The sequence below is a fragment of the Alosa alosa genome, chromosome 4, assembly GCF_017589495.1.
Source record: "Alosa alosa isolate M-15738 ecotype Scorff River chromosome 4, AALO_Geno_1.1, whole genome shotgun sequence".
NCBI lineage: Eukaryota > Metazoa > Chordata > Actinopteri > Clupeiformes > Clupeidae > Alosa > Alosa alosa.
In genome coordinates this window covers 27,864,845-27,925,428 of record NC_063192.1, presented here as the reverse complement: position 1 = coordinate 27,925,428, position 60,584 = coordinate 27,864,845, and the positions used below count along the sequence as shown (strand labels likewise).

Here is a 60,584-nt window from a genome sequence, read left to right as displayed (position 1 = left end):
CTATCATTGCAGTATGTGCAGTAATTAACAGCTGTGTTCAGGGTGCTTAAAGCCCATGACTTCATGACCAGAGTGCAGGGTGTCAGGAGCAATCTATAGCCCTTTTTCCGTAAGGTTTTCAAGCGAATTAACTCCTCATTCGTTGTCATTTTGAGCGATATTAGAAGCACCAAAACAGTTTTCCATTCAACAGAACGATTCTAGTGAATTCAAATGAAGTCGTCATGTCCCTGTTAATGCCCATTTTTCTGCTGCGCTGGACTGTTTTCCATCAGCAGATGTAGTGAATGGAACACTTCCAGCGAATGTATTAAAGGTAGCGAATGGAACAGTACTGTGAGGTGAACATCTTGATATGCGCGAGACAAACTTTCTGAGCAGGCGTCACAGTAACTTACATCGCACCAACCCTTTTCCATCACATTAATGTCGAACTAACTCTTGTTAATCCACCTCTGGCGAGTGTATAAACTTATTACAACAAAACCGAGGATCGATATAAGCCCTTTTCCATCACACGTGTCGCACTAACTTTGATGCGCATTGGGGGTGGCGGCAAACAGTCTGTGTGCAGGATGAGTGTCATCCTTCATGACGAGGGAGGCTCTGCTTTTGCACCTGCTGGTGTATATCAATGTGGGTAGGCTGCCACCGATGGTCCGCTGAGTCAGTTTAACCACCCGCTGCAGTGCCTTCCTGTCTGCAGCGGAGCAGCTGCCATACCACACCGTATGCAGGGTTTGTTGGATGTGTTAGGAGAGGAAGTTTCTTGAAGTTGGGGAGGGACCCGGACGCCCCTCTGGTAGCAAATTGCTCGTTCCACCCTGGAGGAAGTATAAATGAAAATAGCCTGGATTGCTCATAGCGGTACAGATACATGATGTGCGTTTTAAGTTTGTAGTTGACTTTCGTCTTGTCCCTGTGTGTAAACAGAGAAGGGTCCTCTCCCAGTCCCGGAGCGTATCCCCCGCGGAGCAGAAGGCGAGAGCAGCAAAGCGATGGGCCAGTCCCTGGACACCATCGTCCACAACGAGTTCCAGTGCCTCTCGTCCCACATCAAGCACTTGATGGACAGCCAGCACATCTACTACGCCCCCCAGCCTCCGGCGCAGCGGCCCGACCCCCACCTGCTGCGGCTCAGCACCACCTTCTCCACGTTCGTGTCGCACCACGTCAAGCCGCTGCCCGTGCAGCCGTACCTCAGCACTCTCCGCGAGCGGATCGGACACCTGGTCGGCCCGCCCAGATCTACCCCTGCGCCTGTGGTCAAAGTGGAGCACCCGGTCCCCGTAACTGTTACTGCCTCCACCCCTCCCGCAATTACCCCCACACCTGCCTTCGCTCTTGCCCCTGCCCCAGGTCCGGTTACGGTTACTCTGGCTCCCACAACGGCTCTACCCCCCGTCCACCCTCCTGCCAATGCCGTAGGCCTGGCCCCAGCCGCACCCATGGTTACCCCATCACATCCTCCTCCCAATGTCTCTGGTGCTATTTCTGCCCCACCGGCAGTTCTGACCCCACACCATCCTGCCCCTATTGCCCCAGCGCACGTGGCTCCCCCTGCAGTCTCCACTACTGCAGCCGCTGCTGCTTCTACTCCTCCTCCTGCTGTTGCCCCTGCAAGCTCTTTTACCCCACCAGCCAAAGCCCCCGCAGCTTCGGTTGCCCCGCTGGCAAAGACCTCAAGAAAGCCTCGCATGGGCACCGTCAAAGACCCCCACAAGCCCCTCGCCGCTGCCACGGAGAAAGCCGAGAAGACGGCGGACGTCAAGCCAATGGTCTCGGCCCTCGCGCCGGAACTTCCTGTCTCCTCTCCCTCGGCGGTCAGTCAGCCGCAGCAGGCACCACCCCCTTCCTCAGATCCTGCCCCTGTCCCCGCCGCCACAGCCAATCCCAGTGACAGCACAAGCGCGGCAAACAGCCTGATCAGTCAGATCAAGCCGGACGTGTTCCTCAGCCTGGTGCAGATGGTGCAGAGGAACACGCTCAAGTTCTACATCCACGTGACTGAGGACGACAGCGAGACTCAGCTCTGCACAGAGATTAAGGTCTGATGCTCCTCCTTTCACTTTCAAATAATGGCTCATTTTGATGATGCACTGACTTATAATACCATGAATGTTATCTCTGCTATTGTGCTGGTATTACATTACCCATTTTGCACTAAGGCAGTGAGGAGAAAACTGAAAAAGGGTTGAAACGACAAGGCATATAAATTCAAACTCTTGCATCATGTTGCTTTAAGGTCCTGGGAACGTTCTGCCTTCTTTTTCTGTTTAGATCCGAATTGTAAAAAAAAAACATTATCATCAAATTTCTATAGCTGATGTTTTTAGTAAGGTCCCACCTTTTGAAGGTTTTAGAATATCTTATTGGCATAGATTTTAGGAAACATATTTAAGTTTCTATAACACACAATGCTCTGGCCATTAAATAGCCTTAGTTGCGGAAATGGCCTTAAATTAAACAAACAAACATCGGAGGCACCAATTGTTGAATTACTCCAGTCTAGATTGCGGGCCCCACTAGTGGGGAATAGAGACATGACAGGTGGGGTGCGAGGAACAGGAGGAAATTTGTTTTTTATGCCTATCTTTAATAATGCCTTTCTTTTTTTGACAAGGCCACACACAAACATAGGAGTCATAAACAGACAGACGTATGGATTAAAACAGCAAATTAGATTCAGCAGGTTGAGACGGGAAATGTAACGTGGAACCAGAATGCGAAAATAATATTTTAACGTTACCATTTTGCTGGGGTAATGGGGTCAGGAGGGCCTTGAAAATTCCCCACCTCCAATGTGGGGAATGACAGAGAAAGTTTGAGAACCACGTCTATCCAAAAGTAAGATGCCCGTTTCGAAGTTAACTGCTGATCAAATCGCCAAACCTCGTCAGTCAATCTGTAACTTATCTGTCTGTCCACAAAGCTTCAATTTATGTTTATAGCCTACTATAGAACTAGGAGCTAGGCTGGAGGTCGCAGTGTTATCAGATGACGTACATCCTAAAACCCAGCGATTAAAACCGTGCATATCAAGTCATATCCAAGGTGATTTTCTGCAGCTCTCAATGTACCTCAGATTGTTTGCACCTCCAACAACCATGTTATGACGTTAGTTAAGACTGATATATCTGCCTGTCATTGCTGGAAGAATTGTAAATTACAACTTGTCCTTTCCTTTGTTGTCTAACTTTTTAAACAGGAATACTTGAAGAGCTTCGGCAACGTGGAGTGCAATCCACAGAGTTTCCTGGAGAACAACAACAGCCTTGACAAGTTTCTTGTCATCATTCAAAATGAGGATATAGCTATGCATGTTCACAAGGTAAATGCATGAAGTCGAAGGGAAGGGAGTGCACGTCCTAATAGTGACTGCAACCCTGAAATGCGTGTGAAGCTGACACATTGGTTCTAAGTTGTTTGTGAGAATTGTATCATCCCCAAATGTATACCCATATTCCCACTAAGCGATAACGTAGGATCTTGCATTGCCTTACAGGACTCCTTGGGTTAATCAGAGTTTAAGTAGCCTTATAGCATTTGTATGTTTTGTTATTCACTAATTATCTCTACATTAAGTTTTTTTTTTTTTTTTTTTTTTTTTTTTTTTTTTTTTTCCCTACATGTTTAGATTGGACCACACCATGTTGCGTAAATGTGCTATCCTTTTTTCCTATCACTGTAGATCCCTGCATTGGTGTGTTTGAAGAAGTTACCATCTGTGAGTTTTGCCGGCGTGGACAGTCTGGACGACGTGAAGAACCGCACCTATAATGAGCTGTTTGTGTCCGGCGGCCTTATTGTGTCTGATGAATTAATCCTCAACTCAGACTTGATGACACTCGGTGAGTTAGAAAGACCCGCTTTGAAAAGTTAGCCATCTCAAAATATGGGTGGTGGTGGTGGGGTTGCATAGTTTTTGCTCCGATGATGCACTGAAGTTGGATCTGCAGCGGTGTTTAAAGGAGAAATCCAGGGAGTTTTCACATGGATCTCCTTTTCTTGTGATCACAGAGTTGTTAAAACAATCGGTTTTGCCTAGCTAGAGTTGCTACAGCCAGCATCTACAGCGCTACACTCTGGCCTGGGGCATGTCTGTGAGCTCCCATGTACATGCCCACAGTACAGTTTTCAACACATTCATTTTAAGAGTATGTCTGCATGCCTGTGACTTTATGACCTTATAGAATATTAATACTGTGTGTGTGTGTGTGTGTAGATAAACTGCAGAGGTTGCTGAAGTTTCTAGAGGAGCAGAGTTCCATCTGGCAGTGGAAGGTGCATTGCAAGACCCAGAAGAAGCTCAAAGAGCTCAGCAGGTGAGTTGGAGCTGGTGCTTTATGGCCAACTTGAGACTCCTCAGACTAGAGCTGCTCCCTCTGGGGATCAATACACACAGTAAATGCCAGATCAGCACCTGCTAATGTGATTCACGGGTTCTTTAAAGGCCATTGTCTGATTTGCAAGGGAACAGAATGTCCAGTGCTCTAGAGTGGTTTAGACAGACTTCATGTGAGGTGCATTTTCCCCATGGTGTCGTAGCGCAGTGACCGTTGTTAGAGGTCACCTTGAACCCTGTTGTCATGGTCACTGAACCACAATGCCTCCAGGAAATGCAGTCCATCACACTCTGAGCTAGGGCAAGATTTAAGACCGATTCCTCATAATACAACCCAAACTGGTAATGGGTAATAGAAAGTGTTCTGTTGGACTTCATGTTCCTTGTCTTCTTTTGTCCCACTAGGTTAAACAGTGATACGATGAGCATGTTAAACCTGCTAACAACGTATCAGAAGAAGCACTTGGTAGACTTTCTACCCTATCATGAATGTGATGCTCCCACAAAGACCGCCCCTGATGTGGACTGCCTTGTCAAGCTGCAGGCCCATCACACACAACACAGACACATCATCTTCCTCACTGGTGCGTGGCATCACCACACATCACAATACACACACACGCACACATCATCGCAACACATCACAACACATCACAACACACACGCACGCACACACACACACACACACACACACACTCTCGCCACACAAATTCACATTTACAATTATTTGCATATACCGGTACTCACATTCGCACACTGTTTATTGGATAAACATTTGTTATCTGTCAGTTATTTATACATGTATATGATTGCTGCTTCATCGCAAGAACTGCACATTTTTCAACACCACACATTTGCATTCAGACACGTGACCGGTGATCTAGACAGTACAGCATGTTTAGTACTGGCTGAACCCATTTGGGTATTGATGGTAATTTTCTGACTCAGTCAGGATGATGGTCAATCAGGAAACAGGCTTTATTCTTTCAATGATGCGCATCAAGGGAGAGAGACCAGCTTCACCCAAAACATTCACCCTTATCTAACGAAACAGGGTGTATTCTAAACTTAAGTAGGTTACAAACAGAGGGGGGCGTGACCTTTTGTTCTAACTCAGAGAGGGCTGATCCTCCTAGACGATCGTTAATCAAGATGACCCCAACTTGCACTTGGCCAAATGTTAGCAGCCATATGGGACAATAGAAGGTGTGAAAGCCCCCCATCTTTTCTCACCTAGTATATACAATAGAGTGTCACATCTGGGGATAAACAATGGTGTCTAGAAAGGCTCCTGAATTCTAACCATTCAAGGATAAACTAAGGATACACTGCATACAGACCAAAGACACAGGAGATGCACATGGGTGCAAAATCACAAAAGAACACAAGAAATGTGCATGCACAGGTATAATGCTGATTCACATGACCATACTCGTTGACTTAGTATGAATGATCACTTAAGTATGTTTACTGGCTACTGAGTCTTGTGAGTTAGTATGAATGATCACTCTGGCTACTGAGTCTTGTGAGTTCCGTGATGAAATGATCACTTAAGTATGTTTACTGGCTACTGAGTCTTGTGAGTTCAGTAGTGAGCTGGTATGAATGATCACTTAGGAATGTTTACTGGCTACTGAGCCTTGTGAGTTCGTAGTGAGCTAGTTGAATGACTGGCTACTGAGTCTTGTGAGTTCATTGAGTGAGCTAGTATGAATGATCACTTAAGTATGTTTACTGGCTACTGAGTCTTGTGAGTTCCGTAGTGAGCTAGTATGAATGATCACTTAAGTATGTTTACTGGCTACTGAGTCTTGTGAGTTCCGTAGTGAGCTAGTATGAATGATCACTTAAGTATGTTTACTGGCTACTGAGTCTTGTGAGTTCCGTAGTCAGTTAGTATGAATGATCACTTAAGTATGTTTACTGGCTACTGAGTCTTGTGAGTTCCGTAGTCAGTTAGTATGAATGATCACTTAAGTATGTTTACTGGCTACTGAGTCTTGTGAGTTCCGTAGTCAGTTAGTATGAATGATCACTTAAGTATGTTTACTGGCTACTGAGTCTTGTGAGTTCCGTAGTGAGTTCCGACTGAGCGCTGTCTCTTTTTGGGTTTGTTTGCCCAACAGAGAGAAAGCTGGAGATGCTCCCACACTTCTCCAGCCATGGGATCCTTGTCGCCAGCATGGAAGACATCCTGGACAACTTCACAAGCATCATCAGCTTCAGTCCACCCAAGATGGAGCCGCCCGCACCCACGGCCCCACCAGAAGGTCAGTGTCACTGCGTCAATCCCTGTTTGTCTCCATTCTAGCCATTTCTTCCATTTGTATGACTCTGTTATTTTTAACCTATAGTACATTAAGGATAGAGAGGAGACTGCACGCCATGAACAGTTATACTGTGGATGCAGCTGTTTCACAAAGCGCAACTTAATATAAATAAGAAATAAATAGCGCAACACTGCTCACTTAATGAACAACTGATCAAGGTCTGACTGACTGAAACGTTAGCTGATTGTTGTTTGTTAGGTGAGCAGCGTTGCAGTATTTTTTATTTATTCTTATTCATATTAATCTTCGGTACATTACCTTTACCTTCTCATTTCTATTACTTTATAGATTACCTTATTTTTTTATTATTTTTAAGAACCCTATGTTGCAGTTTGCTGGAACGACTAAATAAATATTGATTGCTTGCTTGAAAGATTGTTTTATTGATTGATTGATTACTGTCATCCAGCACTTGAATCTTTGTGTGTGTTTGTCACTGGGAGCGCTTCACTTAAAGGAGTAAACAGAGTGAATGCATCACCAATTGACATCAGATTGTCAGGTCAAGGTTGCACAGTTGCACAAACCAGTCGGTTGCTGTGGCTCTACTGGCAGAGATATGCTAACAGCGCCAGAGCTGTGCTAACAAGTCATGAATGTGATGTGGAGAGAACATGCATAGTCAGAACAAAACTGCCCTAAGGTTATTAAGGGTTATTAGGTAAAAACCTCTGCTGGATGCACACATTTCTTACACATCATCTTAGTGTGGTACATGTAAAAACCTCCTATCTTTTAGCATCCAACATGCGCAGAACAGTGTGTGAAAGGGAGTTCTTTCAGAGCCAATGGAGCCTACAGAAGCAAACAACATAATGTTCCTTTTCGAGTCTTGTGCCACAGCTAATATATCTTCGTCTGTCTGCCTTAGCCGAGAAGGAAGATGTGCATGATGAATGTGTAGAGGAGGAGGACATGTCCTTGGACTCAGATGACGAGACGATGGGTATCGAGTGAGACGGCCGCGCCCCTCCCGAGCAATGGCCTGCAGCAGCAGCAGCAGCAGCATCAGCAGCCGCCATCGTCAATCCACCCCCCTCCGCCACAGATGCTGGAGTTCCGGCCACCCCTGCCAGAGATGCCCCCCCTCCCGGACGCCATGGCCCAGAACAGCCCCATGTCCTACGGTAGCGGCAAGATGGACTTTGCCCCCGCCACCGCCCCCTTCCCCCCTGGACCTGAGCTGGGGGACACCCTGGCGGTGAGTTTTGGGGTGAACCCTCACCAGAGCTACTTGTGTCCAGCGCCATCACAGTGGAGCCCCTTCTCCGGTGCCACTGGCTACCCGCTTCCGTCACAGCCCCCTTCCGTGTTGCCCCCCGCGTTACCGGGACAACCCTTCCCCCAACAGTCCCCGATGCCAAACCTCAAGCAGTCTCCGGCCGTCGGCTCGGATGAGATGGCTCCCGGGGAGGTGCCTCCGGGACTTCCCCAGCCACTGCCCGATGGCGAGGCCCAGATGGGGGTTCCGGCGACGGGTGCGGTGACCCCGCACGCCGCGGGCAACGCTCAGGATGAACAGGGCAAAGTCATGGAGCCGATGGCGCTCCCGTACCCCGACCATGCTGTCGGCCCTCCGATGGGCATGGGGTACGGCTGGGGGGGCCAGATGGGGGCGATGCAGCACAGTTACGGAGGCGGCCCGCCGCTTGGTTCGGTCGGCAGTGCAGACACAGCGGAGCTGGCGGAGACGAGCGCTCCGCCGCCACAGGGACTGTCCCAGGCGGACACTCTGTGGCAGGCCGGCGGTGCGTGTGAAATGCCTGATGGCCTCACGCCGGGGGTACTGCACCGAACCCTCCCCCCTGTGCCCGCGCCTCCACCTCCCCTGGCATCGCCATCCCACCCCCTGCGTCGGGCCCCCCGCCCAGCCCCTTCCAACACGCCGGAGTGCTGGGTGGCCCGCCAGCCACGGAGAAGAGCTGCGGCACGCCGGGCAGCTCCACGCCCAGCAGTCAGGGCAGCCGGACACCAGTGAGCTCGGGCCCCGACAGCCACCCCACACCGGGGCCTCCGGCCAGCAGGGGGGGCTCCATGCCTCGCACCCTCCTGCCCATACCCGGAGCTGGCGACGTGGGCCATGCGCACGGCCGGGGAGGCGTGACGGGGCCTACGCCTCTTCCGCCGCCGCCTCCTCGCCACGCCAACCACAGCAGCCCCGGCGGGTACAACGGCAGAGGGGCAATGACTGTTCCGCCACCGATGGACATGCACGGCGGCTTCAGAGCCAGGGGTGTACCGCCCATGCCCATGCGCTCCAGACCCGGGCGAGGACACATGAGGGGGGGGCCGCCTCCATGGGGTCCCCCTCTGAGGGGTGCACCACCCCCACCTCCACCTCCGGACTATTACTCAGATTACACATACCCCTAAATCACTGCATGGCGACGGGATAGCCTCAACAGACTACTGGCAGAGAGAATGTACATATTTGACTTTTGAGAGCACATTTGGATTTCACAGAAGGAGGCAGACTAAGAACAAGGAACCTTGGTCTTTGTAGGAGTTCAGAGACCTGAAGTCCTGCTGTAATCAAACCTGCTCTTCCTAAACAAGGACTTTTGGGGGGAAATAAACAGACCTTGTTCAGACCACTATATTTATATTTGCCAAGAAATGTAACAGCCTTTCAATGTTTCATTTTGTTGCTTCTTTTTGTTCCAATTTTTCAACAAATAGACAAAAAGGGAAAAAAAAGGTTTGTGAACAAGGAATAAAATCAGACAATATTTTTTTAAAAAAATAAGTGAAATGTGGATCACTCGTTTTAGCATTCTTCTTTTTTTTTACATTCTTGGTTGTAAAAATGTCTATTAAAAACAAGGTTGTATCAAAATGTATGACTTGGTGTCATCTGGTTCATATCACTCTGATTTTGGACATTTATCTGACAGAGGCACCTTGAAGTGGCTGGTATTTTGAGAGTGGCCAGTAGGGGACACTGTTCTCCTTTGGACTTAACCAAGGAGTAAATTCTAATGCAATCCGCTGGCGGTACAGCCTCCTGTTGACTTGCTGATAAAGACTATAATTTCACTAGCTTGTCATCTAGCATGGTATAGGGTCCTAAATTCTTAGAATTTAATCTAAATTTTAGCATTTTCGGAGCATCACTTCAACTTGCTAGCTGGAGGCAACAGATTTGTTGTCTCTGTGTGTTGAAAGAGAACTTGAATTTTGCATTATTGATGCAACAGCAACCAGAAACTCGCCGTGCATCTCTGAAATGCATTTTTATTCTCTACCTCAGAAGGGCAGTTTTGAGTGTTTCTGTGGTTCTCACCCCAAATGAGATAAGCCAATAAACCATGAGTGATGGGCTATTATAAATCATGTTTCAGCTGAAGACCAGTTTTATGGTCATCTGCCACATAAAATATTGATTTGTCAGTTTAAACCCAGCCAATGCCTTGATACCCGTTTGTTTCAGTGTGACCGCCTCTGGCGCATCTGTTCTTTGATATGCATTGCAAATGACGTTACCACACAGGCGACGTTGCGCAACCTGTAAATCATCAGGAATTGCAGATGCAGGAATGGCAGCTTCCTGACTTCCCTTGTGTTGATCATACACATCGCTACACTCTCACAGCTAAAATGAGCCAGAGGGCTATGACAAAGGTCATGATGTACATTATTTATTAAAATCACTCTTTCAAGGTAAACCTGGAGATTGATCAGTAAGATGAGTCCGGCTGTGGCTGGCATTTGTGGAAACTGATCCATTGCATCAACAGCGTTTGTACAATTTTCTTGATAAGGGTCAGCATCATGAACAATCACAGCTTCAATCCCTGTTCTACTAAATAAAGGTCATCTGTAATGTTTGATTTACTTGAAACACCATTATCTGGGAACTGCATGAAAGTCAGGCCAAAGGGCTGTGAAGATGAAAGGCATGTAGGCCCCCTTGTCCTGCACTGTTTGTTTATTTAACAACACTCGCTGGGACAATTACTAAACCTATCTGAATATGGAGCACAGGAATGATCAGTACATAGTGCATTGGGTAAAGCACTTCCCAAAAGAGGACAATTGTAATCCTGTATTTTTGTATTGATAGAGAGATTATAAGTGTGTTACTCTATTGTGAGGGAGTTGTGGGTGCTGCTTTGAAGCCTTTCATTATAGTCATAAAAATGATAAATACTGAGGAAAAGGGACTTCATGGTTTTATTTGGGTATATGCGTTCTCGACATTCTAAAATGTGTGGTTAGATCACTTTCCTGCTGTCCTTATATTTTCCTCATTTGAATGGATTGACAAAGATTAAGGGATTAAGAACATGTTGAACAATTGTGAAAAAAAGCACCTTGTTTATCCTGAGGGTAATCTGCTAAAACCTGACCTTTGTTAATCTCCCTATTTAATGTAGCCTTCATTAGGGTAGGGGGACAAAAAGGAAAACATACTCCGAACGCAGATGGCCGAGGTCAGACGGAGAGCTTCCGCAGGTCCATGCTGGCTTACACGGCTTCATGTTAGTTGGAAAAGATGCCACATATGCTTTTTACCATTGGCAGGGCTCCAAACTGCTCAAATGCCTGTGCACACACTTAGATCCTTTTTAAATGGTGTATGCATGAGATATATCCTCCTAAAAGGCATAACAGTAAAATGTTGACAAGCAACTAGCACTCACCTTGAAAGCTTTATGAAGGTGAGGCAGTTTGGAGTCATTGAAGTTTTCATTAAGCTAAGTCAGTTCAGCATTTTTCAAAAGCTTCAATGTGCCATAATCATTGTTAAATAATTGAGGGGCTGTCATTTTGGTTCCCTTCTGTCTTATGATAGTCACAGCACAATTATGTTTTTGGCAAGCAGCCTAGATGAGTTGTTCCCCAAATTCAGCTGATACAGAATGGATAGTCAGTTCACTTCACAGGCTGGGAGATGCTTGTCACTCAAGCATACAATTATACATATTAAGAATGATATGTAAATGAATAAATTGAATCACATTCATTGAGTGAATACGTTTCTGTGGAAATGACCTAGTTCTTTGTTAGTTCACACACAGAAAGAGAATAAGCATAGTAAGCAAAATGTCCCTTTTTTAATTCATGTTTGGAGAATTAGGCTACTGTGGATTAATTCTTTGCTCCAGTGGCGTGGTGTGGCACTGCGGTGGGGTCTCATGTTTTGATGCTTTAATCCTCTGCAGCAGAAGGAGAGGAAATGAACATGACTTTAGGCATTGCATGGGGAAATAAAACATTGTTTTGCTTTCTTGTTTTCTTTTTCCCTTTCATCCCCCATCTTTGATCTTGTTTGAACAACTTTCATTCTTTTTTTACACAGGAATGTCCATGTTGAGCTGTGCTATGGCTGAGCAGCTCACCTTGCCTGGTTGACTTTGCCATGCACAGTATAGATTAAGTACGTAACGCTGGATATAGTACTTATTTTGATTGATCTACCACAGGATGTGATGAAATCCTAGCTGTCCATATAATCAAATATATCTCCCTCTGTAGTAGTGCATGATCATTTAATGTTGTTGTATTCTGTATAGAAGCCTCTCTTATATAAGGGTTTAATCTTGACTCATCATCTACATGTAGATTAAGTGAAATTCATATAGCACAAGACAGTGTCTTTAGAAGCTTAACATTAGGAGACCTCTCTCTTTCTTTCTTTCTTTCTTTCTCTCTTTCTTTCTTTCTTTCTTTCCTTCATTCTTTTCTTCTTTCTTCCTCACCATTCTGTGCTTTCTGGGAAAATGTAGGAGCCTCTGCTATGAAGCCCACCATGCTCCAATACAGGATGCTTGAACCATAGGCGTTCTGCATGGCAACTGAGTGTTAATAAATATTTTTTATTTTTTTCCACGTCTGTCCCTGAAACCTTAATCTCAAGTGAAGGGTATTTGCTCGCCCCACCTACGGTTCTCCGGATCCTTTTGTCCTGAGTGTGCCTGGAGTCGGTGGCAGAGTGCCATCCTGGGATTTTTTGTCGCTTTGCATTTCTGTGATGTTCTCCTACTCGAATTCTTTCAGAGTGGCCTGTGTGATTAAAGCCAACACAGCCTCTGCATTTGCCAGTGTATTCGTGTTGTTTTGGCTGTGAGTCTTTATATCTGCCTTTTGCACATTTACACAAAAAAAATGAAGATACATCGACTGGAGTGTTAAAAGTATTGAACTGTTGCAGCATCAAGCAACCAGGCACTCCATGGACACAAGCTTATGCATAAACAATGCTCTCCATCTCTAATGACATCTAATGGGGTGGTTTTTGAAGTTCTAGAATGTCAGCGTCTGTTGTCAACACGGCTCAGATCATTACATAGGCCTCCTCTCGACAGGGAGTCGACCATCTGAGTGTGCAACACTAATATTTAACGTGACGTTTGAACTATTGTAAAAGGCCACACCAAAGAGCATGAATGTTTTTCAATCAACTTTAATTCATGTAATTCTAAGTGAAGACAGCTTCTCACCAAGACCCTTCTCCACTCAGCTATTTAACTCATTGTTTAAACTCTGTGTCAGAACTGATACTTCACCAAATACACTGCCACTGGGTATAGCTTTTGTCATGTTAAGCTAAAAGCTTGCGTAAGACCTTACACCGCTCATTTCAGTCAGGATGTAAAATGGATGCATTATAGGTTATATAACTGCTTATTCCTTTTCATCCATCAAAATGGTTGTGTGAGAATATGTTTTTTAATAACTCATATATTATGTAGTATTATTGAATGAATCACAGTACTCTTATTTTTTTATGGGGTCAAAACTATTTACAGATTAGTACTACTTTACATAAGACTATGAACACTTTCAGAATGTGTACCCAGATTCAGTCACGGCATGAATTATATTTTACAAATGAATTAATCTTTGCTCATAATCCGTCTAATGTTGGCCTTAAGAGCTGCAATTGTCATCCTTTGTCTTTGCAATATATAAATATATGAGTCTCAATATTTTTAGATGAGTGGATATCGCCACATGCAGCATTCATGTTGTTTACAAAGTGTGTAGAACTTTAAGGTTTGTCAGTGCACCACATGATTTTGGTACCTTTCCAAAAAGGTCAGTAATTCCTTAAATGTTTTCAAATGGTGACAACAACTGGCCTACTTTCATTGGACGGCTCAAAAAACATTGTTCAGGTGTCCTGTCAATTTAGAAGACGCATTAGTTACAGGAGGAGCCAGTCTCCAGTCCCTGCAGACAATGCTGCACTGTAGCGATCCACTGAGTGGCTGCTAGTGTCAGGCGTTTGGTCTTCTGTCTTAATCCAAACCAGAAGATGCATTAGTCTTAGAGAGACCCCGACAGCTGTCCCTGTGGACTTGGCTACAGAGCCGCATTGCGCTCGGTGGCGACGGCTGGGTTCAGCCGCTCCGTCTCCCACTGGAACTGGGCCAGCTGCTCCGGAGTGAAGGTGGCCTTCAGGTGGCCATTCTGCTCCTCCAGCAATGGCTCCAGGAACACCACATGCCGGTCCATCGCTGACGCCGACGACGGAGGAGGAGGGGCTTTCCGCGGCAGCTGCTCACTGCCACCACCGACCAGGGAGGACGGGGCCCCAAAGATGGACGCCAATGTGCAGTGTTCCTCGCGGGAGCCGGACCCTTCGCCAGGCGACGGGGAGCCAGGAGACCTGCAGCAGCTGCATCTGCACGGGGTCAGGTAGAGGTACATGAGGATCAGCACCAGGGTCACCACGCAGCCCAGCAGGGTCGTGTAGCCCGTGTTGAAGGGCTCGTCGGAGGCCTGCCGTGTCGCCACGGTGACATTCACCTCCCGCGACTCGTTTAGCATCTGGACCCTGTCCATGGACGTACACTGGTAGACGCCCGCGTCGTCCAGCTTGGCGTAGGGGATCTCCAGGCTGCCGTCCTGGTTAAGGCGCAGGGTGCCGTTCAGGAGCAGCTGGCTGATGCCCTCCGGGTGCGGTGAAGTCCAGGAGAAGGAGACGTTCTCGCTACTGCTGGCCGAACTGGTGCAGTCCAGCCTCACCAGCTCTCCCTCGTACACCACCAGGTTGGCCTTGGGTGCAACCAGCGACAGCGCCCGCCCCACCGTGCAGTTCTCAAAGAAGCGGGCATGACGGAAGAAGCGCACAGATGCCCGCGGGTCGCCGTAGAGCAGGCACCGGTACTCGTCTTTGAAGTCACTCACCGACTCGAAGCCCTTCTGCTCCCAGTGGCGGAACATAGTGTACACGGCGCAGTCACACAGCAGTGAGTTGTTGAACAGAAACAGGCCCCTCTGATGCGAGGCCGGCCACAGCGCGATGTCCTCCACGGGCAGCCGGGCCAGGTGGTTGGAGGACAGGTCCACCATGAGCAGCTGCGGGTGGGTGTGCTTGCGGATGGAGAAGAAGGGGAAGTCGGAGATGTGGTTGAAGCTGAGGTAGAGGCGGCGGAGGTGACTCAGGCCCATCAGGGCGGTGCTCTCCACGCGCGTGATCCGGTTGTTGAAGAGCAGCAACTCCTCCAGGCCCGTTAGCTCCAGGAAGTTGTGGCGGCCCACCACCTGCAGCTTGTTGGACGAAAGGTCCAGGTGGCGCAGAGCGCTGGCATTCTGGAAGGCGCCGGGGCTGAGCTGCGAGATCAGGTTGTGGGCCAGGTGCAGGCGGACTAGCCTGGGCAGACCATAGAAACTGCCCACCCCGAGCCAGGTCAGCCGGTTGTGGCTGAGATCCAGTGTCCAGGTGGTGGCAGGAACAGGATGAGGCAATTTTTCCAGACCAAGGGCTCCACAGCTCACAATGTAAGAGGGGCATAAGCACCCAGCGGGACAGGTACTCTCAGAGACTTGAGCCAAGAGGAAGATGAATACTATACACAGCATCAGGCCCATGATCGACGACAGAGATTTACAAACTGCACACAAAACGAGGGTCTTTGAAAAACACACAGCTCCTGTTATCTGCTTTTTCAGGTATTGTAATTAAACAAAGTGACCTCTGTCTTATCACAACATTTTCACTCTGTTTGATCATTACTTTGCACATTCATAGACCAGCTGAAATCATATGCAGTCATACTGAAAATGACTTATATATAAACAAGAGATATGATGGCTTGCTGCATCCCATTATCTGAGCAGTTACTGCTCAAAGGATTAAAAGAAAGAAAAAATAAAACAAAACAAAGACTAACTTTTCCTGTTACACAACCCCCTTGCAGAGTTTTAAAAAATAAGTGATGAAATATTCAGAGAGACAGCTTCCACAAATGTTCACCCAAAAAAGATCCCCATTCACTCACTGCATGCTTTGTTAGTTCCATTCCTCTCTGCCATTGCATTTGTTTTTCCCACAGGACTTGACTCTCAAGAATCCTTACACAGGAGAATTGTCCATGTAAGCAGAAACGGCAGCCTCGTTTTGTTCGGGTTGAAAATCCCTTTCTGGGCTTAGGCACCTTCTGTCCTCTTGTTCAGGTCTTTCACGAGATGTCATTTTTTGCATGCCGTCCCTTCTCTGCAGCATCAGGACCCGTGTGCTCGCAATGTGTGTCCATCCTCCGACTGAGTGCTGAGCTTGGCTGACACCACCACCCGAGCTCCTGTAATCTCCCCGATCCCCTCCTCCCTCTCCGTCTCTCTCTCCCTCCCTCCTTTCCTCCCCTTACGTCCCCCATTCAGGGCTCAGCCCTGCCTCTCCACTGACTGATACAGCCTGCTCTCTCTCAATGGCCATTCCCTAGCTGGACAGTTTCTCCTGATCTGGTCTGTTGCTGTCCATTTTTTCTTCTTAATTTTTTCTTTCTCATTTGCCTATGAACCAGTTATAGCTAAACCACAATTGTATTTATACATTACAATTGTATTTATACATTGCTTATTATTAATTAAAATACACTCCAAAATGTGGACATATATGTTTGGAGTGATTTTTGTATTTAGTGGATGCACAGTTCTTGTGTGATAGTGAGTAATTTCCCCCATTCCCATGTTTTTCCTCCTGTTGTTCTCTCCTGTTCCTGCTGTGTGTGGGTTTTGCTGCTGTCAGCGTGTTTTGGTCATGGTGAGGCTGACGGCTCAGATTGCTGTCACACTGCATTGGCCTTGCTCACTTAAAGTGACGCAATAGGCCACCAGGGGGGGGCTTTTCATTCCCATAGCAATTAGCTGTAGGGAATGATGACACCAGCATCCGGAGTCATTATGCACTTGCATGTAATTGGATAATCATCCCGAAACAGGTACATGCCATCCTGGAAAAAAAGATAGATAAGTACATATGTTTAACAAAAAAGGAAAAACGTTATTAGGGGGCAGTTCAAAACTTAAGCCAACTGGTTGTGCATGGCTTTAGACTTGTTTCCTATTGTTGTAAGTAGGAGGGCTTAAGAATGAAATTATGTTACGTAATTGGGACTTTAAAATCGGTGTAATACGAGTTCTCTATTTAGTATTTAGAGTTTTCAGTGGATTGCGCCAGCTGGGAAGTCACGACAACTGTGAAGCGTGAAATGAAAAGTAATGTTTTTAATATAGATCTGTACCAGTGCCATATAGCCGGGAGAGAGAGGAGAGGGGGTGGGGTGGAAGGGGGAATGGCACACAGTCCTATCCATACAAACCTGCCAACACTAATCCTGGCAGGTTGGCACAAACCAATTGAATAGCGAAACACTCCCACCACACATATTTTGAAGAAGCCTTCTGATGTTCCCAAAGAGATATGGAAGAAAGAGGATTTTAAACCATGATTCATTACTCTGCTCTCTCCTTCTTCCTCCCTCTCTCTTTCTGACTAGATACTCTCTCTTTCTGACTAGATACTTCCTCCCTCTCTCTTTCTGACTAGATACTTCCTCCCTCTCTCTTTCTTACTAGATACATTCCAGTGGAGAAGTTGATTGGATATGTACAGCCTGGTGCTAGATAGGTTTTGGAAATACAGTATTTGTAATCTGCTGTGGTTGTGTTTCTTTAACTTAAAGCGCTGACTCAAAAGATCAATAAACTATTCTACATCCACAAATGCACAGCAAGCTCTTTGACTATTCTACCACCCACTGCCATTTGCAGAGATTGAACTTCCATTTCATGCATTTCTTTTTATTAGAACAATAAAACAGGAAATCATACATCTTACAAGTTCATAATTTAAGATATGTGAATAATAAAGCAGTGTGTGTTGTGGGCTTATATGGTTTTATTTTTTGGCTGTTTTGTGAGGTCTGGAGTGAGTGGAGCGGTTTCTTCTCATGCACAAGTCACAATTTCCAATACCAATTACACAAGACTTAAGGGGTTAGGGATTTGTGGTCTTCTCTCACAACGCAATCCCTTGTAAATTCAGATTTAATGGTCAGATTTAATGGTCATTCAGATTTAATGCTCCCAATGTAAACATTCCCATGCACATGGTGCTGTCCCCAGATGGCTTAAACTGCAAGGAAATGGAGACAGATCAATTCTAAACTGCACTTCATCTTATTGTCTCAGACAGTAATCCCATGAGCTGTTATAGATAGATAGATAGATAGATAGATAGATAGATAGATAGATTTATTGATCCCCAGGGGAAATTCAAGGTCTCAGTAGCATACAGACAACACACACACATTCACTAACAGCAGAAAAAGTAATTAAAAGTATATAATATAAAAACACAACTAAGCAATAAGGACAGTAGAAGAATATACTAAAATACAAATTATACTAACACTTAATCTAAATCAATTCTAAAAACAGTATCCACATAGTGGTGATTAATCAATCAAGAGGCGCTTGCAATGACTGAGGCAGGGACTGAGCCTGTGATTCTCTGTGCATAGTAGGTAAGGTGCTCTGTGTGAGTGAGTGTCATGGTGATAGTGCAATGGTGATAGTGCAAATGAGTAAGTCCAACAGTGCAAGAATAAAGTCTATATATCTATATATATAACTATTTTAAGAAAAGGTATAAGTGTGGCCACAGTTCGGCTGTGGCATGGGTGCTCTTGGGTGCTCCTTGTTGGTGCCCCCCATCCCAATCCTCCCCCAACCCCTCTTCTACTACCCCCCCCCACCCACCCCCCATAAATGCACAAATAGGCTGACACCAGACATAATTTCACTGCATTTCTTACTTCCAGGTACTATATGCATGTGACAATAAACTTCCTTGTATCCTTGTATGGAGGGAGGGTTATGCATATGTGCTAATATGCTAATATAGCACGCAAACAGTGAGGCAGAAAGACAGTGGTAAAAAGTGGTTAGTGGACAGACAGTATCCAAACATGGAGGGGGTGAAGAGACATCTTGAGACATGCATGACTGTCCAAGAATTACAGTCTGCATTTACACTGTAAACTTCAGAATGTAGCCTATTCCTAACATACACCCCTCCTTGATGATAAGTGTTTAGCCTGTGCAATCTGCCTATTTGCTTTGAGTGTATTTTCACATTCAGCTACTCTAATGTCATGTGTCAGTAAAATTCAAAAGAGTAGAGCATAATCACTAAACCTATAGTCCTAGGTTTTCCTTATTATTATTATTATTATTATTATTATTATTATTATTTACAGTTAAAAGGGCTTCCCAGCCGCTGGTTTAAAGGATAGGCTATTTTTCTTTTTGTTTCTTGATTTCTTTCTGTCTTTTAGTTTGCACATGAGCCCACAACGTATTTTATGCATTCCTAAAACCATAGACTGTATAATAGTCTATGCCTAAAACCCATTGTTTCTAGACTTGACCGTTAGATGACGCTGTTTTACCTTGATAAATAGATGTATCCCAGCGACCACCTCCGCTTCCTGTTTTATCGAGGAGTTCAGGAAAGAGAAGTAATGGCGACGCCAGTGGGGTTGGAGTCCCCCCGTACATTTGTAAGTCGAAAAAACCGAAGTAAGAATATCCTTACGAGGATCAGACATGGACAGGTTACAGGCCATGGAATGAAACGAGGAACACAGGTAAAGACATCGTACATTTCTCTGTCTTGGTGGCATAATTTCCTCCAGATGTGAAGGCCACTAGCTAATGTAGTTAGCAAGCTAGCTAGCTAGCTAGTTTATGAGCCAGTCTCTAACCTTACATAGCTGGCTAGCTATGTAGATTGTGTAGCATTGGTTGCTAACTGTCAGCTAATGCCATAACTAACCGTCTGATGATCATAGAAAGTATGGACCGAAAACAATGTGTAACGTTAACAAACAAACATGCATGGTCGAAAATATCTCATGCTCAATGCAATTTATTTACGAAAATTAGTTATGTAACTTGAAGGATTAACCTAATGGGACAAGCTAACTTTTGCTAAGGCTAATATAACAATCTGGCTAACTCTTGCAAAGATTGTTTTGTCGGCCGGAGATGGCTAGTAGTCTAGGTAGTGAAGTTTACAGGCCTGCTAGTTTATTGGTATGTGTTTGTTGACGCTATGGTTAACCGAGTATTACATATTGTCAAACATCAAGCTCACTTAATTTTGTTCGTCAGCTGACAGAGGCGTGAAAAATGCATTTCGATTTAACGGTATTGACATGTTTCTCGATGCATTATCTTATTGGAACAATAGCAACGTTAATGCTAGGCTTGGCAGCTAGCAAATTAACGTGAACGCGGGATAGCAAAATATAGGTAACCTATTTGCTGTTAAACAATACTGCAATATTTTTTTTAATGATTTAGCCTAACTGACATTCAGCAGTCAATGAAATGTCTTGGTTGTTCCCTCCCTGGTTACCCTGCTAGATGGCTCATGTATCATTAACGTTATGTTTATGTCATCAAATGTTAGGGGCTAGGCATTTCAAAATTAAAAACAGCTAGATAAAATGTCTATCTTGCAACGAAGTAAATGTTGTTTGCTACTGAGCTCTTCGCCCAGACATGTATTTTGACACTGATGATTTTTGGCCGCTGCTGTAGTGTACTATCGCCTGGATTGACAGTGACAGCTGACACCAGATACCATAGCCAGTCAACTCGTATAACCTGTAATCGAATTAGGATCAACTTTTGTGGTTACTTTATCCTGCATTATCTTGTCATTTGCACTGATATTGTTTCACATCTGCGCTTATTAGAAGAAGCCTACTAAGAATATTTACATCACTCTGAGGCGTCATAATTAGTTCTAAACAAGTTGTTGGTTCTCACTCAATGAAGGGCAGAGACACATTCCACTGATCTGAGCAAAATGTTAACTGTGCTGTAAATTAATAGGATAAGTATTCATTCAGACCAGCATTTATGAAACATTTTGATTGTTGTTGTTTCAATGCATTTCAATGCTTGCTTCTTATCCAAAAACACTGGAATGGCCCATCATGGTTGCTTTCCCCAGATGCCGGAGGCGCTCCTTCTGGAGAGGGACAAGCAGGCTCGATGGCAGGGCATCCCCATCCTGCTGCGGAGACTGTACGACAACAGCCGCCCTAACAGTGACATGTCCCAGATTCACAATGTGGTCAAGGTACTATGTGGTCTAGCCTTTCTATACTGACTCTTTTCTGCACTAACAATCTGCAATCTCCCATGGTTCCAATCCAAAATATAAAATGTTTATTTCAGAAATGTATGTAATTGCTTCTCATGTAGGGCAACACTCATTTAATGCTTATGTAAGATGTGCTTGGTGTGTATGTTTTAACATGTTATTGGATTTACAGGAAATGTCATCACTGCTATCCATGGAGGCCATGTCTTTTGTCACTGAGGACAGGAAGACCTCTCAGGAGTCCACATATCCCAACACTTACACATTTGACCTTTTTGGTGGAGTTGATGTGAGTATTTTCACTGTAATGCTTCACCGTATTCATTGCCAGAAACGTTACTTGTGTGTGTTGTGTACATTTTGTCTAATGTATTGTCATTAATATATTAGAGACAAACCATATGGCATGCAGCATAAGCTTGGCCACTATGAAAAGTAGCCCCAGTTCAAGTAGATTAGATGCTCATTACCACCATTTTACATTATGATTGGGAAACGGTAGTACAAGACGGTATTGAAATGAGGTTTTAGTTGATCCTCCTCAATAACTCACCTAATCTTGTAAAGTCATTAACCGCTGACCTTACTCTTTGAATTATCAAATTAAAGTGCCTTGCGTCAGACATTTTCATACAAATAGTCTGTTATTGAGGACATTTTGCCACAGATGTTGCTTGTGGTGATCTGAACGTTGATCTTTTCATGATAATGACAAGTCATTGACTGTTGACAGAGCGTTTTTTGTTGTCTTTTTGGATAGTTGTTGGTGGAGGTCCTTATGAGGCCTACGCTTACTACTCAGAAAGATACCCCTAAGAGTAAGTACTAGTTGTTTATTTCTTCTCCTTATATTAGTAGTTCAAATTGCTTGTTGAAAAGGCCTTTAGAATTTGACCGGTGCTGATTTGTAACATACGTATGCATTTTTTAACATTACAGTGAGTGACGACCTTGTCAAAGATTGTCTGAGTGTCCTCTACAATTGCTGCATTTGCGTAAGTACACTTTCACGCTCCAGTGGTGTGAAGTGAATTTTACTTTGCATAACTATGATTTTAAGCTTTAGTTACTAAGTACAAGATTAAGATCAGACCTGAATTCCTGTAGAGCTCCTTGACATTTAGCAGTAAGATTTCCCGATTAAACATCTGCCTTGGCTTGAGCAGAATCGCTACTTTTGGTGCTTATCCCAGAATGGCATTTTTTTGTCCACTGCAGACAGATGGGATCACAAAAAGCCTTGCGTCACGGGACGACTTCATCATGTTCCTTTTCACGCTCACGTCCAACAAAAAGACCTTCTTGCAAACTGCCACGCTGATCGAGGACATCCTTGGAGTCCGAAAGGTGAGGGTTTGTCACTAAGGTACACTTAATGCTACAGTGTATTTTTTATTTTTATTTTTATTTTTTTTTTTTGCAAATGATGAGTGCTGCCAAAGTGCTACCATTCCTATAGTAATTACTTCAGGAATTACTCAATTCTCAAGGCAAGATTTGCATAGTAATAATAATAGTTATGATAATAATAGTAATAATAAGCTTTATTTGTATAGCACCTTTCACACACAGAATGCAGCTCAAAGTGCTTTACATTTGGAGCATTTAACACAATATTAAAGAGACAAAACAATTGAATAATAAAAAACAAGCAAGCAAACAAAACAATTAATAATACATCAGAGATTTATAATGAAGTAAAAATGAGAATTCACAAGATGGTAAGGAGATATACAACAACACATACAATACAATTAATGCAGTGAAAATAGGAAGACCTATTTATGCTTTTGTCCAAAGCGAAATAGCAGCAGTAGAATGTAAATTAATGTGAAGAAATAGGCTACAAGATAAAAGTGAGGCAACTACTAGTTTTGCCGCCATCTTCAAATGGATTTTGACACTCTATGGTCTTGTGAAGGACAATTAAAGCTTTTATCAGTGTCAACTGCGCTGTTGGTGGTGTTTGCAAGGTTTTGCAACTCTCGCTGGTAGATAGCTTGGGCCATAACTCCAGTTTAGTGCCGCTCTAACACACTCTGGGCCTCCTACTCCCTCTTCCCTGCTCGTCAGGAGATGATCCAGCTGGAGGACATCCCCAACCTGGCCAACTTGGTGCAGAGCTTCAACCAGCAGCAGCTGGCCAACTTCTGCCGCATCCTATCTGTCACCATCTCCGAGCCGGACGTGGGTGCCGACGACAAGCACACGCTCCTGGCCAGGAACGCCCAGCAGAAGGCCAACGCATGCCCGTCCCGCGCCGAAGTCAATCAAGGTAGATGACCACCTCTATGGGCATTCCCCAGACCAAACTGTGGACTAGGCATTGTCTGTTTGTTTTGTGTTTTGTGACCGTGGGTATAAATTGTTATGTAGTTTGTATACTAATAAAATATGTAGAGTAGTCTGCTGCAAGGATATGATTTAAAAAGTAGATAACAGCAGGACACTTGGTCCCTGGTCGAAGGTAGCCTTGCTTGTCAGATAAACACTTCAATACTTGATGTGCGGCCAGTTATCACCATTGACACTGAATTTGTTTTTTAGGGTATTATTGTAATCATAGTCATGATTTTCCAAGGGAAGTTTATCATAGTCATGTTTGATAGGGAAGTTTATTGCCGTCATGGCTTGTGATGCTGTTCCAAGTCAGGCTTTATGTATGCCGAAACATTTTAATATTACTGTTTGCATATTCTAATGGCTGTTCTTCCTGTCGGCTGTGCCCTTTGGCAGTGACCTTGTTGAACATCCCGGGCTTCATCGAGCGCCTGTGTAAGCTGGCCACCAGGAAGGTGTCCGAGGCCACGGGCACGGCCACCTTCCTGCAGGACCTGGAGGACTGGCACGCCTGGCTGGACAATGCCCTGGTGTTGGACGCGCTCATGCAGATGGCCACGGAGGAGGCCGAGCAGAGCAGCACGGGTGAGGGACCGCTTCAGCTTAAACCTACTGTCAGGGTTCCCAGGGGTCATGGAATTTCTGGAATATCATGGAATTTTAAAAGTCTATTCCAGACATGAAAAGTCAGGGAATTTGATCATTCTTGAGCCAAAAAACATTGGAATATCAGGAAATTTTGTTGTAGCTGTTTAAATTTACAAATTAATACAGATATTTATATTTATAATTGTTGTATATCTGGTTATTAGCTGTTTGAGTAGTTGTAGTTAGTCTAACTTTGTTTATTTAATCCCCAATAATTTATTCATCTCCCACAAAAAAGTAAAACATTCATGAACGCTCTGCAGCTGCTCTGAAATCTTTGGTCGGTATATTTGGTCGGTAATTGTACCATTCATTATATAGTAGGTCATTGAATTTCATTTTTTTTGTCAGGGAATTTCATTTGACTTAGAGTGGGTTAACTGTGTTTATTTTATTTTCATTTGTATTTATATGTTATTATATAACATATTATATATGTTCATTTTGATATATATATATGTATATATATGTGGCAGGCACACAATATATATTTTATATATATATATATATATATATATATATATATATATATATATATATATATATATATATATATATATATATATATATATATATATATAAGAAAATATATTAAAAGTATATTGCTGCCACAACATGCAGCATGAACCAGACTGACACGCATCCAAAAGATGAGTTATTAAATATTTCTTGGAGCCACTGGAGGTCACTGGAACAGACAGCACTAAGTGGGTAATTCCACTACTGAGGTATTTCTGACTTGACGATTTGATCAAGGCCCATGTAGTCTAGTAAGTAACATGGTGAATTTCTGAACTGAAATGGTTCAGGTATTGTAAAAGATAGATGTATGTCTATGCTTTCTGTCTCACTCAAATGCTAATGACCGTGCATGCCTTTTTCAAAGACGTGGGCAGTTCATCAGCGTGACTCCTGCTGTAGTAATGGTGCTGACCCGTGTCTTTGTGTTCCTGTCCAGAGTCCTCCGATGAGAGCTCGCTGACGGCCAGCCCACTGGGCCACCGGTTACCGCAGTCCATGAAGATCGTCCATGAGATTATGTACAAGGTGGAGGTGCTCTACGTGCTGTGCGTCATGCTCATGGGCAGACAGAGGAATCAGGTGAGTGTAGCAGACGTGTGACCAGTGGTCAGTTTAGTCAGTGACCATCGGTCGGCTTTTTCCATCTGAGATTAGACTAGTGACCAAGCTGATTTAGATGGTCCGTCACCAGATTGTTGCCAGTTGTGTTTTGTGACCTGGTGCTCTTCAGTATATTCTCGATGTTCTTGGTTCTGTACTTGGCAGATATTTTGGTCCCGGTAAATCAACTGTTTCTACTGTTTTCCACCGCTTCCTTTTGGCTTTCCGCGATATCTCTGACATGTTGACAGAGCTGATGGCCACAACTCGCGTCAGTGTTTCATCTTCCGCCAGCTGCTCAGCAGCGCGTTTCAGAAGCGTACGCAGAATCTATGCTCTGCTTTGCTTCAGACGCGCACCAAGTCTATTTTTACGCATTGGGACGCATCTGAAAACCCCACACAGACGGAGCCAGTGGAAATGAGGAGGTAGTCTGCCTGTCAGTATATAGTCCTCATGTCATGAACGTTGTGGTTCTGTTGAACAGGTTCACAGAATGCTCGCTGAGTTCAAATTGATTCCTGGACTTAATAACCTGTTCGACAAACTCATCTGGAGGAAACACACGTCCAACCATGTGCTGCACGCCCAGAACCAGAACTGCGACTGCAGCCCAGTAAGTCACCTCTTTGACCCGTGTTGTCATTAAAAAAGCTGAGCCAACCCAAAACAATTATGGATAGGCTGGTGATACAAAGTGCTCAATTGTGATCCTATTCTTCACTGAGACTGTAACTGAGACTAACTTGTACAAATACTGGATTGGTAAATGATCTCTGATAACATGATTTAATGATGCATTCATGAGCATATTTACCACAGGTTTCTGTACTACTGTTTACCTCATTTAAGGGCTATCATCATTGTAAAAGTGCCCTTTATTTGTTTTTGTAAAAGGTTGATAGAAATGTAGTGGAGGCTGTAACAATACCCAGCCTTAGTCATAATAAGGAGCGGTGTGAATTAAGCCTTATAAAAAAATGCTGCCTGCCCCTCCTTCCCTATCAGGAAATCTCCTTCAAGATCCAGTTCCTCAGGTTGCTCCAGAGCTTCAGTGATCATCACGAGTGAGTGTTGTCGGGTTTTTATGCACCCATTAAATTGATCTGAATGAGGAGGAGTCACTTTGCTCCAAGCTAAATACTGTTCGGTTCCAACTAAGCTCTTTGTGTTTTTTGCTGTTATAACATTATAATACTCATGTTACAATCATTTTAATCATGCTGATTTTAGTGTTATTATAATGTTAATCAGGCCTTAAATTTTACTTTCTATCGGTTTGCCACGGAGAGGAAAAAGTTGCCAATGTACTGCCTGTAGTGCGTGTAGCTTAGTCTCAAGGCAGGCCTTGATGCAAAGTCTATATCCTATTTGCCTATTTGGATTGTTTTGGACTGCATGTTTACATCTATGATTCAGCGGCCCATATCAGATATGTGTTCACATGGTTCACTAATTAAGACTTGAGACAACCCACATGCGCATCAGTGGGATTTTGGTCTCTGAAATGAAAGCAAGTCTACAGACGGCACTGCAAACATGCAAAATAACACAAGCTTTGCATTATTAAGCTATTTCTGTGCCTCGTTTCCGGAGTATCTTGCGAAGTCGATTTTATTTTTAGGAAAAAGAAAGTGGAGAGCCCTTATTGCAGCTTTTCCATCATTTTTAAATTCACCGTTCTGCCAGTTCTGCATGTGGAAATAATATTATGTGTAATGTAAATGCAAAAAGGCATTTTCAACAATGTGCAAGCTGAAAATGACAGGGAATATCCAATTTGCCTGTTTAGATGGCATTGGCACATATCCGATTCATATCTGATTTATTTTTTAAGGCCTGAAACTGTTCAGGAAAATATGGAAATCCATGTGCTTTTTTCCTCAGAACTAGGAATTGGGTCACATTTAAAGGGACACCAGGCAACGTTTTCGTGTTAATTAATCATCTTAAATGGTCGGTATATGGTTAAATGACTCATTCTTGGGGCTTAATGAAGCTCTCGCCCCCCTACTGCCTGTAGGAAGAATATCCCGCTTGCAAGTTCGGTTGTATCCTACCCATACGACCAAAGCAGGGATCAGTTTATAGCACAGAGGCAGGCAAACGAAACGCTAGAGATTGTTGCAAACGTTGTATAATGGCAGAGCCGGGCGAAGAAGCAGCAAAAACCCTTGATGGAAGACGCAAAGAAAAGGAAAAGAGCTTCCAGACCGAAATGAGGGGAGTTTAGGAGATAAACAGCATCAGGCTTGCCTGGTGTCCCTTTAACTGACAGTGTAAACGTAGCCTCAGTCTCAGACAAGTTTGTCATGTAGCCCGTCGAGTTTCAGTGCTCATTTAGAGCTAATTGTGCCCCTGACCTATTTGTAAAGATCGCAGATTTGACTGCTGTTCAGGTCAAAACTGTTAACCTTGTATCATATGAGTCTGTGTGCGTCCTGACATGCCTGTCTACTGTTTGACCTCATTTAGAAACAAGTACCTGCTCCTCAACAATCAGGAGTTGAATGAACTCAGCGCCATCTCGCTCAAGGCAAATATTCCGGAGGTCGAGGCGCTCGTCAACACTGACAGGTAATTTGCATACAGTTTTCTCAGAAGATGTTTCTGTGTTTTAATGTTTCTGTGTCATTAAATAAGAATTTGCCCTGTCTGCTTCGCTAGGAATCTGGTTTGTGACGGAAAGAAGGGCTTATTAACGCGTTTGATTTCGGTCATGAAGAAAGAACCAGCCGATTCCTCTTTCAGGTAAAAAAACAAAAAAAAGAAACATACTTGTACGGTTTTAAATAGTTTGTTAAATAGGTGTTTGAACAGTTGTACCTTTCTCTGAATTAATCTTTTATACTATTATATTAGGGCAGAATTGTATTATTTTTCTTATATATTATATGTGTATATATAAACTCACACTCTCATTCACACATATATTTTAATTGGCCTTTCCTCTTCTCCCCACCCCACTGTGTGTGTGTGTGTGTGTGTGTGTGTGTGTGTGTGTGTGTGTGTGTGTGTGTGTGTGTGTGTGTGTGTGTGTGTGTGTGTGTGTGTGTGTGTGTGTAGATTCTGGCAGGCGAGAGCGGTGGAGAGTTTCCTGCGAGGGGCCACCTCGTATGCTGACCAGGTGTTCCTGCTGAAGCGAGGGCTGCTGGAGGTATGCCCACTCTGGCCCTGCTCTCTCTCCCCCCGCCACTCCACACTCCGTGCTCCGCAGGCTGGCAACCATCACATGACTGCCATCTGCTCACTACCTGATGCTACATACTCGTATTTATTTGGTCTCGTTAATCGTTAATGTACCCTATCCTCCTTTCTGTCTGCCTTCCTTCCTACCTTCCTTCTTTCCTTCCTTTATGTGTATCTCTCTCTTTCTCTCTCTCTCTCTTTCTCTTTCTGTCCCCCATCCCCGTCCCTCTCTCTCTCTCTCTCTCTCTCTCTCTCTCTCTCTTCTCTCCTTGTCTTTCTGCCCCCCCATCCCCCCCTCTCTGTCTCCAGCACATACTCTACTGCATCATTGACAGTGGTTGTAAGTCTCGTGACGTGCTGCAGAGCTACTTTGACCTTCTGGGGGAACTCATGAAGTTCAACCTGGACGCCTTCAAGCGCTTCAACAAATATGTCAACACAGAGGAAAAGGTAAGCTCTGCCCTGAGCCTTGATTTACACCGTGGACAAGGAAGTGTTACATTTCTCAGTACAGGTGTGATTGTTGTTGTGATTGTTGTTGACGACGCTTGTTTGTTGTCCAGTTTCAGATGTTCTTGAACCAGATCAACAGCTCCTTAGTGGACTCCAACATGCTGGTGAGGTGTATAGTTCTCTCGCTAGACCGCTTCGAGAGCCAGACCGATGACATGAAAGGTATGCCATCTATTCAGAGCATTTGAAGCATACACCGTAAAGATTTTCTTTTTGTTTGTTTTGTGGTTACAGCATAATGACTTTGTTTTTTGAAACTGTAAGGCATTGACTGAAGGCTGTTCTGTCTTGCACGTAACTGCTTTTGAAATATGCAGCTTGCTTAAACACGTTAACAATTAAATTCCTTTGCCTCCCCAGTGGTGGAGATGTTGTCAGAATGTTTGCTGCTCTCTTATATGGCCCGTGTGGAGAACAGACTCCTCTTCCTCTTCAGACTGGTCAACATCATCAACGTGCAGACCCTCACTCAGGTGACGACCCCCACCTCACACCCCGCCTTGCTTTTACCTGTTCACTTTGATTACATGCTGGTGTTTGGTCAGTTGCAGTATGCCCCATAAAACATGAGAATGGGTGTCCTTACACTACTTTGGGTGGTAGAACTATGGGTTTACTTTCCATGAGGCACTACATACTGTAGAGTTGCAGTGCACTTTCATATCTAAGTTGGATATAGTATGTGCTCACTGGGAGTCCAATGGTCAACTTGGCTACTCATTGGCAGGTAGAGGTTTCTATTAAAAGCACTCTGCTGTGATATCAGATTCGTCTGTGACAATACCTACCTCTGTAATTCAGAGTGGCACTCGTTTTGAGTTACAAAAATCTCAAAACTTACTCTCCACTCCACTCATTGCATACCTGGCAGCAGTGAACATATTCCTATTTAATTTGGATTTAAACTTTTATTGTAATGTTTACAAATAAAAGTTTAACACTAACCTTAGCACTACTTCGAGTTGTAGTGGACCTCCCTGGTCACATCACTATAGAGCACACGCTCACACGGAGTGTTTGCTGCTCCTTTACACACTGTCCAGCACTCACATGTCCTCCTCCTCCTCCTCCTCATCTTCCTCCTCCTCCTCCTCTTTGTGGCCCTCAGGAGAACGTGAGTTGTCTGAACACCAGCCTGGTGATCCTGATGTTGGCGCGCCGGCGGGGCAAGCTGCCCTTCTACCTGGGCGCCTTCCGCGAGAAGGAGTACGCCGACAAGTACCCCGGCTTCCTACTCAACAACTTCCACCACCTGCTGCGCTTCTGGCAGCACCACTACCTCAACAAGGACAAGGACAGCACCTGTCTGGAGAACGTGAGTGGGCCAAGGGGCATTAGGGAGCTCGGCTTGTTGTTGTCTTACAGTGTTTCAATACCTGTGTGGGGACTTTAATGGGGGACACGTTCCTACATTTACGTGTTTTTGAAACCATTCCAAAGCTTCAGTGTTATGCCTGTTTCTACCAAATTCTCCGTCTCTGTAGCGCCCTGGTTGCCACGCTGCTTTCAGGTGTGTGTGTGTGTGTGGCATATTTGAAGCAGAGCAGTGAGCCGTGTCTGAAACGTGCCATTGTGCACTTGGTAGAATACTGACTTCCATTGTTGCACTCAGCTCCAGCAATGGGGCACAGATGGACGTGACTGAATGTAGGACATTTCCCTCACAGGGGAAAAAAGAGGGGGTGCAGAGATGATTGATGTTGAAACTAGATTAGCAGGCCATGCATACTGTGCAGGGCCTACATTCCACTGCGGGATTGTGGGTATTGTGCATCATTTGTTCAAGTCCCACAACTCTAGCCATCATAATGCGAGAAATTCCCGCATACACTTTTGTTGAATTGAACATAGCCTCATGCAGACGCAGACACACACACACACACAGAGAGAGGGAGAGGGAGAGGGAGAGAGAGAGAGAGAGAGCCACTTTGCGCTTACGCAAATAGGCTACGCAGCCATGGCAAACTTTTACATCTGGAGAGAGCTCCTTGGTAACTACCCTGCTAGCTCAGGTCACATCTGCCAGTAATGCTCACTAAAATCATTAGTGAACATTGCAAAACACTTGATCCCAGAAAGATTTTCTTCGACTTGTTCGTTTTTTTGAACATTTATTTTGTCTAATGACATAGAAAACATAATGAATTGCATCCACATATCCTTATGCTCAATGCACAACTTTTATTCACTAGCCTAAAACCGTCAGGATGAAGGCTAATTACTCTAACATATTTCTTAAAGTGACAGGCACTCAATTACACCTACACATCACCAATGTGCACTCAATTAGACCTACACACCACATTAAAGATATGCCTAAATGTAATAGTTTAAAAATCAATATGAAGCATTCAAATTACTACATATGTTGAGCTACTAGTAATTACTAGTAAAATACTATACATTATTAACTAAATACACGCTATATGAATTTAAAAATATATGAAATAGAAACAAATCACATAGGCCATGGGTTCCCAAAGTGGGGGTCGGGACCCCCCCATCTCATTAGATGAGATTAACGCTGAAACATAGTTGCCAAAATGTAAATTTGCGCAGCAACAATGTACATATGTTTACAACAGTTTGTGGATATTACCCTGACTGAGATATTCTTCTGTTAAAATGGAAATTAAAGTAATGTTTCAAAGTTAAGTTTGCACGACAGCATTCGTCGTTAAGCCCGTGTTTGGATAAGCCTAGTGCGTATGGCCGGTGCGCACATTTTATTTTATTTTTTGAGTCACATCCAGGGATAGTGGGGGTCGCCAGTTTCTGGCACGGTTATTTTGGGGGTCGCGGGTTGAAAAGTCAGTGTGTGTTTGTGTGTGTGGAGAGAGTCAAGCAGAATCTAGGATGGCCACTGTTGTGAATGATCCCACTACAGTATATTCAATATTACTGATGACGTGGTCACGTGGAGGTGGTGGGGGCCCCCAAATCAAATACATTTTAAAAAAACTATCAAAGTAGTATCAAAATCGCAATTCTTGACTTGGTATCAGAATTAACCCCCCCACCAAATTGTGTAAATCCCCCCTATATGAATAACCTAAGGGGGGAATTCCCCATTTTGAAAAATGAATTTTTTGCTGTGTAATATAACGGCTACAATTACTCAATTACCGTAGTAGTCACCTATTACATCCATCAACTATTTTGATAATCGATTAATTAATTATTCCAATACTACCTACCTATAGCCCACCTATACTATATACCTATAGTTATGTGTTGTAAATATAAAATGTAAATCAGGTTTGTAGGGCAAGTATACTTGCGTATACAAGGAATTTGGTCTCTGCATTTATCCCATCCGTGAATTAGTGAACACACAGAGCACACAGTGTACACACAGTGAGGTGAAGCACACACTAACCCGGAGCAGTGAGCTGCCTGCTACAGCGGCGCTCGGGGAGCAGTGAGGGGTTAGGTGCCTTGCTCAAGGGCACTTCAGCCATTCCCACTAGTCGGGGATCGAATCGGCAACCCTTCGACTCCAAGCCCGAAGCCCTAACCAGTAGGCCACGACTGCCCATACAATTATCAATTAAATGATCAAGTATCCCCATACTACCTACCTATGCTATATACTGTACCTATAGGCTTTAGTATGTGTTGTAACCCTCCCCTCCCTGTCCCTACAGAGCTCCTGCATCCCTTTCACCTACTGGAAGGAGACTGTGTCGGTGCTGCTCACCGCTGAGCGTTCCTCCGCCTGTGCCATCGCCAGCTACATCGACGAGGCCTACATGGACTTGGACAGAGACTTCCTGGAGGTCTAACCTCGCCTGGACTCCCCTGGCTCCCACCCTGGGTTGTTCAGGAGGAGAGAGAGAGAGAGATGTGATGTTGCCAGGCAGACTGACCAGGACGCAGCGGTCAGAAGAGAGGGCTTTGCGCCAGGCCCTCAGACATACTACAGCTCTGAGGCCAAGACTCTGGGGGATGCTCTTCAGGGATTTATTGCTGTATAGCGAGTGGGTGTGAATGATCTGTGTGTGTGTGTGTGTGTGTGTGTGTGTGTGTGTGTGTGTGTGTGTGTGTGTGAAAATGTTGAGCAACTGCTTATGCGAGTGTGTGAGTGTGTGTCAAGTGTTGTGGTTCTTGCGAAACACAGCATGTGAGGCTTTGTAAATCTGGGTGTTTGGTGTTGTAGATGACTGTGTGTGTATGTGTGTGTGTGTGAGAATTCACAGCAGCTGTGCGAATCTACAGTAGAGATACTGTTGATCTAACCCTCCGCCAAGAGAGCGAGTGTGGAAGATTCCTCTCACTAGCGCCCCCTACACTGTCTGGGCATCAGACTGGGTTCCACCCCATGGTGTTGGGGTGGGGCCGGGGAGCAAAAAGGACTAAAAGAAGCCTACTGTCCTAAGACCCACACCACCACCACCACCACCACCACCACCACCCTCACCACCACCCTCCCTCATTTTGAAAAGAACAACACAAAAAAAACGAATGATTTCAGGGACACTCTTGGTTGTTTTATTGTTGGTTTGCTTAGATTGAGTACAGCCTATATATTTAAAATATCTTATATATGCAACTCATTCACAGATGGACAGATTATTAAAAAGCAAAAGATCTTAAAAGTTAATAAAGATGATTCAGTCGTCACAAACATCTGTCACAATCTGTGTGTGTGTTTAAGGAGGGGGGGGGGTGGTATGTGTATGCGTCTGTGTCTGTCTGACTGGTGTTTTAAGTGATGCTTAAAAGGCCGTTCACACCAACAATGATAACTGTATCAATAACAGCAAAAAAGTATCTTTCTAGCTAATATGAATGAATGACACGTCCACACATAAACTATAACGATAACAATAACGCCATGAATAGTATCGTTGGGGCATCACTTTCAGAGCAATTTTGAAAACGATTAAAAGCTGACTGCTAATCAGAATCCATCAAACTTTAGAGAGACTCACCCTAGTGTTGGTCAGTGTGGATACTTTAATCATTCTAGTTATTGTTTCTGGTGCAAACGGCCTACTTCTGTTTACACATCTCTGCTCTGCTGTTTATTGTAATGCAGTAGAAATATGTGCTACAGTGCCTGAGATTTCTCATGTGAACCAAAAAATGATAAATAGTCAGATGGTGAATACAGGGTTTATTGTTTGTTCAAGGACAGCTGGTGAGGGGTAAATATTTGCACTCTGGTATGCCTGCAAGATATTTCCGACAGCACAATACAGATTTTGGTGACCTTTTGTACCACATGATACTGTACCCATGCCATGAGCTACCTTCAGAATCACATCAAATTGCACACCTTGGGTTTTTAAGTTTCTCTGTATTAAGTTTTTAGGCAACTTAGTGACTAACATGCACTAAGTTTCACTTTTTTTTCATAAATGAAACTACAACTACTAGAACTTTGATATCTATTTCAGTTACACTACACAAGATCAAAGTCCAATGGAACACTGTGGTTGCATTTCCTCAAAAGTAAATTCCAAGCGGCACCTCAATGTCTTAACACAAGTCTTTGGTGGAGTTTGCTCTATTCTTTTACTGCAGTTAAGCAAAGGCAAAAATCTACACAGACAAAAAAGTACACTCAAGACATCTTCACAAAGTGTGCTGTTTTTAAGATTGTACAGATTAAGAATCACTGTTAAATACATTTGCAGGGTTGTTACATCACTTATTCAGGGCGTTAGCTGTCAACTCGCTGCTTCAGTTCACTCTGTGATCTGCAAAGACAAATCATATCAGTCCACCCGTTCTTTGGCCATCTGAGTGAACAAAGACACCATCAACAAGACTTAACACTTTAATTGGATAGTCTGCCTTAGACCTTACAGAGGGTTTGATGACATTCAAGTTCAGTCTTTAAAATGGCTGTTAAACAATTATTGACCATCACCTTAGCCACAAATTGTTGTCAACAGAGTGAGTTTATTAATATGAGCGTCTGTAGATCTGTCTAGGCTACAGGAGACCATCCAAGTAAAGTGTGACCTAAAGATTGTGGTCCACTAGGCGGCGGGGGACCAACCCCTGTGCTTGGAGCTTACCTTCACTATGACCTGCTCCTTGCGCACACGCAGCTTGCTGACCTGAGTCTCGGCCATCTCGGCCCTCTCCTCGGCGTCATCCAGCTCGTGCTGAACTTTCCTGAACCTTGTCATGTTGCTGCTCATATTCTCCTCCTGGTGGCCATAGATGGACATGCATGTTAATGGAGAAAGCTGTATACTGTGTAGTAAGAGACCACAGACCAGCTGGTGAGGAGGACTCGTGTAGAGGTCTAAAGGAATACCAATCTGGTCACTGAAGGATCCAGAGAGGAAACCCTTTTGAACAGTGTACAGTTTGTACACTGGACACTTACTGCTTCCACAGCCTGCCTCTTGTAGGATTTCACTTTGGTTTGCAGCTTTTCGATCAGGTCCTGCATCCTCAGCAGGGTTTTCCTGTCTTCATCTGTCTGCAGAAAAGATGGCAAAGTGTCAGGTAATGAAATGTCCTCCATACATGAATGATGAACACACTTTAACGAAACACTTTTTCACAAAGTTCCTTTGACCCATTGTTATATGTCCAGCATGGAAATAAACAATAATGAAAACCAACTAATTGAACTTTGGCACATTACATTGTGTGTGTGTAGCTGTTCTAATCAAATGCATGGCATCAGTACCTGATGAGTGAGCTCCTTGATCCTTCTCTCGTACTTGCGTATGCCCTTCTGGTACTCGGAAGACTTCCTCTGTTCACAGTCCAGCTCACTCTCCAGCTCTCTCATCTAGGAGAAACAGCAGTTCACACACAACAGGATTTAGCCTGGGATCCACTTTCTAACCTTCAGCATTGATATAAGAGTTAAGTCCGACTTCTGACTGGTTCCTCACCCGAAACTCCATCTTCTGCATCTGCTTCTTGCCTCCCTTGAGGGCGATCTCCTCAGACTCGTCCAAACGCATCTGCAGGTCCTTAACGGTCTGCTCCATGTTCTTCTTCATCCTCTCTAGGTGAGAGCTGGTGTCCTGCTCCTTCTTCAGCTCCTCAGCCATCATGGCTGCCTGGGTTTGGGACAGTCGAGAGAAAGTAAGTAAAATTGTGTTTCTCAGAATGTAAAGCATGCATTTATACAGTATGTATGTATCACTATTATCATTTCAAGTTGACTATGCTTTCTATGCTATGGACCTTCTTGTGAGTGTGAAATAAAGATTGAACTGAATTGAACCAAATCAAATCAAATCGAATCAAATTGAATTGAACAATAGTCGGAGCAATCGGGATGTTCTCAACAGTGGTGTCTTTCCACACTTTGCCCTGATGGTGGCAGCCATGTGCCGTCCACTAATGCTTTGCATTGAGACCAGTACTCACATCTGAGATGGCCTTCTTGGCTTTCTCCTCGGCATTCCTGCACTCCTGGGTGGCATCGTCCACCTCTCCCACCAGCACTTTGAGGTCAGTCTCCAGCTTCTTCTTCTGGTTCAACACAGTGGTGTTCTGAATAACCAAGGACAAGTGAATAATGCATTATTTCAGTATCTGAAGGCTCCTGAATCAGTTCACTTTTCAACAAACAACAGTAAGAGTGGGAATTGTCTTTAACAAATGTGTACTACCTACTGTACGAAGGCCATTAAAACATTTCTTTAATCAGATTATGAGCTAGTGTCCCGTGCATGCCTAGAAAATGAAAATCGTAATTGAAAAAAAGCATTTACTTTAAGACTTGGCTTGATCCATGAATGGGAAACTGGCCATATAATTATAGTATAGCATACATTCAAATATATGAATATTACATATGTGATAAATTGTATGTTTAGTAGCAATGAATGTATTGCATGAGAAGCTGAGCTGGTGGACTCACCTGTGTGTGCAGCAGGTTGACTCTCTCCGTGGTTTCTATGAGCTCATGCTCTGCCAGACGCCGTCCACGTTCCGTTTGCTCTATGACGGAACGTAGTTCCTCCACCTCAGCGGCCAGAAGGTTGCTCCTGCGTTCCGTCAGAGCTGTCTGCTCTCTGAGCTCCTGGTTCTGGTGGACGGTTGAGTCCAGCTCTATGTGCAGCTCCTGATCGGTCAGAGGTCAAGAGGAGTGAAGCTTTAGGCTCATATGCAGATACAGTATGCTTTTTGATATGTAATATAACAAAAAAAAAACAGTCTCGTTTAACAGCTGTACCAATTTGCAAATTCAGAGAGCTGAGAAACTACTAAAGACCAACTGAACAAGTTGTAATTTCATATGATTTGCCTCACAATAATAGTTCTCCTGCTCTGTTGCTCACACTACTGTGTTTCTTCCACCATCTTGCCTCTGTGATTAGTCATGCTTGGCTGTAACCCTGGCCCTCTCACCTTGATCTGGGTCTGGAGGTAGTGAACCACCTTCTGGGACTCGGCAGCCTGGCGGTTGGCGTTGCTAAGCTGGAGCTCCATCTCGTTCAGGTCTCCCTCCATCTTCTTCTTAAGCCTCAGTGCTTCATTGCGAGACCTAAGCTCCGCATCCAGGGTGAGCTGCATAGACTCCACTATGCGTTGATGGGTGCGTCTGCAAGGCCAAACAGATCAATGAAATCATTTACATGTATTCATTTGGTGGACATTTAAGCATTTTAACAATAACTGATAAAGACAGTAAGATAATTTGGTGATTTAGAGTGTTAAAAATATTTCTGGATCATATTCAGATGCTTGTTTTTTTTTTTTTTTTAAATACACTGAGCAGCTGCTTGACACTGCTTTACTGCTTTAACGTGTAAACAGTACTTTGAATGCTAGCGCAATTTATTTTTGTTATCATTTTGTGTCTTACCGGAGGTTGTCGATTTCTTCCTCCTTTTCAGTCAGCTTCTTTTCAATCTCAGTCCTGAACTGAGTGAGCTCAAACTGCATCTTCAGGGTCTTGCTCTCCTCATGCTCCAAGCTACCCTGGATCAACAGAAAAGATTAAAAAAAGGCTGAATTTACATAAAAACCAAGACAGATTGGAAAACAATCAGTCACAGAGTTGTGAACATTTGCCACAGCCTACTTCCCTGGATACTAACCAATCCATTAAATAAATGTGATGGAATCTGGGAAAACCCATGACATGGTGAAATCAAAAATCCTTGATTACTGCTCCGTTTCAACCCACTCTGATGAAATTTCACCAACTTAAGATTCTGATACCACCCTAGTAATATCCTGGATACCGTCCCCTAGCAACATCCTGAATACAATCCTAGCAACATCCTGGATTTGGTGAAGTTGGTAAAATTCCACCATGTGATGGGTTTTCCCCAGATCCCATCACAAATGTGTAAAGTAAGATAATACATATTTCTGGCAGAATATGTTTTTCATTATCCTTCCTTGATGTCGTATGAGACGGAAGTCAGAACGTACCTCTACTTCCTCCAGTGCTGCTTGTATGTCGCTCTTCTCAACATCAAGCACTTTCTTCGTCTTTTCCAGCTCATGGATGGTCTTTCCACCCTGACTGATTTGGTCAGCAAGGTCCGTTATCTCCTCTGTGGGCACACATATCGTGTCACTAAAGCCATCCTTACACCAGAAGATTTTGACACGATTTGGGAAAGATTCTTCAAAGATTGTAGTCTTTTGAGAAAAGCTTGAATGGGGGGCATTGGACTCCAATCTTTCAAGAATCTTTCCCAAATCTTGTTAAAGTTTTCTGATGTATGGGTAGCATAATTTGTCATTTGTAGATGCCATTATTCATCTTTAAAATCACCAAATGTCATCACCAAACGCCATTCTATTAAAGTCTAGAACACAAACTAGTAATAACAAAAAAATACCTTACCCTATTTTTTGCCTAATTCCCAAACCAATCATATGAAATAGTCCTGTGCAGTGGATGAGACTTTACCCTGCAGGTTATGGTTCTCCCGTTTGACCGTCTCCAGGTGGTCGAGCGCCTCCTCGTAGCAGTTCTTGAGCTTGAAGAGCTCGGTGCTGAGGCTACGCGCCTCTCTCTGGGATGCCTCCAGCTCCGTGTGCTCCTCCTCGTACTTCTGCTTCCACTCCGACAGAACCTGGGGAAGGTAACACACTCTTCAGTCACCACAGCAACACACGGTGAGGCAAGGTAAGTTTGGTGGCAAGATCAAAATGGACATGCTAGCTGTTTGTATGACCATGACCAACTATGAAAGCAGTATATAGATGTTACACTTTTTGGGGTTGGGTAAAAATGAGTCATTTTCAGGCCGAATGAACGCCAATTTATGACCGTACTTAGAATGCAGAGAATCACAACGTCCTCTTCTGCAAATATGTCTAAAGTCATAAAATACTAATGCGTTTGTTGTCTATTCACACACTCCTGCACTGACCTTGTCAAAGTTGCGTTGCTTCTTGTCCAGGGCAGTGGCCACAGCATTGGAGCGCTCCAGGTCCACCATCACATCTTCGATCTCAATCTGGAGCCTCTGCTTGGTCTTCTCAAGAGAGGCACACTTGGCATGGGAGGCCTCCACTGTTTCCTCTGTGAACTGCAGGCGAGCCACCAGCTTCTTCCTGTGGACAAAGTCAGGCTTTGAAAATGGGTTGCTTCAGGAGATGAATCTGATGCTAAATATGAGGTATTTATATGGCTTACAACCTCCTCCTCCAACCTATGTATCTGTTGGTAAAACATTGAGATGAGAGATTTTTTTTATCAGTGTTTATAATTGTCAAAATTATAAATATGCCAATTATAAACACTGATAAAAAAATCTCTCGCTCCTGCAGTTCAGATGGACTTAAACAGCAATGTCACATGTGCATTTCCAGAGACTTAAGTGCTGTTGACTATCAACTTCTTTCTTAGTGTGAATTAAATTACTGCAGTAAATGTTATCATAAATGTTATCATGTTACAGGTTATCCAGTAGTGCTTCTTCTTACTTGGCCTCCTCCAGCTCCTCAGTCCTCTGGATAGCATCGGTCTCGTACTTGGTTCTCCACTGGGCCACCTCGGTGTTGGCCTTGGACAGGGCGCGCTGCAGCTCCGACTTGGCCTCTTGCTCCTCCTCTAGCTGCTCCCTCATCAGGTCACAGTCATGGCGGGAGGACTGCAGCGCATGAGCCAGGGCATTCTTTGCCTGATGGATACACAGGACAATGTGAGGAAGAGTAGCTTACACTGTCTTACTGTACTGTATGCCAAATACCTGAGAAATTAGAATAATCAGGATAATAGCTAGATCAGTGGTTCTCAAAGTGTGGGGCGGCCCCCACTAGTGGGGCACAGAGACATGGCAGGTGGGGCGCAATGAAGTGGAGGAATTATTTATTATTTTGTGCCCATCATTAACAATGCCTTTCTTTTTTTGACATGGAAAATCATAGATTCAAAACAAAATAATCACACACAAACATAGGAGTCATAAACAGACCGACATATGAATTAAAATAACATTTTGAACCAGCGGAATGAGACCGGAAATATAACATGGAGGCAAAATGTGAAAAAGTCTACTTAGATATATGTTGCCATTCCATATGATTTAGCAATATTTAGGTGTACAAAAATCTCAAAATGATGAAAAACAGTGAGGTGTAGTAGGCCAATATTTGATTTAATCGTCATATGAAATGACAATCACAAGCCAACTGCTTGTGTTAAAACTCAGTGTCAGTTAGTGTTTAAGAGAGTCTGTGTGTTTCTAATACAGTTCGTCCCCTTCTATCTGACATATTTGTCAAAATTGAGTTATTGACATATTCGTATTCTGTGACAACTTTAGAAGGTGAGGTGATTCTTAAAATAATTGTATGCATTTTTGGACATTATATCTTTGTTTCACCTATCAGTACTCTATGGAATCCTAAAACTTTGAAGCTCAACATCTCAGAGCTACTCAGAATGTAGATACAGTAGAATTCCAAGGGGACGAGTTGACCTCTGACCTTGCTCTCCTCCTCCATATGTTTCTTCATCTCTTCCACGGTGTGGGTGAAGTTGTGCTTGGTGCGCTGCAACTGGAGAACCAGGACCTCCCTCTCCTCCAACCTACGCGTCACCTCAGCTGATCAGAGAGAGAAACAGTCAATACTAACTCTAAAGCTTACATGTGTGAAGGTGTATATGAACGGGTAAACTATAAATCACTTTGGAGAAAAGTGCTATACAAATGCACTCTATTTACCACTAGAATAGTAAAACTTAATGTAACTTTAACATGTCAAAATCTTCACATTTCTAGGTTCTAAACTTATCTTAAGAATTGTATTCAATCGGTTAACTAAGTGAAATTGTATACAGGACACCATTTCTGTTCTTTGAACTGCATTGACTAGTTCAGAAAGGAGCCTTGTGTAGGTGTATAGCTTACCACACTCAGTCTGGGATCGGGCTTTATGGGATGTGGCATCCATGAGCTGCCTCTGCAGTTCATCAATCTTGACCTTGGCCTCGGTCAGCTGATCCTCACACAGCCTGCACATCTTCTCAATGGCCATCTGGGAGAAGACAGAGAGGAAGAGAGAAGGAAGCCATTCAGCTGTCTGGAGTTCTTTTTCTCTTGAGTCATAATACTGAAGCAATGGTAAATGATTGAACTCATTTGTTGCTGTCTTTACTTCATTCCAACAGATCTTACTGCTACAAAATGTGCTTCATGAAAAATGGCAGCCTCTATAATCTCTTGAGCTGGCTGCCATATTCCAGGACCCCTTGGCTGTGCTAAACCACCTGACATACAGTATTCAGGTTGCCTCTGATTATGAGTGATTATGTGGCCATGTCTCACTCCACACCTCACCCTCTCTCACCTTGGACTTGGCCATGTGCTCCAGGTTGGACGCCAGGTCGTCGGCCTCCATCTTGGCCTCGCACTTCTCCTTCTCCAGCTTCTGCTTGACGCGCTGCAGGTTGTCCAGCTGCTCGCCCAGCTCCAGCACGCTGTCGCCGTGCTTCTTGCGCAGCATGGCCGTGGTGGCCTCGTGGTGGAGCGAGGCCTCCTCCAGGTCGCGCCGCATCTTCAGGAAGTCGGCCTCGCGCTTCTTGTTCATCTCGATCTGCGCCGCCGTGGCGCCGCCGGCCTCCTCCAGGCGCTCGCTCAGCTCGCCCAGCTCCTGGGAGAGCTCGCAGCGCTGCTTGTCCGCTTTGGACCGCGCCACACGCTCCGCGCCCAACTCCTCTTCCAGCTGCTCGATACATGCCTGGAGACAGAGAAGAATCAACACAAGCACTAATTCAATAAAGGTTCTACCACAATCATAAATGAAAATGGAATCATAATATTGATCAAGTGGAACTATTTGTAAAATACTCATTTGAGTTTAATAAGCAGCTCAATAATAAGTTGGAACTGAAGCACAAAGCATTTGGCAGATGTCTTTGTCCAAAGACAATTTTTTCACTCTTGTTGGGACTGAATCATTATTACTTTAATCTATCCTAATAGCCAGTGAGAAATAGCTGCTTCTTAAGCAGACTTTGATAAACAGAGACAGAGTGGCAACAAGCAGATCTTACACATCTATTTCCAGTGCAAGACAGGCAAGGTGGGCTCTGGTTGGGAGTTGGGAAAAGTGCAGTACATACCTGCAGCTCTTTAATCTTCTTCTGTAGCTGAATAATCAGGGATTGCCCATCCTCCAGTTTAGAGCCCAGCTGAGTCATTTCATAGTCTTTCCTGCATGAAAGCAAAGAGTGCTACCTTTAGGAAACTGCATGGAATGCTTCATATATGAATGCAGGCTAATGAGCAGCTTTGACATCTGCATTAACATAATATTAATGACATGGTTATTATCATTTCAAAATAATTTTCAGGTCATTTCAAAAAGGAGTCAAGGATAAGATGGTCTCTATATATTCTAGACCAGTGGTTCTCAAATGGGGGTACGTGAAGGCACTACAGGGGGTTAAGTGAGATTTTAGAAATATACATATATTTAAAAAAGTAGAATCCATGCAAAAATACTTTAAAAACAATTATTTAATAAATATTTCAGGAAAATATAAGTTCATAAAATTAATTTTATATTTCAGTAGGCTATTCTTCACTGTCAAAACTCAAACGATGGCGTCGTGGTTGAAGCGTAGCAGTAATTAAAGGTACATCACTGAAAAAAAGGTTGAGAACCACTGTTCTAGACACTCACTTTCTGAGTTTCTCGTCCATCTGCTGTTTGTCATTCTCCAGGTCTGCAGCAGACTCCAGGGTGATCTTGAGATCCCCTTCCAGCTTCCGCTTGACACGCTCAAGGTCCATGCGGACCTTCTTCTCCTGCTCCAGAGAACCCTCCAACTGCAGACACCATCACCATCAACAAATAAACAAATAATCGAAAATAAACAAATTCAGTTTATTCCAGCAGATGGCAATGGCTTCCCTCAAGCTCACAGTACATTCTACCAGTTATCCTTAATAAGAACAAAATCATCAAATCAAACTTGTTTCTTTCATATCCTTTGTGTATGTTTAATATTTGGTGTTAATGTACAATTTGATATATAGCCATATTTTTCTAAATACAGTATTATTTTTTACTAAGATGAAACATGATGGCGTAAGACGGCACTTCTCAGAGGACACAAGCAAACACTCACATCGTCCACTTGCTGCTCCAGCTTGATCTTGGCCTTGGTCAGCATGTTGACCTTGTCCTCCTCAGCTTGCAGGTCCTCCAGGGCCTGCATGTGAGCCTCCTGGAATGCCTTCTTCTCATTGGTCAGCTTCAGGATGGACTCGTCCAGGACGGCCATCTCCTCAGTCAGGTTTTTCACCTGCGGTCATGTCAGAGATGCACTGGGTCAACAAGGGAATGTTTCAAGAATTTACAGAGAGGATTTTTGCCTATATTCAATTTGCCTTTCATATCTTCAAACTCATTTTGGGTGCCAATACACATATTTTTTCAGAGCTGACACACATGTTCATATCTACCTATATGTTCATATGTTCATAGCTACCTAGAATTAACCAATAGTTAACTTAACTAAGTTTTATTGGCCGATACTTATCTTCTGCCAATATTATTGTGCAATGTGCATACCTAGTTTTCAGTAGTCAGAACACCTTGTTTCAGTGCCTTATGTTTTTCTTTATTTTAATTTCAAAATGTGTATGTTACATCTGTTAGTGACTTATCTGTTGTCATAATATCATATGGAAGAGTAGCTGATGTTCTGTACAACTAATGAGAAACCTAGAAAACCTGAAAAGCACAAAATCATGAAACCTCACCTTGTTCTCGATGGCATGCTTCTCCTTCTCCACCTTGGCCAGGGTGATCTCCAGGTCATCAATGTCCTTCTTGAGCTCGGCACACTCGTCCTCCAACTTGCGCTTCTTGCTGAGGATGTTGGAGCTGACCTCCTCCTCATCCTCCAGACGCTCCGTCAGCTCCTTCACTTTGCTCTCTAGCGCCAGCTTGGCTTTGATCAGCAGGTTGCAGCGGTCCTCCGCGTCCGCAAGGTTGTCTTGTTCCTGAGGGTGGAGGACACAATTAGCACAATGAGCAATTACTCTTCCATATTGTACATTGTTGTTGAGCTTCTTACATTGTTTTAACATGGCTAACAATATGCTCATGATTGTGTTACATACTTTCTCATTCATGTCATAGACTCCTTTGAAAGTTATTTATTATAACTGTTGTTATCCCATGTAGGATATTCAGTATTGATATTATTCTATAACGTATGGATATTTCCCCTTTGGATTCTGTATCCCATCATTCATCACCATGGCTACTCACTGACTGGATCTGCAGGGAGAGGTCATTCTTCTCCTGGACCAGGGACACCTGCTTCTCCTCCAGCTCCTTGCGCTTGGCTTCGGACCTCTCGTAGGCCTCCTTCAGTTTCTGGTACTCCTCCTTGAGGGCAGCGAGCTCCTTCTCGGTGGCCGCGCTCTTCAGCAGGGGCTTGATCTTGAAGAAGAGGGTCATCCAGGGCCAGTTCTTGACCGTGTAGAAGGCGCGGAGGTTCCACTGGATGATCGTGATGGCCTCCCTGTAGAGCACAGGAGATGGCATTTATCATTACAAGGGCGAAGAACAAGAAGGAAAGAAATCTGTGCGTAGTTGCTCCCATACAATCAAATACCGGTAAATATTTTAATTTTGTGTGTGATATTTCATTTCAGGTTCATTTCTGAGCACTGTGGCAAGAATTTTAATCTTGTGGGGTAGTTTATTTCCACTGACTTTCTTAAGTCAGACTACTGTAAAATATTTCTTTCTGTGTGTTACTGGATAAGTAATGGTAGGCTCTTGTTAACACTACACAAGGTTCACCATACATTATCCGAAAACTCTTTCCACTCTTTTGACATTCTCTCCCTTCTCCCCTTTCCTTGTCTGACCCATCCTTGCCCTGGGTTTATGTGTGACATGCCACCACCACTGCCGCTGCCCTTTAACTCTCCATTGTTCTAAATTAGCCCAGTGCTCCAAACACCAAATACGGACAGGAGAACGTGGCCCTTTGTGTCATGTGGCCTGTGCTGTCCAGCAGTGTGTGTGTGTGTGTGTGTGTGTGTGTGTGTGTGTGCGTGACGAGCGACGCGACCGGACCCAGTGGGGTAAATCAATTCCGGATTGCTGGCATGGTGTCACCCAGTGGGCCAGTGGGAGGTTGGGTAGAGGTCGTTGATTATCTGAAACCCAAGAGCTCCATGAAACAGGAGGACTTAATCCCCTGTCACCTGGGCTGGTATTCCAGGGATGCGGTTGTTCATAGCCATGGCCAGTCTGGACAAAGGAGTTAGGAGAAGAATGGGGTTTATTTTTGTATACAGGGCAGTGGGGGGAGGTGGGTGTGAGTGAATGTGTGTGTGTGTGTGTGTGTGTGGGGGGGGGTGATGAAGTTTGGACAACTGGCATAAGAGCACTGGGTGATACTGCCCCCCCCACACCTTCTACATCCACACCTGCTCCTGTTGTAAGTACAGCCCAGGCGGGGGTCTTGTGGAGTGAGTGTGTGTGTGTGTGCTTTAAACAGGCGTTCTCCGCAGGGACCACACACAAGCCCGTACATGTACGTGTGGACTGGCCGCCTGGCACACGCCACGCCACAGCTGCGCCACAGCCCCAGACATTTCTCGCGTCTTAAATGTGCTGTTACACACACACATACATGCCCATGGTCAAATCCTCACACATTCGTCAAGTGCCAGGGAATTATCATTAAATTAAGCATTAAATTAAGAGACAGCATGGAGCAGCCTCAGAGACACACTTGAACGTGATAAATACCACAGTGCTTTAAACCACCCATGCCTGTGTGTGCCGAGATGCTTTTAACAGCTTAAACAACCACCGCACCATAAGCACTGTGTTAAAGATTTCCTTACGTGGGATGAGTGTGGGCTAAGATTATATATATATATATATATATATATATATACACATATATATATATATATATATATATATATATATATATATATATATACATACATATATATATATACACATATACATACATGCACTGCACTGCAGCTGGTTTGAATAAGAACTTTAGTATAGTAAGGTCTATGGTAAATATATGGTTTGTTCGTATATGGTTCCTTAATTTAGCTAGTAATGTTGATGGATTACAAATATGAATTTTCTTGGTAAACGTATCATATTTTGTGACTCCCTTACACAACAACATTGCATTGTTAGCTACTGCATTACTGCAGTGCTGTCAGGAATAAGGTTCTGAGTTAAGCTAAGCTAATAATGTTTGGTGGTGCTGGTTCTCACTTCTCCAACAGGAACTTCTGGCGTTGCATCCTCATGATCTTGCCTCGACACACGGCCTGGATCATCGTGATGATTTTGGCCAGACGCTCGTCTCTCATGTCCTCCAGCTCTCCCAGCAGTCCAGCCTTGAAGAACACCTAGAGAGGGAAGAACAAAACAGGCTCAAGGTCTTTATGTGTCAACATTTATATTTTATGGGGTTGATAAAGAGTCACACAGACCAATTGTCATGAATTGTCAGAAAACAACAGTTTTTGCTTTTTCCCTACACCATAGTAGCTTTTTATCACCCTAAATATTTTAAAACCTGATGAGTTTATTACTGTCTGTTCTATTCTGCTGTCTCTGTGAAGCATTTTATAACAATGCGTTTGAGAAGTGCTCTAGCTTACTAATACCATTTCATTAAAATATGGAAGATTTAGTCATGCAAGGCGATAGCGTATTCAATACCTTAGTGTAACCAAATCTGTACTGGGTGTGGTCAATGTCAAGGGAGCTGAGCAGTTTCTCAGCAGCCTTCTTGCTGTCCACAAAAGTGTCTTCTGGGATAGCCAGAGGGTTCAGGATACGGTAGCTGGAAACCACAGACAGTTGATGTCAGTAAAAAAAGCTTAGGAAACACTCATGGATGTTGAACTCTTTATGAAGAAAAACACTGACTTGAATGTTAGATAGGATGGAGAAGGAACCAATCAACATTGGGAGGCAAACAGGGTATTTAGACGCAAATAGAAACAGGAAGCTACTGTGTGCTTTCAGATGTCATGATATTGTATTGGGCATCATTTTGGACTGCGGGTGGTATTGTAATGTATTGAGTGTGGGATTATGCGTTAGCCAAATGTAATGTAATGTAATTATATTATTGTATGAGTTGTCCTGCTCACCGCTGTTTGAACTCGGCGTACAGAATACGGTTGGGAAAACCCTTCCTGCAGATTCTGATGCCCTCCAGCACGCCATTGCAACGCAGTTGGTGCAGCACCAAGAAGGGCTCCATCTCTCCTGAAAACAGAGCAGAGTTCTCAGATTAGACCTGAATGGTTTGTGGACAACTCAGTTCTTTTTGCACTACATATGAACTGGAAATAGCACCAGAATCTGAGCCTTCTTGCCTGGGGTCTTTGATTCGTTTGGAATGATGCAACGCACAAAGTGAGGCTGAGTGCTTCTCAAGTTGGTCATTAGCTTGTTCAGGTTTTCCTAGAAGAGGAAAGAGAGATGTCATGATGAGAATCACCCACTTCAACATGCTTTTCAAAAGCCCAGTGTCCATTTTTCAACCAAGTTCAAATTACAGAGAAAGGGAATCCCATAAATGTATGCTCAACCTTAAATCTTTGAATACAGTATGTCTTGAATATGGCTTTAACTAGCTTTAACCTCAGGCTCTTACCTGTACCATGTGAAATGCAGATGCCAGGGAGAGTGGAGATAGCACAGACTTAAAGTGATGTTCATGAGTTAATTTCCCTAAACATCACTGCAAGTCTTAACTAACTCCCTCTCTTGTCCAAAGTGAAGCCTCACCATTTATTGTAACCAAAACAGCCACCACACTGAGATGCAATGACAAGCCCTCTGTACAGTATTTTTAAACTACCAAAGCTTCTTTTAAAACATGGACACCGTCATGCTATTACTTGGACTATCCAACGCAGGGGTGGGCCTACCTTGTGCAACTGTGAGACTGTTTGGAAGGACGCTCCTTTTCTCCTTTTCTCTTTCGTTTTGAGCTCACCCGCTGCAAATAATTGAGAAAGAGAAAAAGATTGATAGTTGGGTGTAGTTCTAGGTGCCATTGACATGCTTTATTTGTATTGGAACCTGGAACCTACCTGAATCAGCCCCTATGAAGTTCTCAAATATGCTTGCCATTAATTTGTTAGAGGCCTTCTGGAAGCAGACCACCACTGTCTCATTCAGAGGGTCTCTGTTCTTTTCAAGCCAGCCGGAAAGATTGTACGGCACCTTGGAGAAAGAGCATAAGGAATGGTATTATGGTTCAATACCTTCTGTGATATTATACATGTGTGTCAGTGTATTTGTCACCATTACATACTCCATGTTTGCATTTTGTGTTTTACAATAATCTCCGACATACGTACCACTCCAGCATAGTGCACCAGCTCAAAGTGGGCCTCATATTTGCGTTTCTTGTCGGGTTTTGGCTTCACAAAGTTTGGTGACTTGCCAATGTGGTTGTCATAGAGCTTAGCCTTGAAGCTGTTGTCTGTTGCTTTGGGGAACATGCACTCTTCCTCCATGATTGATAATATACCCATAGGCTGCAGACAAAACAAAAACACATTTAACAGAGTTTAATTTCTCTCCCCAAACAATCAATCAATCAATTAACCAACCAATCAATCAATCAATCAATTAACCAATCAATCAATCAATCAATCAATCAAATTAGGAATCCTTGCACACCTTCTCAATGAGGTCAATGCATGCTTGCAGGTCTAAGCCAAAGTCTATGAAGGTCCATTCAATGCCCTCCCTCTGGTACTCCTCCTGCTCCAGGATGAACATGTGGTGGTTGAAGAACTGCTGCAGTTTCTCATTCGTGTAGTTGATGCACAGCTGCTCAAGGCTGTTGAACTAGTTGGAATAAGGAGGAAATGATGGAAGAAGAGGGGTAAATACATGAACAAGGTTACTATGGACCCTTTCAACAATAACAACAAAAACAATGCTTGAGCGTTCTATTTGGTTCCCAATCGACTTCCTCTGCATTAAGATAACATATGGAATGTTAAAACGGAAGTCTTGTGGGGCCAACTATGATGCTGATAATGGAAAGGGTCTATAGAAAACAGACAACAACCACTAATAACAATTTCTTGGAATTTGTTTGGCTATCTGACACTGCTACTAATTAGTTGCATGCAAGACTCTACTGTAAATGTAAAATGTAAATATAAATGTAAATGTAAATTCTCTATTCTCTTCTATTCTAACTGTGTGCAGCTTGATGAACAAGGCACTACATCAGAAATGCTGAATAGTAGTCTACTCCTTCATAAATTCATGGAATGTAAAGAGGGAAAAAATGCCATTGTAGTGCATACGTCAAAGATTTCAAATCCCGCTATATCCAGGACTCCGATGAAGAACTGGCGTGCAAGGGCTGTGTACAGAGTCTTGTTGATACGGTCCACTATCCACTTGAACATCCGATCGTACGTGGCTTTGGCCAATGCGCCAACAGCATAGTAAACCTATACAGATACATATATTAAGAGATGTTAATCAACAATATTGCAATTACAAATATTCATCATGTATATTGCTCATAAACCATATTTATTTGTGCACTATTAATTGTATGCCTCCATCTCCTAATACTGTCCCATTAAGTGTAACAGACACACAGTGTAACCGACTAAATATCAGTGAACAACAGAACATCAATTAACGTTTTTCATGTGACGCATTCTAGGTTCTATAGCTTTGTTTACATCCACATGGTAGGCAAGGGACAAGTTGAACCTATTGAACGTCGTTGTCTGCAGCTGCCTCTCGGTAGGCACATCTCTATATTTCAGCAATTGGTTTGCTTATATGATTCTGAACTTTAATCTTATGAACTCTTCTATGTCTAAGCACAAAGCAGTGTTGTTACGCTAGTTGTTTAATGTTATGCATGTTGCATGTTGCTTGTTGCTTATTGCTTATTGTACCATGTAGATACAATGTCACAGGGGCCTATTAATATTAAGTATGATCAGTAATCAGTCCAATGCAATTCTGCATAAATGATGACATATTCTCACCTGTTCAACAGTCTGGCCCTTGATGATGTACTCATTCCCCACCTTCACCCTGGGATTCAGTAAACCCTTGATGAGGTCTGCTGAATTAGTGCCCATCAAGTAGGAGGCTTTATCCGCACCTGGTGTATGTATGCAAACACAAACAACATAAAGAAACAACCTATAAAAGGTCCACGTTATAAAAGAGATAATAGCCTCCCCACAGTTTTTACAAAGATGAGTCATGGCATTATACAGTAGTGTGTGTGTGTGTGTGTGTGTGTGTGTGTGTGTGTGTGTGTGTGTGTGTGTGTGTGTGTGTGTGTATGAATGTGTATGAATGTGTGTGGCGTCACGCTACTGTGTGTGTGTGTGTGTGTGTGTGTGTGTGTGTGAATGTGTGTGGCATCATGCTACTGTGTGTGTTTATGTGTGTGTGTATGTGTGTCGTTGCCGCCCTCACTCTCAGTCCCGTCAGCCTCCGCCTGCTCCTCTCTCGGCCTCGTCTTGAACTTCATATTGCCAAAGTGCATGATGGCGCCCACAATCTTGTAGCAGCCGTTCTTCTCCTCGGGTGTGAAGCCCAGCGTGTCCATGGCATGCTGTGGCAACCCGGGTCAGATGATATGACGATGACGAGGCGACAGAAAAAAAAAAAAAAACATGAGGGGCAGAGGATAAACAGAAATAACAAAGTGACTGCAACCAGATATGCACCATTGGCCCCGCGAGACACTCAGTGTTAATGGAAGTATAAATAACACGGCCAATAGAGAAACTGACACCGGGGCTGGCCTGCATATGGTCCAGAGCTAGCTGCTATCTGACATCCTTTGAAATTCGCAAATGGGCAAATATTTGTATCACTTAAAATGAAATGAATTCAACTTGAACGTTAGCCTCTCTTCAACACACACACTTTTTTTCAAGGTTGTAGCTAGAAATGATGGGCCCCTTGAAACATCCAAATCTCCACAGTCCATTGGCCTTAATTTCATTGTATGGTCAAAGAGCTAAGCAATGAGCAATGAGCAAAGTATGCTGCACAAGGTTATCCTGTGGCATGCAGAAGCATTGCGTTGACCCACTCGTATCTTGCCAAGGTATTAAAAGTTATCATGCTACTGTGTGTGTGTGTGTGTGTGTGTGTGTGTGTATGTGTGTGTATGAATGTGTGTGACGTCATCAATCACTCAATCATCACCGCTACGCCTCTGTCTGTTCTCTTACATCTGTGGCCATCAGCTCGTCCCCGTCGTCCATGTTCTCCACGGTGATCACCCCCTGGGAGCAGTAGTGGTAATCAAACGGATTGGAGGACACCAGCAGCATATCTGTGGATGTGTATAAATAAAGAGCACTTCGTTTAGAGATTACCAATACAGAACACACTGAGGGCTCCATCCAGATTTTGGAGAGAAGGGGTGCGCAGTAGCAGTATTCTGGCTTACCCAGCATCTCAAGTTTGCGCTGGGACATGATTTGGTAGTAGATGTGGTAGCTCCTTTCTCCAGGCTGCTGAAATATCACTCTAGATTTTTCTAGAAGGTCTTGGTTTGTGAAAAATTAAAACAGAGTATTAGTGAATACCAGAAGACAAAAAGGTGACAAAAAAGACTTCTACACAAGAATATACAACACTGAACATGACCAAATGAATAGGCTAGGTAAAAAGTGAAATCTAAACTCTTACAGATGTCGATATCAGCGGAGGCCAGTTTCCCTGAGGGACCAAAATGAATTCTGATGAACTTGCCCTGCCAGATCACAAGAGAAAGAAAATTACTTTAATGACACATTTCTGTCATTTCAGTCCAGTCTTCATACCTTTTTTTTTTTGACATTTTCAATGTGCACTTACAAAGCGTGATGAGTTGTCATTCCTCACAGTTTTGGCGTTGCCAAAAGCCTCCATGGCAGGGTTGGCCTCAATGATCTGGTCCTCTAGAGTACCCTGAAGGAGGTCAAAAAATAGGGCCAATTTTGCCACAGTGTCTTATCCATTAATAGAGTCAATTTGCAAAAACAGATTATCTTTATTCTTTCCAATACTCATAAATCGTGATTTTTCTTTTGTGCATGATAAGTTCATATAATTTTACGAATGTGTATAGTTAATTTTCTGTTGCTTTTTACATTTTGTATTTTATATTAGGGGATATAATATGCACCGGCAACCACTTTTTGACTATTCACTTCTGTGCTACCTCCAAGGACACATTCTGTTCGCTTTGCATCGTGGCCGTGTTACCACCTCGTACTTGTCCATATTACATCACAATGTCAGTTCCCTGCCTGGAATTTGAAATCAAGTGGATAGACTATTTATCTATCTATCTATCTATCTATCTATCTATCTACTGTGTCGCCTATTACAGGTAGTAGCCACCAAACTGATTTAGGAATATTTGCTATAACTGGATATATCTGTTTTTGCAAGCAAACTGTTTGTTTATCTGAATTCTGAAGTGTAAAACAAGATGGAAAAAGTATGTTTCTGAGGGAGGATGATTGGGCAAGGAAAAACACATGAAGTTAAAAGACAGGGACAGAGGATTGGGATGAAAAACAAAAGAAATCCAAAAATTCAAATGGTCTTTCCAAAAACAACCACATTAGGGGATGAGGAAAATGAGGGTGAAAAACAAAACAAAAACAGGAGGACTGTTGTGGAGAAGGGCAACAAAACCTCTAACATAACATCTAATCACTGACAAAGGAATCTATTGGTTATTTCAAAGTTGGGTATATTTGAAGGGAATTACCAAAAGGTGTGATGCATATGACAAAGTCAAAATTTCAAAAGGTAAAAAACACAAAAGACAAAACAAAAAAATAATTCAACAAAAATGAGAAAAAAAAAATCAACAAAAATGAGAAAAAAAAACAATGGATGATGGAGGAAAACTGGCACAAAAGGGGAAAAGATGTCTGCCCTTACTCCTTTCTTTCCACCTGCTTCACCAAGCGCAGCTACAATGGCAAAATACTGAATTACGCGTTTCGTGTTGACAGTTTTGCCAGCACCGGATTCTCCGCTAGGAGTGGTAGAAAAAACATTAGCGTGGATGACATGATGGCCAAAGTGCGTAAAAGTTCAGAAAAGAGATAAAACAAGGACCAAAGCGAGAAATCAAAAAATACTATTCGCTTCTTTTGAGATGTAAACTCAGGGTATGAAGAACAGAAAATGTGTTTTAGCGGCAAAAGAATATGGGACCTACAGAAAGCCCACTTAAGTCCACTTACGTGATGAGCATAGACTGGTTCTCACGATCTGGAGAAATAGAACACAACAGATTTAGATTTTTAGATGGTTCTTTTTACAACAGGCGTTCTAATGTGGCACCTCCAGGCCTGAAGAGCACAGTGGGCAGTTCCGTAGGAGGGGACTCACTTCGCAGCATGTCATTGTAGGCATTGTCAGCGATGGCATAGATGTGGGGAGGGGTTTCATTGCGGCGCCTGCCCTTGTAAGCCGCGACCACTGTAGCTGTGTAGACAGGCAGCCACTTATACGGGTTTACTGTGACACAGAACAGACCTGAGTACGTCTGCAGGAGAGATACACACACACACACACACACACACACACACCACACCACAAACACACACACACAAGAGAGAGAGAGAGAGAGAGAGAGGAAGAGTTTTACACAATCATTATTGCAAACATGTCAGGTGATCAGAGAGGCAATTCACACATAGGCTTACATTCTAAATTAACTCAACCCAATATAGTTCAAAAACAAATGTAACATTTGTTAAAATTGAAAAGAGGGGAGTCTGAGCTCTGAGCCAGACAAGCAGGGGCATCGGACTGGGGGTAAAACCAGATTACTAGGGCCCCAAGGGGAGGGAGGGCTTTTGAAAAGTGGAATATATTTTATTATATTTATTATGGGGACCCATCAGGACTGCCTATAAGGCCCAGGATCTTGTGCTATGCCCCTGCAGACAAGAGTCTGATTTTAACAAAGGTTTGCAGCAGTACTCACATAGATCATCCAATTGCTGTATCGTCTCCTGAGGTTGAAGAGGACTGAGGCCTCATTGAGGTGTGTAAGCATAGCCATGTCCTCTATCATGTCAAACTTTGGGGGATTCATCTGCTGAATGTCCTCCTCTTTCACAATCAACAGCTAAAATAAAGGACACAATATAAACTCAGAGACACTGCAGAGTTATGCTAATTAAAAATCATTCAAGTCTCTGTTGACAAAGCAAACTAAAAAAGTGCCATATCTCACAAAACTTAAAAACAGTCCACAGACTTGCATAACCTGAGTACAAGCTGAGATTTTAGAAAATGAAACATGCTAATGGAAAAAGTGAATCAATTAATGTCTTTCTTGTTTGCTAATTAGGGTATAAGTGCTCTTCATTACCAAAAATAGGTTCCTTTAATATGTTTTTGTACATTTACAGTCTAGCACAATTTCAGAATGACCCATTTCAGACAAAACTCATTCAGACAAATGCATGTCATCCTCATATAATCTTCAAATTAAAATCGTCATCATCATCATCAAATGCAATTTCAAGGTAGGCCTATAGGTTATCCGTGGTTTTGTTACAAAAAGTAGTCAATTGCAAGGACTGTTATGATGTCATCATGAAAATGTTGTGCTGATTCCTGGCAATATCCAACGAAATCCACCATAAGAGACATCGTAATTGATAATGTAATAGTCACTTAATAGTAATAGTAATAGTCACTTACCCTTCCATCCCTGGTTTCAACGGTGGCTTTATCCCCATCTACATCCTTCAGTTCCACTTCCAAGTACGCCTCCTTCTCATCGGGAATGAACACACGCTTTTTGCCTGAATATAACGTGTGTATCACAAAAAAACTCACAAACAACACAGAAAATTCCCGCTAAACATCTTGCTAGTTCCACTATCTGTGCGCACTGAATTCAGACTGAAAAATCAATTCACTGTACCGTCAAATGCATGAGTTTGAGCTGCCAGTTGTTCCAAGACAGTTTTGCGGAGGAATGAGGCCGCCTCCCCGAACTCTTTCATTTCCAAAAAGAGGGACATGGTTATAGTTCCGGGCCCCGAACCAGTATCGACGCACCTGCAAATGTTCAGAGTAGATGTTACAGTGAACGCGCTCCAGTTGAAACAAATGGATCTGTAAAAATTGTGCACCTGTCCAGAATGCATTGTATTTAAAAATAAGAAATGGCTGAAACAAAAATCCTGGAGAAATGGCGAATCGGCGTCTGCGCCTTAAGTTTGTGATGTTTTGCCTGGTGCGTGAACTCCAAAGGTTGAGTACAGTAGAAAAAAAAAAGAGGCGCACATAAGGGCTTGATTCTAATACAAATTTGTATTGAGAGCCGAGGTTTTTTCAACAAGTCTACAGACAAAAAACTGGGAAACAAACGTTTCGGGCTTAGCCCTTTATCAATGTCTCCATTCCAGTTTTTTGTCTGTAGACTTGTTGAAAAAAACCTCGGCTCTCAATACACATTTGTATTAGAATCAAGCCATTGAGTGCGCCTCTGCTTTTTTTGTTCTACTGAAACAAAAACCCTCAAAGGAGTTATTTAGACAATTAATAATTTCTTGCAGGATCTCTTGCATTTTTTTAAGAATACAAAACTTCAGGTAAAACAGTTGTGAGAATGCGTCAGAAGGCACAAGACGCAAAGCGCAAGCATCGCCGTACTAACCTTAGAGCGCACACACCAGTTTGGCCCGAGCATTTGGGACTGATCCCCTTTTATTGTCTCACTCAAGGTCAGGGTTAGTGGAGATATGTCAGAAATCTCCATGTGTCTTCAGTCCTCGATAGTTCATTGGCCGTTCCCGTATGCCTGCCACGGACCGTCACAGAAGGCAAGCGGCATTTCTGTCTCGGCGCACAAACCGACTGTAAGCTGGTTATTTTTAAAACACTCTTGTGTCCATCTAAGATTTATATTGTAATCAAATGGAGAGATGCAGGCAAGCATTAGCTCAAGGATGTGATTTGCAGTGTGAGAAAATGTTTTAATGCAAGGCAATATATTAACCTTTCATAACCCAGGACATTCAGCATGTGAATGTTTGTAAATTAGATTTTGTAAATCATAATTCTAAATTCATAATATCTAAACTAATTGCAAAATTACAATTGAAACATAGTGGAGGCAACATGGTTGTTCTAAGGTTTCCATAGCATGATATAGGCCTACATTAATAGCAGATATATATGGCTGACCTGTATGATGTTGGCTTCAAGCCTCTGAAGCTTTTACCATGTAAGAATGACAAAATGTCAATTCAGCATTTAATGGGCTCTGATAATATTGTCTCACAGCACATCAGTGTGAAAATAGCATGAATAAAATAGACTGGATGACCAAATGGGCTGGTGTTGGACACAATAGAAGCCCATCCAAAAAGGTCTGCAGCTATGAAGCGCTGCTGAAACTACTCATCCTATTTCCATGCGCTACATTTAGTATCTTATTTAAAATAGCCCATACACACACATGGACCTTGTACATCTGCAGTTGTGAAAGATGTCTATGTTCATTGGGCGGCTTGGTGTGACTTCTTTTCTCATTCTCTTGTCATGTTGCATATTTCATTCAAGATGCAACATGGCAAATATCAGTATTATATTTTTTGGTGAATTATAACCTTCAGAAGGTGTTTGTTGTTTGACTGGCGACCCCAATACATCACGACCTTGAGAGTCAAAGTGGAGATAAGTGTCCTTGTGTAGAGACCAGACCTACCAGAGTCGCCCAAAATAGATGAGAATACAACTCCCATTCCTAATAGCCCACATTCCAATCAGAGATAGACACGGTGTCTGCCAAGGGCCTATGGGTTAAGAGCCTTAGAACCTCTAGGAACACCAGAAAATGGCCGCCCTCCTAAGGTACTAGTTTATTACATCTCTATACATGGGACATCAGATTTCTATGGGGCTAATGTGGATGTGCAGAACACTTTTAAATCTGTCACATCAGTTACGAGGGAGACACGTGAAACACATTTGTGAGGATCTTTATAGATATGCACAAGGAACATGTTAGGGTAAAATGTCAAGGGTACTGAAAGCACAACGATTTGAATAGAAAGTTAAAAATATTATCAGAATACTAATGAACTGTAAAATTAAGATGTTAGGAACATTATCAAAATCCTAATAAACTCCAGTTGCATGGATTAGTTTAGCACAGCTAAGACGAGTCACAGTTTTGTCTAACTCCCATGCTCTTCTTGTTTGGGTTATTGGGAAATATGACTGGCTACACTGTGCAAAATGCATTAACTGATCTGGCTCTCAATTTTCTGATAAACTAATACACACACCCCAAAAAGTGAACACAACATTTACTACACCGCATGCTGCATAAAACACACTACTCATGCTCATCTGGTCACTGATGTTCTGGACAGTTGATCTCATCTCATGGTCCAGTTATAGGAATCACCAACCTGTGTCACAATTTTGGCACATTCACTGCTCTGAATGCCAGCGGGCTTATCTCCTAAAACAGAGACCCAGAATTATTTAACCCCATATTTACATAGCCATGGGATGGGATTAAAATACAGCAATAGTGCCGGACTGATCAAATCTTTCCATCTACTCTTGCCATCTCAATCCAATCACATGATTATGTTCAGTTTGTTAAACAGTGGCCAGATAGGAGCTGCTGTTTGGAGTGATGTGTTTGAATGGAAAGCCCTCTCTCCCACTGCCATGTACATATGAATCTAGGATGGGGCTTAATTCTTAACATACTTTGGCAGTAATTTGTCTTCTCTTTCATGACAGACAACTCACTGTGACTGATATGAAACAGACTACTGGGACCAATTTTGGTGCATGCCACACTCCTTCACACCTCAAATCTACCCTGTACTCCTCCCTGTCAGCAAACTCAACAAGTGAACAAAACAAAGATAATCAGTCATTTAGCAACTTGTTGAAGTGAAATACCAGTTTTATTACTCCCCTGGCTCCAGACTCTGTCCTGCCTGCGTTGTGTCAGATCTGATCTCAGTCCCTTTAGTCCTAGCCCTCCCAGAGTCCCCGCACCCATATGTGCACACACACAGACACACAGACACAGACACACAATCTATCTCTCTCTCTCACACACAGACAGACACACACACACACACTCTATCTATCTCTCTCTCACACACACACACACACACACACACTATCTCTCTCTCTCTCTCACACACACACAAACACACACACACACACACACACTGATATGAGCACCTACAGCTGTCTTTCTATTTTAGAGCACGTTTTGACAGCGACATATCTCTTCAACCCCCTCCCCAAACCCTGACGCCTGAACCAGAACAATAGCCACACGCTCACGTAAACATTTTAAACTTAGAAACCAGGCAGACTATGATACACTACCGCCATGCCTCCACAATCCCACTGTTGCCACTTGGTAAGCTCAGGAAAGACGGACAGGGTTAACAAGGCCTTGGGCCCACACCAGCTAAACAAACACAAGCTGGATTAACCTCCTCAACATGGTCCTTAATTGTGTTTTTATTCAGTTGTTTTATCATCCCCTTTAATTTAACGTCTTCATTTATACAAAAGCCTTTAGTATAATGGTAGCTTCATTGTACTTTCAGTCAGAATTAGTTCATATATTCCTAATTAAAAGTTTTGAACTGACAGTTTGAACAGTTTTTCAGTTTATAGTGAATACTGTTCTGTTTGTCATTGACCACTACTCATTACCTATAACAATACATTTAATTTGATCCTTATATGTCTTATAAAATTGTAACTTGATTTTCTTAAGCTACAATATTTGATGAGGTCACACACATGCTTGTGCCTTGGCTGTAAACATCCCTTCTGGCTCTGACAATGTTAACAGCTATTTGCTGTTGTCTTTCCACAGATGCACAGAGGGGATGAGGCAATAGGAAAAGCAACTGGAGCTCTGACCTGGAGGAGAGATTTGGGGCAGTCTGGCTAGTGCCAGTCGAGGAGTCGGCTTGAAGTGCTCCAATATAAAACCTCTGTTAACCATGACCAGCATTCCACAGGGACACCGCATCAAAGAGCCAGGGAATTCTGGGATTGTTTGAGCCTCTGTCTCCGGCTCACTCCAAGGGCCCCATGGGACAGGCCCACACCTGTCTCCCGTGGCAACTGGTCGGGCCGGCAGAGACATCTCTCTTGGACGCGTGCACTAGTCAAGCACTTTAACGGAACCGGTGTGCATTTGTGAAAACAACAACTGTACACACACATAAAAAAAGACAGGATGGCTGTGCAATCCAAAACAATGAAATCCTTGAACGTAACCCTAACACATAAACCAAGTGTAAAAGATAAAGTAGTTTAAATTGTTGAGTATTCCTTCAGTATAGCACGTGTAGGCCTACTTGTGTCTGTTTATCACGGCATTCGTGGGATCACATTAAAAGCCATCAGTATGGGATATCCTTCGACAAGATCTTTCCCGCCAATAAACCCATGTCAGCTGATGACTTTATAGTCTGGCTGCTTGGTGGTGGCTACAGAGACATCCAGCTGGCTTAAGATGCCAACTCTCGGCAGCTCCTTGTTCCTTCCTCTGTCCCCTTCCACCACCCGGATCCCCATATATGACCCACAGGGGTCAGTGGGGTTGGAACTGTTTGTGTTGTGCTTGGCAATAAGAGATACTCGAGAATCCTGTCAAGTGCCCCCACTGGCATCAGGCCAAGCACTTGAGCAACCCTCCGGTGTCCTGCCACATTGTGTTGCGGTGCGGCCTGGTCACAGACCCCCTCTAGGAGGACATCAAGACTCAACGTTCAGTGCTGCGTGCCACGTGCCAGATCTTTAAAGCATTGTTTTGGAATAATGGCAATGGAGGTCACTGCCCTTAGAGCCGGGGTCTCAAACTCAAATGAGCTGGGGGCCAATTCTGCCAACGTAATCTGATTGGAGGGCCGGCTATTTCTGAAAATGCAATGTTCTTTTTTTCAAATACCACACAAAACTGCAAACAGAAAGTGCAAGTGTTTTTATCTAGTTTTAGACACCTGTGCTAGCAACCTTAGCTTATAAATAAAATAATGATAAAATAAATATTAATACAAATTATAAAATAAATGAAAAACATAAAAACAGGTATGTGTGTGTGTTTCACACCAAATAAAAATATTTCCTCTCATAACTTTTAAACCTGGCAAACTAGGCATCAGGGTTAAGAAAGCAACACCATTGGATTTTTATATCAAAATTTAAAAGGCCA

The 60,584-nt window shown here is 43.4% G+C and overlaps 4 protein-coding genes across 6 annotated transcripts in view; 2 read left to right on the top strand and 2 right to left on the bottom strand.

Annotated features, from left to right (window-relative positions):
• The window catches only part of tasorb (transcription activation suppressor b), a 22,597-nt gene extending 14,855 nt beyond the window's left edge, over window positions 1-7,742 (top strand). The window contains exons 17-23 of one of the 2 annotated variants that reach the window (XM_048240695.1): window positions 934-2,048; window positions 3,209-3,331; window positions 3,692-3,851; window positions 4,226-4,325; window positions 4,751-4,929; window positions 6,472-6,615; window positions 7,547-7,742. In XM_048240695.1, the coding sequence (XP_048096652.1) occupies window positions 934-2,048; window positions 3,209-3,331; window positions 3,692-3,851; window positions 4,226-4,325; window positions 4,751-4,929; window positions 6,472-6,615; window positions 7,547-7,632 (1,907 nt within the window). In that variant the 3' untranslated portion in view covers window positions 7,633-7,742. The other variant, XM_048240697.1, reaches the window with a different exon arrangement.
• A 5,343-nt stretch (window positions 7,743-13,085) lies between these two features.
• On the bottom strand, window positions 13,086-16,259 carry LOC125293065 (amphoterin-induced protein 3). Its single transcript, XM_048240694.1, has one exon. It carries the CDS (start codon window positions 15,493-15,495, stop codon window positions 13,984-13,986), a length of 1,512 nt encoding a protein of 503 aa, XP_048096651.1. The 5' UTR covers window positions 15,496-16,259; the 3' UTR covers window positions 13,086-13,983.
• A 3,137-nt stretch (window positions 16,260-19,396) lies between these two features.
• Window positions 19,397-33,524, top strand: LOC125293117 (short transient receptor potential channel 4-associated protein-like). The gene is made up of 19 exons (XM_048240794.1): window positions 19,397-19,556; window positions 20,933-21,061; window positions 21,258-21,374; window positions 21,846-21,903; window positions 22,025-22,080; window positions 22,304-22,432; window positions 23,159-23,360; window positions 23,822-24,010; window positions 25,032-25,174; window positions 25,683-25,811; window positions 26,204-26,262; window positions 27,671-27,772; window positions 27,863-27,946; window positions 28,262-28,352; window positions 28,694-28,834; window positions 28,948-29,059; window positions 29,258-29,370; window positions 30,006-30,212; window positions 32,545-33,524. The coding sequence occupies exons 1-19, from the start codon at window positions 19,431-19,433 to the stop codon at window positions 32,680-32,682; spliced, it is 2,325 nt and encodes a 774-aa protein (XP_048096751.1). The 5' UTR covers window positions 19,397-19,430; the 3' UTR covers window positions 32,683-33,524.
• A 475-nt stretch (window positions 33,525-33,999) lies between these two features.
• On the bottom strand, window positions 34,000-55,615 carry LOC125293115 (myosin-7-like). Of its 2 annotated transcripts, XM_048240793.1 has the most exons (43): window positions 55,498-55,615; window positions 55,287-55,423; window positions 55,061-55,164; window positions 54,336-54,479; window positions 53,735-53,891; window positions 53,587-53,614; window positions 53,279-53,375; window positions 52,199-52,291; window positions 52,031-52,094; window positions 51,789-51,887; window positions 51,568-51,671; window positions 50,801-50,939; window positions 50,359-50,477; window positions 49,654-49,803; window positions 49,013-49,183; window positions 48,688-48,867; window positions 48,418-48,550; window positions 48,253-48,323; window positions 47,695-47,782; window positions 47,467-47,584; window positions 47,030-47,153; window positions 46,577-46,713; window positions 44,582-44,837; window positions 44,068-44,310; window positions 43,431-43,607; window positions 42,983-43,128; window positions 42,420-42,510; window positions 41,645-42,034; window positions 41,206-41,332; window positions 40,781-40,899; window positions 39,776-39,972; window positions 39,220-39,403; window positions 38,754-38,919; window positions 38,267-38,391; window positions 37,692-37,807; window positions 37,235-37,427; window positions 36,744-36,947; window positions 36,248-36,373; window positions 35,764-35,934; window positions 35,553-35,657; window positions 35,244-35,339; window positions 34,927-35,061; window positions 34,000-34,602 (listed from the first exon to the last, which is right to left on the bottom strand). In XM_048240793.1, the coding sequence occupies exons 2-43, from the start codon at window positions 55,384-55,386 to the stop codon at window positions 34,591-34,593; spliced, it is 5,799 nt and encodes a 1,932-aa protein (XP_048096750.1). In that variant the 5' UTR covers window positions 55,387-55,423; window positions 55,498-55,615; the 3' UTR covers window positions 34,000-34,590. The 2 variants fall into 2 exon arrangements, with proteins under 2 accessions (XP_048096750.1, XP_048096749.1); XM_048240792.1 differs by lacking the exons at window positions 53,279-53,375; window positions 54,336-54,479; window positions 55,061-55,164; window positions 55,287-55,423; window positions 55,498-55,615 and having other exon boundaries at window positions 53,735-53,839.
• Window positions 55,616-60,584: the final 4,969 nt, after the last annotated feature.

What these genes read in the sequence shown, in the direction of transcription:
- LOC125293117 (XM_048240794.1), top strand. Translation starts at nt 19,431, where the DNA reads ATGGCGACGCCAGTGGGGTTGGAGTCCCCCCGTACATTTGTAAGTCGA. An exon ending in ACATCCTTGGAGTCCGAAAG is followed by an intron (nt 22,433 to 23,158) that starts GTGAGGGTTTGT and finishes CCTGCTCGTCAG; the next exon opens with GAGATGATCCAGCTGGAGGA. An exon ending in AGCTTCAGTGATCATCACGA is followed by an intron (nt 26,263 to 27,670) that starts GTGAGTGTTGTC and finishes GACCTCATTTAG; the next exon opens with AAACAAGTACCTGCTCCTCA.
- LOC125293115 (XM_048240793.1), bottom strand. Translation starts at nt 55,386, where the DNA reads ATGTCCCTCTTTTTGGAAATGAAAGAGTTCGGGGAGGCGGCCTCATTC. An exon ending in TCAAACTCATGCATTTGACG is followed by an intron (nt 55,165 to 55,286) that starts GTACAGTGAATT and finishes CGTTATATTCAG; the next exon opens with GCAAAAAGCGTGTGTTCATT. An exon ending in CCAAGAAGGCCATCTCAGAT is followed by an intron (nt 35,935 to 36,247) that starts GTGAGTACTGGT and finishes TCCCAAACCCAG; the next exon opens with GCAGCCATGATGGCTGAGGA.
- LOC125293065 (XM_048240694.1), bottom strand. Translation starts at nt 15,495, where the DNA reads ATGGGCCTGATGCTGTGTATAGTATTCATCTTCCTCTTGGCTCAAGTC.